Genomic DNA, 72,089 nt, shown 5'->3' with positions numbered 1-72,089 from the left:
CGGATTGAAGATCTGTTTACAAAAACGGAACCTACAGGTCGAGAGCATTCCATTTTTATATTACTTTAATTTTTGGGTTTGTACTTTTGCATTTGAGACCCTGTAATTTTTATATTTACATTTGAGTCCCTATAATCTTACAATAAGGTACTTGTGGTCGTTTTTGATAAAAATAATAATAAAAGAGAGAAAACAAAAGCAGAAAGGTGCATCAAAAGAAAAACAACAACAACAAAAGTTCTGTTTCCCTAAGTCCTGTATTGGAAAAAAGCAAAAAAAAGAACATTTGAAGAAAAAACAAGCAAAAAAACGCGTGAGAAAAATTTTGTAAAAAAAGGCAAAAAAACACACACGAGAAAAGAAAAAAAAAGAGAGAAAAATATGGTTTTCATTGTAAGTAAAAAAGCAAAAAAAAATGCTAAAAAAACTTTTAGAAAGAAATGTGCCATTTCTGAATGGTTTGAGAAAATCGCGCAAGAAAAAAACACCGTTTATAAAAAAACAAGCCGCTCATTAAAATACAAACATTGTCATTGACATGATTATTCATGAAAAACGTATATTATCATTAGAATTTTTTCACCCGTTGCAACGCACGGGCATTTTTGCTAGTATATATATAATGCGTACGAGAGGGCTATGGTAATATTGAAGGGCTTGCGTAAGCAAGTTGAAGATATTCCACACGAAGTGCAAGTGGTTGTTGGTGGCCCGAGTCAAGACGATCCAGCCCGAAGAGTACCACTCGTTGAAATCAGCTGTCAGCCACCTCCAAAGTCGCAAACAAAGGGAAGGACCCGTGGACCGGACGAGGAGATTAAGCTAGGTGCCAAGGGTAAGAAGATGTGCACACGGGAGTGTGGCTGGTGTGGACTTATGGATGGTCACTACGCAAACACATGTCCGACAAATCCCGCAAACTTTGAGAAAATTAGGAAGGCTTCAAATAGGGGGAAGGGTAAGAGGGGCAGACCGCGAGGATCAGGGCGGGGGCGCGGCCGAGGAAGACTGGAGTATTTGCTAGGGGAGGTGGTGAAAAAGGTGCAAGTGGGGTGGACGTTGGGGGGCCAACACTGCGAAGACGCCTGATGGACGAATGGGAGTCGGGTGGTGTTGCAGACAATCACAGGGGAGCGTGTGGAACCAATGCAGCAAGTGATGAATCAGTTGGTGAGGATGGGTGGGAGGAGAACGGTTCTCCTTAGTAACGCTATTATTTGTTTTATGATTGACATTTTCCTAAAAATGTGAACTGTCGTGTACATGGATAATTTGTTCAAATTATTCTGCTTTTGTTTTAAGCAGTAATTGCGTGTGTGAAATGAAATGGTCTTAAAATTTCGCATTGGTAGTTTGGTCGTGTAATAGCACTCGTCCGTGTGAAATTGGATGACATAACTTAACAGAGAAAAAATGAATGTGATGGAAGAAAATAAGGTTCAAATATCTCCGTTTACCAATATTGATTGAAAGGTAGTATGTATGTAAAGACAGAAACATTATATACACCGTCCTGTAGTTTGCATAACCAGCAGAGTGTTGCGGATAAGGTAGGAAAACACATGCTATGTTTGTTAAAAATCAAAAGCAATAACCTTAGTGATAGTAAGGAGTTAAAGAATAACCGGATTTGACATCGCACCAATGATAATGTGACCTGGTAGTTCAATGTGAGGTATTAGTTAAATATTAACAATATGTATCGAGGAGGGAGTAGAAACAATGCTCACCGTTAGGTAAGAAAAAGTGAAGTGTTTTAGAGGTTTCAAATAGGAATAAAGACAGACCAGAAAATACGGTGTGAGAAAACAAATTAAAAAAAAAGGCATTAGTGATTAAGCCTTGGTGGTAATGTTTGTTTGCACTATAGTTATTACATAAGGATGTAACATGTAATGAAGTGTGGAATTTTATATATAATAAAAAAATCACAAACGTGGTTCATGAAACAAATGGTGATGAAGTGTCATCACTTGCTACATTTTTATGGATTGTGAGAGAAAACTGAAGATGTTGACAATGATAGTTGAAGGGATGAACATTATTGATGAACTATGACAAGATAAAAAAGTGGTATGAAAACAACTAATCTCTTTTGTGCCGCTTGAACCGTGTGCTCGGAGAATGAACATCCTTCGGTGGTGTCTGGTGATCTCTGAAGAATAACCAATCCTCGTTCAGTAGTTCAAAGTCGTCGTCGTCGTCGTAAGCTGGGTGGTTCCTATTGGGGTAATTGATTGGGTGCCTCTCCGGAGGGTTCATATCATCGACGTCCGAAGGTGGTGAGGGACATGGGGTCGACATGTACCCAAGATCTTCCGCGAAAATCATGCCATCTTCTTCCATAGATGGTGAAATCGGGAACGGGTAGGGTGGCGACGGTGGAGGAGGGCTTGTCACGCGGAATTCCGCGGGTAGCTCATATGTTTCTTCGTTGTTCTCCCGCTGGGGAGGAGTGGTCGGAGTTGGGGTTAGGGATGGTTTCGGTGGATCGACGTGATCCCTTTTGGTGGTACGGGGAGGAAGGTTTTCATCCATGGATGTTTGTGTTTGTGGATTGACGTTAGATGTACATGATGTGTGCTTATATAATATCCCCAAGTTAACTACCGCATAAAGGAAGGAAGAGATTTGATTTGATCTGGCCCGGATATGTGGGCGGACATGTAGTTTTGACGATATGATGGTATCATGGATTATCGATCAATCATGCCATCGTGATCTAAAACGGATACACCCCTGATTCGATACGAGTTAAATCATAACTTATCAAAAAACTTATTATGCAATGAAGTTTGGTTCTGAGTTTAAATATTACTTGCGTGTGGACGAAATGGGATGAAGAGCGGTAGTGCAGAGCTAAGAGGAGTTATAAATTAACTGATAGTTAGTATGTGGCTATTTATGGTGGTTTTCAAGCTTTGATTGTTTCATGAAATCTCGGTGAATGAAGAAATAGTGATCTTAACGGATCCAACCCTGATTCTTAACGAGCTAATACACGAGTATAACATGGCGTGCGCAAAAAATAAAAGAAACTCTGCTGTCAGTTTAATGGATAAATTCTGATCAAAATTTTTTAAGGGCTACTCGTTGGAAGGAAGTTTATAAACGAGTTAAAAAATTACTAGCGTGTGGTGTACTGGGTGAAGAGCGATAGTGCAAATTTATACCGTGTTAAAAAATTAGTATCTGTTAATATGTGGGCAATTATGTTGTTTTATATTGTTTTATTGATTCATGAAATATCGGTGAATCATGCACTCGTGATGTTAACGGAACCACCCCTGATTCGGAACGAGTTAAAGCATAACTACAACATGTCATGTGAAAACATGTGAAGATCCGATCCCAGTACAAGGTGGAAAATCCGATCGAAAAATATATAGTGCTAGTTACTGGAAGGAAGTTTATCAACGAGTTAAAAAATAACTTGAGTAAGCAATAAATTATGTGAACATAGAAAGTGCATAGAAAAATAGAGTTAAAAAATAACTTCCAGTACAATAGTGTGTCATTTAGTCGGAGTTAATTAATAACTGTGATATGAAATGTTGGCAACATTTGACTGCACTGTTGGGGCTCAAGTCCAAAATCATTGGAAAGGGAGTGCGAGAAAATACGAAACAAAATAGTATATTGCTAGCATGAGACTTATTTTGTGTGTAACATATCAACTTGAGACATACCACTGTCCGTCCGCATAAATATATAAGTGGTTTAAACAACCGAAGTCGAACTTCTTTGAAACCACATACTTGACAGGTTTTAGAGTATTTACATAACATAGTGCATTTTATAGCTGGCACCATGACAATCGCCACCACACACAAAACCCCCAACCACAGCAGCCAGGAAAAGCAAAGTCAAAGTGATTCATTCAGACAGAAAATCAGTCTGACGACGGGCCACTGAACGGCACGATATCTGGGTGGTGCGGAACGGCGATATTATGTTCGCTGAAAATTAGTTGGTGGAGGATGCTTGATCGGATGATCGTCAAGTCGCCCTGTGGTGTAAATTTTGAAAAATAAAAATCAGGGATTGTACATTTGTTACAATTGTGAAATGTATGGCTGGTTCATAGTGTTTACGGTGTAGAAATTGTTACCGGGATGATCATTGTCTCGATGGGTTCCCTGTTGCCGTCATAGGCCTCCATGAACCTCATGATGTAGAATGCGCAATCGTTAGAACAAATAGCCATCTTGGCGCACGGCATGGGAGTCTTCCGGAATCCGCCGAATCTACAGAACTTTTTTGGCAAGGCCGTCTGGAGTGCGTCACTCAACCTTTTGACAATCCGTTTTGACAAATGCCGATGGTGATCGCTGAACTGAGTACCAATCATTGGATAGTTGTTAGAATCCATTATGTCAATCCGCTTGTGTGGGATGTTGATAGCATAGAGTGACCAGTGGCTGTTGTGCAGAACAGGGGTGATTATCAGTACAAAATTATGAATGTAAGGAAGATTTCAAAAAAATTGGGAAATATTTGATTATCATGGTCCATTGTAACAAACAAAAGTATCGGGGGCGTATGTTTACCAGCTGCGTTTTCGATGTATTAATGTGCCTGAACCAATCGCGAAGAGTGTTGGACAGGGCCTCGCCCGAGAATTCTGTTGTCTGCCCACCGTGTTTGATATAGTCAACGTTGAGGAGGTACTGCAATAAGTTCGAATCAGAATGGGTTTCGGCTGGTTGGTTAGTTAACGCAGATGATTTGAAAGGGATGGAATTTAGACGAATCAATTGCAATGGGATTATATTGTGTTTACCGAAATAGATGTGGGAAGAAAAATCCTTTTCCCAAAAGTATCTGGTCTCATCCTCAAATCGTCCTTGAAAAGCTTCGAACTGAAAGCGTCTATGAACATGCCCTCAGTCAAAACACCGTTGGAAAAGGATCGGACTACATCATACCCGTAGGCCACGATGGTGCCGATCTCTATAAGTTTGACGCTGTTGACGTTTGAACGAATGTATCGTCAGGGATATAACATGAATACTTTGGAAAAAAGTGCGGTGCAAAAGATGAATCAGATATGGTTGTAAACCAACCTGTTGATGCGATCCTGGTTGTTGATGATGAAATCCCTGAGCTGGACACTGGCATCAATGTTGCTCGTGTGATGCGATGGACCCACTACCACTGGCGATACAAATCTTGCGGGTCTGGAGATGAACCGCTTAGGTTGCGACCACGGGGTTGATTTTACGCCTTCAATGTCCACATTGGTGTCAGACATCAGCTGAGAATAATTAAAAAATAACCATGAATAAACTGGTCTGACATTTGGCGCGTAAACAGTACAAAACAACTATCTTAATTACCAGGGTGGTGGTCGTGCATGAAAAAAAGAAAGTTCCTCAAGCACGGGTTAACTTGAAAGCATGTTATATATATATATGGTCATATATGCGGATAGCAACTATATAGTGATTCACACTAGTATTTAATATGGTTGCCAACATAAGGCCAATTTGTTTAATTTGGTATGGACATAACCAAATCCATGGACAAAGGGGATAGATAAATACCTCAGACAAGGATGGGGCTCCCTCCCTCAAGCATATTTCCTCAATCTTGTCGTAAACTTGCGTGTCAGTCATTTCATCGTCGGGTGGGAGAACCAGGGACGGAGTCGGCGTGATGGAAAGTGCTTCGTTTAGAGAGTCTGCGAATAGGGACAACCAAATTAATTAATGAACTCAAAAAATGCATGCACCTCACTCGCTGGGGGGGGGGGGTGCACATACCGAGATGACTATCATCAGACCGAACCGATGAGTGGGTTGCCGGAGATGTGTCGGTATGATGAACTCCAGCAGCGCCGACATCTTGTGGAGGATTGGCAATTGATGGCACCGTGTGAGTACCCTGATCAGGCCGCGGCAAATGTAGACGTGCATCGCCTGCTGGGACTGAGTAAAACCCGTGTGCCACGCCGGCATCTGTTGTCACTATGATTGCTGTGTCCTCTGGTGCTGTTTCCTTCATGACGGTGGGGGTGTGTTGTTGTAAGTTTGGCTCGTCGATCCGATGAACGTCCATAGGATCTGCCGAGACATCCATTTCATCAGCTTTTTTGGAAGGACCGTCCGCTCCCTCATGCTCGACGGGGATAGCAGATTCCTCGGTCAGTTGCCTGGTGAGTCCTAAAAGTGGGTTTTCAATATTTGCCGTTGGAGACTGCACTGTAACGCCATGGCGGGCTTGCGGGGTGGTGTCCACGTGATCAACATTAGCCATGCCATCGCCCGCTGATTTAGGACTGCCAGCAATTTGGTCGTGTTGCTCCTGCCGCTCCTCATGGTGCAGCGGCTGTTGCTGGTCATGCATCTGCACTTGCTGCAGGTGCTGATCGTGCGGCTGCTCCTGCTGCTGCTGCTGCTGAACTTGGTCCTGTTGCTGCTGTTCCGGCTGCTGCTTCTGGTGCTGCAGCTCATCGTGCGGATGGTTCTGCTTTGGCTGGTGATCCTGACGCTGATGCTGCTCGTCAAGCCGGTGCTGTTGCTGCTGCTCGTTTGGCATCTGCTTGTGGTGCTGTTGTGCAACTATAGGATGCATCTGTGGTGTCATGCACTCCTGAACAACCGTCGCATTACTGATCTGCTGGCAACCTGAAGATTGTCCTGCATAGGGTCGTGGGGATGCAGAGCTGTCGCTTTGCAGCGCATCGATGAGACGTTGACAAAGCAAATTTTGCTTGTCAACCACCATGCTAAATTGGCGCTCAATCTCCGTTGCACTTTCTTTCGCCTGTTTATCATACTCGCCGAGTGCATCCATCAAACAAATCCTCTTCTCTTCTGGAAGCCCTGCAAGGTGAGTACTGATGATTGCGGACATGTTGGGGAATGTTAATGATGATGCCCTAATAACCGCGCTCATCGGCCCCTTCCCCTTGACGTTCTGCTTGTTGGCGTAGCAAGTTGTGGAAATCGGGCGCAGCTGTTAAACATACAAACGGGTATATAAATTGAAAGCTTGTTGAAAATTAACTGAATACATAAGGGGTGTTCATCTTAACAGCCAACAACATAAAATGGATGGATTCGGACATAAAAATGGTTGATTTTATCCATTTGGATGAAAGTAGACAACACAAAGTGTTTATTGGGGGGCAAAATTTGGGAACATAGCGACGCGAGATGAGACGGTAAGCAATAAAGTCAACAATACCATCAAAGCTGTTCTGTGGGGGTAGGGGGGGTAGAAGAATCTTACGGGGAGGTTCCCGAAAGGCGGTGTGCCATCCCCACCAGCATTTTGGTCCTCATTGACAAGCTGGTCGACGATGTCCTTGGTGAACATCTGGATACGGGGTGTGAACATCCGTTCCATAACAACTTCTCTGGGAGGGAGGATGTTGTCAAGATATAAAACCTGTGCAAGAAAGTACCGTGGATAATTAAGTAACACACGTTCAAAACAGTTGATCCAGTGGTGTGCATAAAACTATTATTGAAAACAACATAAACAAAGGTGCTGGAAGGGTGAAGAAAAAAATAATAGCTTACCACCAAAAATACAATGCACGATGCGATGGACGACCCCGGATTTTCGCGCCAACACCTCAAGCTATCACTCAGAGCTTGGAAAACTACCTTTGACCAATCAATGGCAGCAACCCGGTCAAGATCAGCTGCCAGCCACACATAATCCTTGGGGATGTAAAAATCTGTTGTTGGGATTAACAGCGTGGACATGAGAACCATGACAAAGAACCTAACTGCCATGGGGTCATCCTTCCGTTGCTTGATCGCTTCAATCAGCATCTTTGGTGTGAGCCGAACATTACGTGCCAAACCCAGTTCTTCTACAATCCTGTCATGTACGATTCGAACAACCTTTTTAGGTGGGATAACAATGTCCTTGCCACCTAGTGGTGTGCCCATAACAAGCTGAACTATGCGTGGGGTGATCTGGATCTTCCTATCGTCGTCAAGAGAGATGCACATCGTGTCGGGATCGGTCCTGTCCATGAGCCAACGTATGAGATCTGGCTTCTCAAGGCTCGCAAGTGTCATGCATGCCACGGCGTCTAACCCAATCTCCTCTAGTTTCTCGTGGTGCGTATTGGACAAAGCACGGCAAGCGTCCGATGCTAGTGCGGCACTACATCGTGTCAGGTTGGGACCCTTAGAACCAGCTGCCTGCTACAGAAAATAGTAAAAAGAAACCCAGACAAATAATGAGCAAACCATGATTGAAAAGTAGCGTATAAATAACATGGCTCGTTGCTAAACAGTGTGAGTTGTTTTGATATCGTTCAAAAATTAGAGTGATGAAAAAGAAACGACTTAGGGGAGCATGGAGTGGGGCAATACACACACGACACACTTTCATAAAAAAGAATAAACTTAAAAGATCAAGAATGCTGACATCGAAAGGGAGGCTCAGAATTGGTCCAATGATTTGATCACGCACCAATGCCCATATAACATAGGGAAATTGAAATAAACAGGATGTATTCATGAGAAAAATAAGGGGGCATAGTGGGTTATGCAGCAAAAGGTGCCAGTCAATACATAGTTAAAAAAAATTCATGATATAGCACAAGTGCAGGTTGTTGTACTGTATACATGTGACAGTTAAATTTTAACTGTGGTATGTATGCACTGCACTAAAGACTCCTGCTATGCTAGCTTGTTCCTATAATCATCATGCGTTGCATGAAAACTAAAGGAGTTAACGAATAACTACAAGACTATTTACAGATTTGATAATGCGAGTTAGTTTTAAGCAATGATCTGGTTTGTCGACATTCACTCGAATAATCCATTGATTGGATCTAATGCATCAATATTTGAGAAGTGGACAAACAAACTATTCCCCTCAAACAAAAATGATCTGGATCTATTAAAATGCAAGCATGGTAGCTACAGGCCTAAGATAGATGACGACACAGGAGTACGGGCCGTGGCGGATAAAAAGGTTTGAAGATTTTTCCGTTCAAACTAAACTCACCTCGTCTCCAGTTGCGGCTCCGGCGACCGGTTTGGACCGCCTCTTCCTTTTACCCTTCTTCTGTGCTGGTTTGTCCGGCGCAATGGCCGATGAGGTTGCGCCGCCCCCCATGGTTAGGGGAAGAACAACCTCGCACTCTGTTTGAGAGTCAGCGAACCGAATCCTCTTCACCTTTGCCGGCATTTTACCGATGACCTCCATCCGCGACCTTAATGAATCAGGAGATGCAGTGATTAAACCTAGCCGGCGGCATATGGTTTGGGATGAGGGAGCAATATCAGCAGCGAGATCAAATCACATAAAAAGGGGTTAGGGGATGCCGGAGGATATCACGTTAACTGGCGCCGCCGTGCGGTGGTGGACACCGGGGGGTCGGCTGGAGCAGTGGCGGCGGACTCCGGAACGCAAGCCGCAAGGCAGAGAGAGATTTTGCTCCGTGCTCACTTCGGGAAATGACCGAAATTAGTGGAGAAGACGGTAACTGCGACGATTTGGAACCAACTAGAGCCTGCAGATTTGCTGCAATGCGCACTGTAACTGACATCCGAAAAAAATATTTAAAAAAAATTACCTGCTGTGGGAAAAAATGATGAATAAATTTTTTACTCATTGAATCTAGATGGCGGTAGCAAGTGACACGAGGGCGGTCTCGCGTATGACTCGGACGGGTGTATGTAGAGTTAAACTTTAACTCTTGATATCACTATGGGAGTTGTGGTGGGTGACACGTGGACGATGACGTGGATGATGGCATCGGTGAACGTCTGCCGAGTTAAAGTTTGACTCATGTCATCGTGTTGGTGTAACACATGATCTGATAAAAGTTTGACTCACAACGGTTGGCGCATGGGATGGCTCGTGTGGAGGATATATAGTTAAACGTTAACTCACAACATGAGTTAAATTTTGACTCGTTGCATCACTGATGGTGACTCGCGGCTTCGTGGTGTTGTGGTGTTATATGTTGAGTAAAGTTTTTACTCACTACGACGTGGTGGTGGTGGTAAGTGAGGCCACTGATGAGTGGCGTCGTGAGTTAAATTTTGACTCGTTGCATCACTGATGGCGAGTTAAATTTTGAGTCGCGTTGATGTAGTCGGATGTACGGCTATATAGTCAAAGTTTAACTCCCGGCGTTGATGTAGTCACGTTGTTGTAATCGGGTGTATCTTACTGGAGGACAGAACGTTAAATTTTGACTAACGAAACCGTTAACGTGTTGGCGATGGACCAGTCTCACGGGTGGCACGTAGACAGACCTGATAGACACAAAAAGGAGTAAAATTTTAACACACAATGTTGAGTGATGTGTGGATGTCGGTTGGCGGCATATTTAGCGGACTGGGTCGGATGGGATGTTAAGTAAAATTGTGACTCGCGAAGAGGTGGTGGGTTGACTGGATTAACGAACATGGTGACACGTGGGCAGGAGGAGCATGGGACTGTATCAGGCGCCGTTTAAATACGTAGCGCCGTAGGAGCCATATAGTAGTTATATATATATATATAGGATATATATATATATATATATATAGGAGTTGGATAATATGAACCTAGGTGCATATGCACCAACAATCTGCACCGTTCAATCCATGTGCAGATCTTTACATTTAGCACCTAGTAAAATGTACCTATCTGTTTTTGTCTCCTTATAGTGAGAGGGGATGGTACATAATGCAATTTCAATGACTAAAATGCCCTCTAAGTAGTACTACAGTGTAATTTAATGTGTATTTTTTTCTCTTCTTTGTTTGTTGTTACATGATTAGTTCATTCCACATGGATGCTCTAATCCTACAAGCAGTACATTATTAGTACGTACACAACAACAATAGATGTGTCAACATCTCTGTTTTTAATGGAAACTAATAAATTTTCCCTTGCTAAAAAAATGATGGTATATATCTTCTTACCAAAAAAAATGACAGGGGTATTATTAGTTTAAGGTAAGGTAAGAATTTAAAGCGAGATATGGTTGACCTTTCATAGCATGTGGAGATTATGATATATATATATATATATATATATATATATATATATATATATATATATATATATATATATATATATATATATATATATATATATATATATATATTTTGTGATGTATCATTTGTATAATGACACGAGTGATAGAAATTATTAATGCGGTTGGGGATATTATGGTGTGGAATTGATTGATGAAGATAAAATTGTATACCTAAAGGTCAATTTGTTGGCGTCAAAATATGGGATGTCATGGGAGTTACTGGGTTTTAGAGGTATATCAACTTTCTGAGTTGTTTAGTGCCATATTATTGTCTTAATGTTGTTTAGTGATACATCGTTTATAAACCACAGTCCACGTTATTCTCTATAGATATTAATAAAATTAGATTTTTAGCATGTTGTCAATTAGAAAAGGATGTCCTATAATTCGTACGTATGATCTTTACCTATATATATATCAAATGTTTTTTAGAGTTACAAAAGCAAGCCACATCTGCAAAATTATATTTTTAACATGGAGGAGCAGTGAAGAAAATCTAACTAACATGAAGTGCAGAAATCATGTAAGGGAGGCTAGCTGAGGGGCAAACTTGGAAGACTAAAAAATGATGGACGATCACATGGCTGAGGCTGGGTGAGTGGTTGAGAGAATAAAATGTCACGTCAAAAATATCAGTAGCATGTTAGCACTTGATCTCTCTGTATGTATGCACACATCTTGAAACACTTCAACGGTAGTGATTGCAGGAGCATATAAGTTTCATAGTCATTTGAATAGGGTATATACTCAATTTCAACAATGGTGCCCGGGCACCATGGAGCACCAAACAAATTTAATATATATATATATATATATATATATATATATATATTGAATCTATTCTACATCCCCCCTCCTTCCATGGGCCAATCCCACCTCCCCCACCCTTCCTAGGGCCCAAATCCCTCCTCCCACCTCAGTCAAAGGCTGGTCAAAGCTTCCTGCCGCCGGTCAAACCCGCCCATTGGCTCCCTCCCCCGGCCACCACTTTGTTGTCCTTTGTCTCGCAGGAATTATGTAGTAACAGAACTGTTATCGTGCAGTAACAGGATAATTTTCTCGCAATAACGACATCAAAAAATAGTCATGATGGATCTAGTTTTGTTATGCACTTTTTTACGAACATTATGGTGCAGACGGATTAGAAAAATAATATATAACATGAGAGATATTGTTCTCTAAAGGTTGAGATTTATTTATTTTTAGTTCTCGTCTCGCTGGAAATGCGTAGTAACGCGACAGTCAATATGTAGTAACACGACTACTTTCCACAGTAACAATGTTATAAAATAGTCATGATGGATCTAGTTTCGTTACACATCTTGTCTCGATTATCGTATAGTAACAGGGCAATTGTATTATTGTTTAAAGATTAGAATTCTAGAAGTTTACTTTTACTAAGCTTGTTAGTATGTATCTTTGCATATAGAAAGAGAAGTACTTTTAGTACTTATGTTCACTTGTGACCTTGCACATGCACCTTTTTAGCACTTGTATTTTGCACAATATTGAGATTTAAAAATTTAGCTATGCACAAGCAGTGGTACTGTAATAGTATAGTTACTAACGTATGTTCTCTTTTACTGCAATTTCGTCATGATGTTACTGCAAAAGTGTAGTAACGACCTATAAATTTTACAGTAACGACATATAAATTTCGCAGTAACGTATCATGTTACTGCACTTCTGCGATAATGTTACTACCGAATCGTAGTAACAAGGTATGATTTATACAGTAACATAATGGATTTGTGTTCACAAAATTTGAATAGATGTACATAGAAAACAAACAATGATCTCAAATCACAAAGTGTCATAGGGTAAATTGGTTAGGAGAGTTTGTTATAAACCATAAGATCATGGGTTCTAATCTTGAATTCATTAATTTATTTTTATTTTTTCTAGAAAAGAGAAGAAGAAAAAAAAGGAGAAAGAGATCGGGATGGGGAGGAAGAGGAGAAAAGGCGCGCTGGGGAGGAGGAGGCAGGGCCGGGCGCGCGATCGCTGGCGCTGGGAGGAGGAGGAGGGGGGCGGGGGGAGGGCGCTGGGAGGCGGGGCCGGGCGCGGATCAGGAGGGAGGTGGAGCCGCTCGTGATCGGAGGGAGGGATGGGCTTGGTAGTTGGGCTGATGGAGGGAGGGGGTGTAGAATAGTTATTCTAAGGGAGGGGTATATATATATATATATATATATATATATATATATATATATATATATATGTATATATATATATATATATATATATATATATATATAAACGGTGTCTCTACCCAGCGCCACACACAGGCGCTCCGCGCCACGGTTTAAATGGCGCTACACACAAACGCGGAATGTCAGCCCCCAAAAACCAAACCAACTGAGTAAGGAGTAAACAATTAACTGATGGAAAATGTGGCGCAAACGATACCAGCAGTCCGCTTGTCAATGGGAGATCGAATGCTGTAGTAAAAATTTTACTGTTTTTAATAATGGTGTTGAGTACCGATGTTACATATAACAAGTTAATTTTTTACCGAGGACCGCTCGCACGACCGGGACATGTTTAGGTTAAAAAAGTGCTTGTGATGAAAATAGTTAGATTTTAACTTGCAAATACCCAGCGGTGATGGAGACGTTCCGTGGTTGAGGAGTTATAATTTAACTGATTGAGCGACTTGTTTGCCTATCGAAGTCGCATGTAAGGAGTTAATAATTTGACATTGTTTCGGGAGTACGAAATGGCCATGGAGAGAATTTAAAAAAGCATGGCGAAATTTTAAAAATAAGCCTAACGATGCTGAAAGACGTACCATATGTTTTTTTTATTGCTGACTTTTTTTTTTAATTTTGTTATTGTTTGAAGTGCCAATTGCATGGAAGTTAGTTTTTTACACGGCGTGAATTTTACGTAGTTATTTAATAACTATATGACGCCATGATGTGGTTGCATTATGGTTGTTTATCCATCCGCGCGTTTCTCCGAAAATGTCGTGCATGCATGCAAACAAGAATCGCGTAGATTGTTTTCCCTGATATGTAGGAGTCAACCTTCCTGATTATTTCCCCTATTTAAGCTGCACAGCTCAACATCTGTTTTACGCAACCAACACCAACATGGGTGATAAACAAGAGACCCAAACCACGAATACACATTTTGTAGTTCCCACAAAAACACCCACCGCCGATGCCACGCCGCAATAGGATGAGCATGAGAGTGATCTCCCCGAAGAGTTTAGGGTGACAAGCCCTCCTCCACTGTCTCCACCCCCTTACCCGCTGTCGCCATCCATGGAAGATGATGGCATTATCTACGCGGAGGACTTGGGGTACATGTCTACCCCATGCCCTTCTCCCCCTTCGGACGTCGACGATCTAAATCCACCGGAAGACCCCAAAAACAGGATTATTCTGCACCCAGCCTTCGTATACGACGACGGTGACCTTGATATTATACAAGAGGACATATACAACTTTCGATATGATCAGACCCCGCCAAGAGATGCTCAGTCACCAGCAACCCGATTCAAACGACATAAACGAGATTAGCTTTGATATGTCTATTTATTTTTTTCAGCATGTCATTACATATGTTAGGCCATATGTTTCTTTTGATTACATTACCCACAGTCCAAAAAGGGTTAAAGTTTATAGATGTTGGTGATATGTCTGCATCTTTTTTAAGAGATAATAAAGAATGAATCGTTTATTCATGTGATGTTTTTTTTTTAGTTTTGCTGAGTTGATTCAGTGGGTGAGCTAAAACTATCACTTATTGTTTTTTGTGGCATGCCATCTATACTTTAACCAGCAGGGTACATATGTGAGTGTGTGATCAACATGGTAATGTAAAAAATATATTAAAAAAGGAGTTAAAATTGAACTTGTTCTCTTGTAGTATCAACACGAGTGATTTGATCAAGTATGTAAGATGAGAGATTACTTCGGTTGTGGTGACGATCGTGCGCAAACACGCTATGGGTTTTTTAACTTTAGTTTCGAGAACCACAATGATAAAATTGTACATTCGACGATGAAGAATGAAAATGGATTAAATTAAAAAATGATGGAACTAGTCATTAATGAATTGGAAATATGGTTTGATAGATGAAAAACAAGACAAGTATAATATAGACTGTGTTATATAAAATAGATGTGTCTATACTGTAATCATGTGGAATCGCTTTCATAACACCCGATGTCATCGTCTGCATTTGTTAGATCGTCATCTGTGTACGCAGCATAATCAGCCGCATATGCAGCCCACTCGTCGTCCAAACATCTTCGCAGCGATGGACCCTCCCTGGTGGATCTCCTTGTTGGTCTAGGGACTGCAGTACTAACTTTGCATCCAACATTGGTACCGCGTCCTCTACCCCTGCTGGATCCTCGTGGCCTGCCCCTCTTACCCTTACCCCTGTTAGTGGCCTTCATGACCTTGTCGAAATTTGCTGGGTTTGTCGGACATGTATTCGCATAATGCCCATCCTTTAGATGGCACCACCCACATTCCCGTGTGCACATCTTATTGCCCTTGGCTCCAAGTTAAACTTCCTCATCCGGGTCAAGGGTCCTTCCTTTTGTTCTTGACTTTGGGGAGGGGGGGCTCCCTGCTTATTTCCGCGTTTTCAACTCGTCCATCGACGTCATTCTGCGTATTGGTGTGAACAGTCGCAATAGAGTCACGCGGTATGTCCTCTACTTGGCTGCGCAATCCCTTCAGAACAGACATAGCCCTGTCGAACGCTACCTTCGATTTGCACGCCGCCCTAGCCACTCCAAACGCCTCAATCATAATCATATTTGACCTGTAACTTTCTTGAACACCATCTGGTCCGGTTGTCTCTCAGTCCCGCCTATCAAAGGGCACGTCGCTCTTCGCTTTCATTGTGTACCTCTTTAGGATGTAGGCAGCGGGTATCTTCTCAAGTTGTACATGAACAAATGCCCGGAGCATGTGTGTGCATAACATGCCTAAGATTACATCCAGAGAATTGCTACGTGTGATAACGGCATTTAGACTAGCGAATTGCTACGTGTGATAACGGAATGCTGAAATAGTTAACCATACATAGAACGGCGATTTCGAGTTTGTACGGTAAAAATACCTGTATGCTCCCACTGTTTGCACTCGCATGTAAAAACCCCTGCGTCCACATCTGCAATAAGCTTGAATTGCTTTTGACACCAGTTGTGTTTTTCGGACCGTTTCGTGTGTGACACTAACCACCCGTTGCAGAAATTGTCGTCTTGTGTGATCCTGAAGTCGGTGCTGTCCTGAAGCGCCTCCTCAAACAATCTGAAAGCGGCCCTGGTGTAAAGTCTAGACATCTGTATAACAAATGGCCACCGTACAGCCAACACCAGCTTCCCCTGTACAACAGAAATACAAAATAGTTGGCTTGAGTTAAAATTTAGTAGGATTATATGATTGATGTCAAACCGTTTCCCCCTAGTAAAAATATCACTAACCGAGCATGCTCTTGTCTCAGCAGCCTCCTTCTCCTTCCTGTCAGTTATAACCTCCAACATCCTCCGAGCAAAACGGTGCAGCGCAGTTTGGTGGTCAACAAACTTGTGCTTCACCAACTTGTTCATGCTCTCGCTTCGCTGCGTCGACATCATCCTCCCGCAATAATCCTTCCTAAAGAATGGAGGCACCCACTTCTCCCTGATATCATATAAAGCTTTCATGGTGGGACAACCCTCCAAATCATACCTCTTTATGAATTGATCCCATGATGTTTCAAACTCATACGGTGTGTAGGTTTGATTGATGCACAACATCATGTCGGTTCAATTTGACCGTCCCGTGCAAAAATGGTGTTCAACGGGTCAGAGTGGCGGTGGAGGATATGCCACCTACATAGACGGTGTATTATCCTAGGGAAGCACCGCCCAACAGCGACTGCCTGTCGCGACCGAGAAAATTTGCATTTTCCCGAACGCTAGTGTATTAATCCCCGTCCCAGGAAAAGCCGGGGTACACCACACAAACATGATACAAAAGGCACATCTTTATTATATCGATAATATTTACATTATTACAAAGGCACTTAAGGCCTGACAATCAAAAATAAACAGCAGCGGACTAGCAGACCTACGGCTCCATCTTCACAGGCGCTGAACTGGGGTATAAGCCAGGACTCCACCTAAAACTTCTTCTCCAAAGCTTCTCTTACTGAAGGGGGGAAAGATTGAGCAAGAATGAGTACAACCACAGTACTCAACAAGCCACATCGGCAGATGCATGATTAATGCAAGGGGGTACAAGGGGTAATAATATAGGGGTTAAGTTTTGCAGAAAACAGCATTTAAAAGTCACTTAGTTGCCCAAAGCCATTTTATAAAGACGATCCTAGAGTTACACAGTGTTATTAATCAAGGCCGTGAACCCTCACGAACCTGCCTTAACCCAAGGCCTACGATGATTCAGACCGAACTGGCAACCCGATCCTGGGTCCCAGCTCGTCCCAAGCCAACCCAGGCCAACCATTCCACATTTTAGTTGTTAAGCAGGTTTTAAGAATTAAAACACTAACTTGGGTACATTGCTAGGCTTACCCATAACCGAGGGCGCGGCTATTCGAATAGGCTATACTCTGATCAGAGGTGTACATCTTTACCCACAAGACACATCTTCCTCACGTGTAACCACGTGCCACATACCACCACGGCATACGGACGAAAGACGTGACATAGTTCCCAACCCATCCTAGCCATAAACAAGAGTACCGACCCAACCCCACATACGGCCGGAACCTCCGGGACAGGCAGGCAGGATTGAGCCCCTAGCAGCAGGACACCAGCCCTGTGCCATGACATCTCGACTACCGGGCTGCAGCTCGTGTAGCCTTCATTTGCCCTAGAGATGTCCATCGACCCCCGACTTCGTCCATCTCCATCCGTGTACTTTTGTTTATAACCAGACTGAGCCACAAACTAAGCCTTACCCACTAGACATGTGGAAGTACGGTAGTGCTTTGCAACAGAGGCCCGAGCTTAATCCTTATAGTACCCGAGGTACGACAAACAAAACCCAACCACGCACCTCGAGCCCAGCCTAAAACCATTTTGGGGGTTTTGAATAGAGGGGGAGGTGTGTGTCCAATTCCAACATAAGCCAACCATTCCATAGTGTCCAAATGATATGAGAATTCCCAAAGTTGCCTAATTAATCAGCGAAGCATCTACCTAAATTCAAACCAGTGGAACCATGGATAGAGTACCCACTAGTTGGGGTTTTATTTTCCTAGGGTGAACAAGGTAATAATAACAATAGCAATAATAATAAGGTCATAACAAAGGTAAATAGGCATGGCTAAATAAAACAATGATAACGCGGGAATTTAAATAAAGCGATAATGCGTTAATTTAAATCAAAATAATTTTATAAACTGGGATTCAATATGCTCAAGGATGATGTGACTTGCCTTGCTCAGAGATAACGGCCTTCCGAACCTTCGGCGGCGACCGCAAACCACGCTTCGGGAACCTCCGGAACAACGAAGACTACGCGAAGCACACAAGCAAAGCTACAAGCCTATAAAGAAGCAATAACAATACATAAAAAGAAAGCATAGGGTTCTTTAGGTTATAACAAACATTAGGAGACTTGAACGGATCGATTCGGAGCTCGTATGACCAAGACATGGTCATCCGAAGTTTAATGTTGTTATATGGAGATTTATGGATTATTATAATTAGGTTTTACGACTATAAAACATGTGCAAGCGCTAGCCTGGAAAAGACAGGAAGGCTGCGCCGTTGACATGCGGACCCCACATGTCAACCTAAAGGACCGCGGTAGACCGAGTACACAGAGACGGTCCACGGGTCGACGGAAGCGGACCCCGTGTGTCAACCGAGGCGAGTGGCCAACAAACGGACTCCACTAGACACCACGCGGGCTGCACACGTGAAACCACGCGGCTACCGAGCGGGCACACTAACAGGGTCACCACACGCACAAGCGAACGACTATCGACACCGGTACACGGGTACCGGGGTCTACAACTGCACAACGGGTACGGGGCGACACCGAAAGGACGAGGACGGGGCAGCGAGAGGAGAGATCCTTACCACCACGCGACGAGGCGTGGGAATGACAACGACGAACGGGCGTGGCGGAGACGGACGGCGAGGGAACGACTTCGGCGGCGATCCTTGGACGAAGGCGAGACGCGGCCAGCACAAGGCTTGACGACGCGGAGCCGAGGACGAAGACGACGACGGGGCTGCAGCGGCACACTTGACGGACACGGACGACGGACGAGAATGGCTTGACGGAGGGACGAACGCCACGACGACCGGGAACGACGGGAGGACGACGACGACGACGACCGGGGCCGGCGAGGAGGCGACGAGGGACAGCTAGCAGCAGCTGCACGGAGACGAGGACGGCGTGGAACACGCCGCTGCGAATCCGACGACGGAGGCGGCGCCGCGAGACGACGAGCCGGCGAGGAGGAACGATGACGACGATGACGAACACCGGCGGGGTTCGGTCGAAGGGGAAGCGAGGCTGAGGGCGACCTTGCCGCTGCGATGCCGGAGGTGGAGATGGCGACGTCGGCCGGCGCACGGGCACAGCGGAAGAGCCTGCCGAAGGCGACGTCGATGAGGAGGAAGGAGAGGCCGGCGCGGGTGACGGCGTTCCGGCGAAATTCGGGCGACGCCGTGGCCTGGCCGGGGAAGAGGATGGCGTTCCCGTGCCGGGAGAGGTGGTGGTGACGTCGGCCGGCGCACGGGAGATGCGGCAGAGGCGGCCGGAGGCGGAACAGTGGCGGCAACGCCACTGTTGCCGGCGGGGGCGCACCTCCAGGGGTCTCCGCGCGAAACGGAGGGCAGGCCGGGGGAGAGGAGGCTGCTGTGAGGCCGAGGGCGGCGACGGCGCGACCGGACGGCGCTCGGGCGAGGAGGGAGAGGCGGCTGGAGGCCGGCCGGCACCGGAGAGAGAGAAGGAGAAGGCAGGGAGAGGTGATACGACCACGGGGAGGCTCGGGAAGGGGCTAAAACGATAGAACGGAGGATGGGGATTCCATTTTATAGGCGTGGGGAGGGAGCCGGCCACGGGAGGAGCGGGGAACAGTGGCGGAAAAGCCGGCCGGCGGCCATGGAAGGTGGCCGGGGTTGGCGCGGGCGTTCCCGACGATTGGGGGCACGAATCAAGGGGGAAATTATGGGGAATTGAAGAGGAATCAATGGGGATTAAAACCCGCCAATTAATTTTGGAAACCCCGGTTTGAATCGCGTGGATTTTGGGGAGGAAGCGAGCTAGGTTTCACAGGAGAGAGAAGAGAGAGAGAGGATGCCGGCCGGGAGGAAGGAGACGACCGGGTGGGTGGGACCCACCGGTCAGGCGCGCGTCGTCAGCGCGCGCACGTGCGCGGCACGGGCGGGAGGGCGCCGCTCGGCTTGGGCAGGGGTGCGGCTTGGGCCGGGCGGCCGGCCCAGGAGGAGAGGAGGGGGAGGCGGCCTGGGGGAGAGAGGGAGGAGGAGGGAGTGGGCCGAGGGGAAGGAGAGGAGGCCCAAGAGGAGGGAGAGGAGGAGAGGGAGACTTTGGCTGGGCTTGGCCCAAAGGAGGAAGGAGGATTTTAGTTTTTCTTTTTAGTAAACTTTGTTAATTGTTGTTGTTGTTTAATAAATATTTTCGGTGCTCTGAAAATTCAAGTAAAATTTGAGGGCTCCTTTTAGACCAAGGAGAATTTAACAAAAATTCTCCGGACCACATTCGAATTTTTCTGGCACGTATTTTAGTGTTTGTCAATTTGTTTTTGAATTTTAATTAATTCTATTATTCCTTTTAGGGAATGATTTTTATTTCGGAATGAATTTATCAGGACGTGACACTGCCATAGCAGGATCTTGATCTGAAAAAAAAATTTATAAGAGGAGGAAAAACTATCGTACAGGAAGAGTATGAAAATTGGATTGACGGAAAAATTTAAAGGGTGGATGGCAATAGGGGGTTGTTTGAATTAAGACTTGCCTGTTAGGATGCAGTGCGGAGCCGGGAAATTAGCCATGCACTTATTGAAGGTGTTGAATAACCACTCGAATGACTCAGCCTTTTCGTCTCTGAGCAAGGCACATCCGAATAGGGTGCTCTGCATATGGTGGTTTGCCCCAACAAACATTGCAAGTGGCATTTCGTAAATATTAGTTTTGTAAGTGGTGTCAAACGTTACCGCATCTCCAAAATCAGCAAATTCAGCCTGGCTGCTAGCATGACTCCAAAACAAGTTCTTAATGATACCGTTTTCATCGAGCTAGGCGTCCCAGTAGAACTTAGTGTTTTGCAACGTGCACTCGTTGAAAAACTCCAACAACTTGTTGATGTCATCCGCATTTTCCTTCCGGACATTGGCTGCTTTCCTGCATAGGTCAGGTGGGAACGTCCTGTTTACAACTCCCATTTGTATCTTCGTGCAAGAAAGCACGAAAAAGTAACTTTAATGAAAGCAACATCACTGAACGAAAAAATGGAATAACTTGAAAGAATCACCTGTTCTCGACGTCGCGGGAAGTGAAAGGGATATTCTCTTGGCCTCCGTGGAGATCTGATAGAACGCCCATGATACAACTTTGCGGCACGTGACTTTCTTGCATAGTGTCCACAAATTGCATCACTGTGTCGTCGTGGTTCTTATGTGCACGCATGTGCTTTACCGCCGAAGGGGACGGCGTTAGAGGGTGGTTGTGCTGTAGCTCTACCACATCATACACCACCGATGTGATCTTGCCGTCGTCGTAGTTGTGCCTAAGTTTCACATAAGCCTTGCACCCCATTTTCTTGGACGGTCTCCTCCATTGTCTATCACCATCGGTGACCTTCGACACGTGCTTGCCCTCCCTAGTACAACACACCTCGTGAAACGCTTTGTGCGTGCGGCTCTTCTTGATGTCAAATCCAGCGTGACATGCGTATGTCTGGTAAAACTTGTATGCGTCGTCGTATGTAGGGAAAGCCATGCATTCGGTGGGCACCATATGTGGTGGCACGCTGGGACCCTGTTATATATCAAAGATAAGTTCTGATAATAGATTATGGAGGAACCAGTGGAAACATTATGAAAAGTTTAGAAACGAAATCTATAATTATTGTGGATGCTTAGTATAACACGTGGGTTGCCAGTTAAAAAATGGCTTGTATCCAGTTGCCAGTGTGTTCATTAGGCATGGGATTCATTCGATTAATAAAACACAAACGTGCGTTCGGAATCGTAATGATAGTTAAAAAATAGCTTGCGTACTCATGAAGTTGTTGATATGAAACACCCAAATTATGTAGCAAATGGTGGTTGGTTTAGAGAAAAAAAAATTGCTTATAGATCGAAGATATCGTACATAGGTGTTTGTTGAACCTAGTTGTTAGAGTAATGGGAGTTGGGTAAGTTTCTAACTATTGAAGGCGATGAGAATTGCTTGTGGTTAAAGAATAAATCGGTTTCATGTGATTGATGAAAATTGGCAACCATGTATAAAGTATCAAAATGGTCTAATTTAAGTGGGAGTACTTAGTATCGTCGCACGGCGATATGAACGAAACGAAAAATAATCGTGGCTCGAAAGATTGTGCTGTTGGTGCTTCACTATCGCAAACTAGACGTCGAAAAAATATTGACTATAGAATAAATTGGGATAGAAGGAGGTGAACTTACATGGCTGTAGAACCTATTTGGCGTGGGGGTTGCAATATCGTTATCATCCAAGCATGGCGGCATCCATCGAGAGGGAGCATCTCCTGCTTGGCGCGATGGGGTACATTGTTGGTGTGGAGGGCTCGCCGGAGGGCAGCCCGTTGATGAGCGAGGAGTGACTGGCGGACAAGATGACGTAGCACTGGTGATATCCGGCGATGCCATGAGCAGCCAAGGAAGAGGGATGAGTGAAGGAAGGATGTGCTCCGAGAGCCCTTCCTAACTTGGAGCTAGCTTGGTTGCCGTTTTTTTTTATTTCTGTGTAGTGTTACGCCTTGAACGTAAGCAATGGCGATAATGACGGATCTGCATGTGTTGCTCGCCCAGTTGTTCGTTTTTTTTCAAAACTAATGGATCGTGGGTTAATTACATGATAACGGATTGTCCGATTAATGCTCATCCCGTTTTTTTTTTGTACAGAATAAAACGCTGCTACAATATAACGAGTTATAATTTAACTACATTGTAGTCAAATCTTGTGACATGAGACCTTCGTGGTGTAGATTTGAATAAAATTATAGTATAGATGATGCCACGTGTAACAATGAGAGTTAAAAATTTAGTTATTTAAGGAAGCCGCATTATATAGTTATGTAACAATGATGCCACATGTTCTTCCTGAATCCGCCGAACCTGCAAAAACTCTTCGGCGCTACCTCATGCAGCGCATCACTCAGGCGCTTGACGATGCGTTTGGACAATGCACGGTGGTGGTCGCTCTCTAGTGTTCCAATCAAATTGTAGTTGTTCGAATCCATAATGTCGACCCGCCTATGTGCAATGTTGATTGCGTACAGAGACCAGTGGTCATGGTGGAGCACGGGAACCATTATCTGTCCATTCGTGGATTGAAAAGTAAAAGGGCATGTAAAATTGCAAAAAAAAAATTTGCTGGGTTCAAGATATGCTCGATGCAGTGGAGGAAAATAGACATGGCATTAGGCTTGATGCGAATACTATACCCTAACTAATGAAGAATAGGGGGGTTAACATCTGAGCCTTCGTCGTCTGAACGTTCTGGAAGTATTCGCGCAGGTGTCCTGCCAAATCATCTAGGGAGAAATCATGTGTCTCTCCATTTATTTTGATGAAGTCGCTGTGCAGGAGATACTGCAAAAAATAAAGTGAGGCCATTAGTTGTTGTGCCCCAAAAGAGTAAAATCTTGTGAAAACAGGAGAAAGAAAATCAATAATGTTGCTGCACCGTACAGAATAGATAAGGAAAACAATGGAGTTTGACGTAAAAGTGACGTTACCGATATAGAAGTCGAAAAGAAAATCCGTTTTCCAAATGTATCTGGCCTGTTCCTCCTGTCATCCTTGATCAGAATCGAGCTGAACGCGTCTATGAATAGCCCCTCCGTCTGGTTCCCGGTGGAGAACGAGTTGACAACATCATTCCCATATGCAACGTAGCTGTCGATCTCCATCAATTTCACGCTGCAAGCATAAAAAGGGGAAAATAACACGTAACCCCGTAAAAATGAAAGTAATCCAAGTTTCGTATGGACGATCGGACGGAACCATGATGCACCATAAGTATATAATCAATGTGGTGATGAACACAGACATACGACCGCCATTGTTCAGTAAGAAGTCCCTGAGCTGTACGCTCAGCGACACGTCAGATGGCATGATACTTGGGCCAACAACCACCGGCGAAACAAATCTTGCTGGCTTTTGAATAAACCGCTTTGGCTGAGACCATGGCGTTGAATTTACATCATCGGTGTCCTCATTAGTCTCGGCCAATAGCTGGTAGAAAGAAAAAAATGTTTTAGGTGGAAAAAAAAAGGTTAACCCAGCGTAGTTGTCGATCGCAGTAAGGCGAATGTTAACATCCGGCTTTCCGTGAATAGATGTACGAATACACATGCATATCACACTATAAATGTGGACTGCACCTTTTATATGTGACAAAAAGGAAGACATATAGTTGAAAACATGGGTGGAAAAGTGCATTTCAGTAATAAGTTAACTATCGATTGTTACATATGGATGAGTATGTAACAGTGTTTTTTTAGTTAGAGTTATTGGTTTACTCTGCAATTTTGCTTAAAATTACAGTAGCAGATTTACCCTTGAGTTTAACCTAACACATCAAACGAACTAAATGAAAAATTTATAACTAAACTGACTGATAATAAAAACTTGTTGAGTACTCATACATATGTAAATAAGTGTATTTGTTTGAACCACTTATTGAGTTATTGCTTGGTAAGTGTTGTTCAGAAATTCCTGTTTGCTATAATTTATTACTCTACTATTTGTAATATTAAACACTAGCAGTTATACCCTGAGTGTACATGCTCCAGCTGGTGCATATAAACATGTGTGCATAAGAAAACCCCACTACGTGAACAGGAATTAATGCTAAGGAGCACAGGTGAACTCATTTAGAAAAAATGGATGGTTAGGAGTTAAACCTCTGACAGTGTAGGAGCCCCCTCAACCCTGCAAATCTGCTCGATTTTTTCGTACACTTGTGTGTCGGTCATGTCCGTGTCCGGTGGGAGTTCAAGTGACGGTGCCGGCGTGGGCTCGACGGGTGTAATTTGCGAGGCTACAAAGTTATGAAATGTTAATGCAAGTATGTCGATTTGGTGATGAGAGTATAACGACATAAAAGGGTAACAATTTATCCTTACACTGCGTGCTGTCGTTGGCGTGTTGTAGCTCAGTTGTTACCTCCGTCCGGTGCTGTTCTTGATCAACGGCGCGAAGGGCATCTTCCATCTGGCTGGCGGTTGACGCACTCGAGACATTACCGATCACACCGCCAGCCTCGATGGCTGGTGGCTCTACCGCGGTGTCAGGCGCCGAATGTTGAGCTGAAACTTCATCAGATATGATTGGTGCACTGTCCGTGGGGATTGGTGACCGCTGTGTCAGATCCGGAGAGAGATCACTAGCAGGATGGGGCTGATCTGCAACCTCTAGACGCACAGGAGGGATGTAGGGCACAATTTCCAAGCTTGGGCTCACATGCACGGGTGCGTTAGGGTGATCAGTGTGTTAGTGGAGCGCACTATGTGAACCGTCGCACCCGTGATGATGATGCTGCTGCTGGTCCTCACTAACGTTGGTATTGATTTCGGCGCTGGTGAATTGCACGTCGCTCTGCCTATGACTGTCTTCTTGGCATTGAGCAGCCTGTGGCTGTCACACCCTGATTTTCGTCTTAGGATTTATAAATCATTTAATAAATTATTATTAGAATTTATATTAAATATTCATTAATTTACAAGTGAAGTTAATTGTGGGAAATAAAATTTCCTAAATATAAAGCATGAATGGATTTAATTTTTATTAAATTCTCCATGGTTAATTATACTATCTGGAATTTTCTCAAATTTTTCGGAGCTCAATTCCTAATTTTAATCATACAAAGAACATTTCAGTAATTATCCACATATTAAATTAATCATTAAATGGTCTGTTTGTAATTTTGTGGAATACTTTGAGTGTCCAAGTATTTTCAGTATTTTTTTTGAAATTATTTGAGCATTGGAAGTATTTTTAACAATTCAAAGATCATTTCGGTGATTATTTTAATTGAAAAAGTTTTAAAAACCCTCCCTTAAGTCGTTGGGCCGAATTCGGCCCAACTCTCTCCCTCCTCGCGCGTGGCCAAGCGGCCCACGTCGGCCCAGTCCAAGCCGCCGGCCCCCCTCCTCTCAGCTAGCCAAAAGTTTACTTGGCCTACCTGCTACAGTGTTGTCTTCTAGCTCCGGACAGAGCCGAACCGCCCGTCCTGTGCCTTGTAGCCGACGCTGTTTCCTCCCCAATCTCTCCCCTTTTCTTCCGATTATTTGAGGGGTTTTGATCCTCTCATCCTCATCTATCTTTACCCCCAAAAATCGGAGCAAATCGTTGAGTATTTTATCCGAATCGAACTCGTTTTTGAGTTTATCTCCAAAACCGAGTTTTTGATTTCCCGGGCCGATTTCTTCCGGGAGGAGTCCGATCTCTTCAATCCAAGGCTATAAATAGGACCCCTAGTCCTCCTCTTTCGTTTGCCCCATCTCCCGAGCCTTCCCGTGCCCCGTAGCCTTGTCGCCGTCGCCGCCTAGTCCTAGCCGCCGCCGGCCGAGCTCCATACGCGCCGCGTCGCCGCCTCCGCCGTCGCCGCCGCTTGCCGCCGCCACCACTAGGTGCGCCAAGGTGTGGGGAAGCCCGGCCGCACCTCCCCCTTCGCCGCCGGCCGCCGTAGCTCGCCGTCGCCGGTCATCCCGAGCCGCCGCCGCCCCTTCGTCGCCGGCCGTCGTCGGTCGTCGTTTGGCACGAGGGTGAGTACCGTTGGGTTCACCTCGTCGTCCTCTACGTGTACATGCCCTCCAAATTCGCAGCCGACCATCCAATCTCCGGCGAGGTCGCCATCTTGGTCCGGCCATTGATGATGTCATCATGACGTCATCATCGTTTTTTCTTTTTCTCGTTTTTCCAATAGATTAAAATCTTCGGAAAATCATAACTAAATAACCGTAGCTCCGATTCGAGTGGTTCAAGTTGCTAAATTCATCTAAAATCGAGATCTACATGTTAAAAATATCCACATGTACTGTTTATATTTGTTTTTTACTGTTTTATTGATTTTGTTCTTTCGCTTTAGTTTCCGACGTTCTGGAGGAGAGCGTTTTCATTGCGAAGGTTCGTGAGTGCGTCGGAAGTGTTCAAGAAGACTAATTGAAGACCGATTATTGCAAGGCAAGTCACACAGATCCCAAATAACCCTTTGAGCATGTTGAACCCGTTTAAAGCTAATGTTTTATTTCAACTTATGCATTATTTTTAAATGTCATCGGGTGGTGAGCCTTTCCCAATTAATTAATGGCCGAAGATGGCTTTATTTTCCTATGGGTTATAATTTGATTAGCTAGAACCTTATATATTGGTTTGGTTCAGCTAAATGCTATATATATATATATAATTGCTTAGCCATGCTTAGAAACATTAGCTCACTAATGGGATGAATCATACTACATTATTATTTATGGTTATACTTAATGGTAGCTCACGATGGTTAATCGTGTTATGATAATTAATTGACAATTAAAACTTGACAATGGCGGGTTGTGAGCACATGGTTTTGAAGGTCGTGCTCATGACAATTAAGGACCGGTTCGCGAGCTACTGTTGTGAAACATTAACCGTGCCAACCACAAGCCAGCGTGGGCAATGGCTTTACCTTTTGTATAGCATGATTCATTATGGGGTGCCAGACTAAGAAGCGGCGAGAAGTCCGTGGGGGTCACTGGGGAGTCCATGCCTCTGGTTTTTGAGGGGGGTGATTATGATCCAGGAATGGTGCACTGTGGTGAGTTGTGTTGTGCGAAGGGTATTGTCACGATTTTCCCCTTTGCAGTGCCGTGGTGGTACTTCGGGGCATGGCAACATGTGTGGAATCGTGTCTTGTGGGTACAGTGGTACACCTCTGGCCAGAGTAAAACTATTCGAATAGCCGTGCCCGCGGTCATGGGCGGGTTGAGCAATGTTTTTCGTGATTAGTCTCACACCTCTCACAAATAATTATTGATGCAATAACTGGTAATAATTTGTTTAGCTCCTGTGTCACGCCCCGAACTAGTCCCGACCGGAACTAGCCCGTGATGCTCCAAATTAACCTGTTAATCGATACCAGTCCCAGGAAACAGTGCTGGTATCACAGGAAGACAGAATATCACAGCAACAGAGGTCTCTTTATTATAGAGTAGGAGTACGGTCATGTTGGGCTGCGGACAGATCCCGAGCTCACAACTGCATTACAAAAGGGAAGCGGAAGCCAAGACTTGGACCAAACATCACAGGCGCGACTTGGGAACTAGGCCGAAACCCTAAAACTCATCGTAGCCGGCTTGCTCCTGGAAGAACTCCTCGTCAGCGGGATCCGCTTCATCTTCTTCAGCAACTGGGGGGGATTATTTATATAGAGCAAGGGTGAGTACAGGAGTACTCAGCAAGCCATGGGAAATAAGTGTTTAATGCAGGCTTCAAAGAAAGGCTGTTGTTTTTGCGATTGATTTTATTTAAACTCTTTTCTGAAACAACTAAGGGAGTGCTTCTCAAACGACACGGATGAGACAGTGCGTCTCGTCCGGTCGGAGTATGTGCAATGTTTCAGTCTTTTGAATTGTTCAAGATTGGCACCCAGCCAACAGCTTTCAAACGGCCACCCGGGCCTGGCTGATCCCATCAGTCGCAGATTTTCCAAACATCAAACCCATTCCACAACAGCAAATTTCACAAGGCAGTAGTCAAACAAAACTACGCTAGGAATCACCTCACATCCGCCCATGACCGTGGGCACGGCTGTTCGAACAGTTTTAATAACCTCTGCAGAGGGGGTACACTTTACCCACACGACATTACTAACCCGGATCATCCAGCCCGTGCAAAACGGCCACGACTAGAGACCTTAAGGCTTTCATGACAAGGCATTTCGAAAGCCGACACAGGTTCACCATATGCCAACGAGAGGGGTCTCAGACCAACAAAAGATTAGATCCCAGACCATACTGTGCCAGGAAGCCCAGGGGTCCTCCCCGACACCACCCCGGCGAATACACATGTCTCTTAGCATCATGGCTCCCCCGATAAGCTAGTTACTCAGACAGGGGTGTCCCATTCCACCCATGTGGTCGCACTTGTCTTATGTCCGGATGAAATTCCAAGGAAACGGTCCTTAAGTGCAAGAGCGGGAAACCGTACACCCGGTACGTTCCCCGGTCCGCGGTTTTGGAAATTCATTTAGTTCGCAAGCACCGACCCAGGTGTCGGGTTTTCCAAGTCTTTTGTAAAACCCAAGTTTTACCCAAGATGTTTCTCAGATTTTAAGTTCGAAGGCGACCGTCGATACCCGTGCAGAGTGCACGATTACCGAGGCGCAACTAGGTGGGTACAAGGGAACATGGTATAACAATTACAATGGAAGGGTCAAATGCAACAAATTAGGTAGGTCCGCCAATCTGCCTTGCAGACGGGACAAGCAGATTAAGTGCGATCCTATCAATGCATAATATTTTTCAAGCAACATAATTAAGTTCAAATATAGGCTCAAGATGTTCAAAGGTGGCTTGCCTCGCTCGAGAAAAGAAAAGAAGGAGGGAGGGAAATTAGACTTCTCTCGGGCGGCTACGGCGCGGCCCGAGAGAATGGGGCGGCTCGGCCGAGCTTAATGGGCCAGCCGGCCCAAGAAGGCGGCCCAAGGCGCGCGCGCGGGCGGGGAGGGGAGAGAGGGAGCCGGTGGGCCGGATCCATCCCGCGTGGTCCCGGGTGGGACCCGCTTGTCGGCGACTCGGCTCACCATGAGCGAGGTGCACGCGGGGCGTGCTAGGGTTTGGGGAGGGAGGTGCGGCGCATGCGCGCGGTTCGCGGAGGACGCGGTGCGGCGGTGTCACACCCAGAAATTTTCGAACCAGAGTATGAACTCGCATTGGTATCTTAAGCTTCAGGAGTATGAACTCGCATTGGTATCTTAAGCTTCACTAAAGATAACCCATGTGCACCAGCAAAACGCTTGGAAATGAAGGAATGGGTTGCACCAGAATCAAACAATATTACTGCCGGTGTCGAGTTGACGGGGAATGTGCCCAATATAACCTTTGGTGCTGACTGCGCCTCCTCTGCAGATGCATGATTAACACGGGCCTGAACGAACTTGGGTCCAGCACGTCTTGGCTTCGGGCACTTTCCAACCGTGTGTCCGGGTTTGTTACAATTGAAGCAGAGTTCGGGTTTTTCTCCCAACCTCTTTGGCTGTTCTGGCAGAGCTGGCTGAACTGATTGGGTTGGAATCTTTAGTGAACTCGGAGTAGGGTTGAGGCTGTGCTGCTCACTGTTGTTGTGACTGCCACTATGGTGGTTCTTGTTGAAGCTACCCGGGTGGTAGGGACGGTGCTGCCGGATAATCATGGTGGAAGGTCCACCGTGACGTCCCATCGTGAAACGAGGCTTCTGACTCTTCCCTTGGGGAGTCCTGAACTGAGCTGCCTTCCTCTTACGGTTTATTTTGTTACAGTGCTCCTCCTGACGGATAGCCTTATCCACCAACTTCTCAAAGTCCTCATAATCTCTAGAGATCAACTGGTTAGTCAATTCATCATCAAGACCAGACAGAAACTTCTCCTGCCTCCCGTCATCTGTACGCACGTCCTCAGGGGCGTAGCGCGCGAGGCGGTTGAACTCATGCAAATACTCTATAACTGTTCTGGTTCCTTGTTGCAGGGAACGGAACTCTCTCTTCTTTTGTGCCACAATTCCCTCGGGAACCTGTGCTTTATTGAAACTATGACAAAACTCTGTCCAAGTAACCTCTGCCCCAGCTAGACGGGTCACCATGTAGTTGTCCCACCAAACAGAAGCGGGACCTTGCAGCTGGTGTGTAGCAAAAGCAACCTTCTCTTGCTCGTTGCATTGCAAAAGATTCAGCTTCTTCTCAATGGCATGAAGCCAGTCGTGGGCCTCGATTGGGTTGGTGGTGCATGAGAAAGTGGGCGGCTTGACACGAAGAAATTCTAACAGTTTGGACTGAGGAGGTGGAGGACCAAACTGCAGGTTCTGCTGCTGCTGCTGTGCTTGCTGCTGCACCTGTTGCAACACTTGATGGTACTGTTGCTGCATCTGTTGCATCATCATTGTCATCATCTGAGTCTGATTGTCCAACACCTGAGCAATTGTTGGGTTCTCGGGCGGTGGGGACGGACTGTTGTCAGATGCACTGTTGGCACGTGCTCCATTGATCAGCTCTTCGCTGCCACTGGCGTTGTTGGAGTCGCGTGAACCATTCCTTATCTCCATCTGAAGGGGATAGGTAGAAATATGAGAAAAGGAAGAAAAACAGGGGGCTCAGAAACTAATCTTGCTTATGAATTTAAGTGCAATTATCTTAATCTTGATTAAAACACTGAAAAAGAGGCACGCAACTCCTAATTGAGGCAGTCATACCACTGACACATGATATCGACCGCCGACTAACCCACAAGCAACAAACCTAAACACGAAAAGTAGCAAGCAAACAGACTAAGAAGGCGATAAAGCTAAGGGCGGCGACTCTGAAGCTCGGGGCGGCGCTTGCAAATGAGGGATAGGACTGACATCTAAAGTAGACAAGGGATAGGAACCAATTCATGCTCAAATCCAAATTAAACAAAGCAAAAGAAGACTCAAATAAATAACCGAGCATGATGATTTTTATGCATAGAACAACATTTTTCACGAACCGAGACAAAAGAAACTAATGCAACTGACTAAACAATAACTTAATGCATGAAATAGATGCATAGTCATACTGATACGCATAAACTTACCCCACCGAACATAGACACGACCTAATACATATCACCCGACAATTCCCGACCGACTGCCGAATAAATTCTGAATAAACTTTTACTAAATCCCTAGACTGTCCCTAGTCGAGAAATCCAATTAAATAAGTGACCAAGATTTTTCCCACAAATCAAAAGAACAAACCCCAAAATTTTCCCGAAACAAAATCCAAGTGCAAAAGGGCATATGCATATGAAAAAAAAAAGGTTCAGAGGGCTCTTAGGTTTCCAGTTGGCTTGTCCTACGGTCAAGGTCGGCTATGATACCAACTTGTCACACCCAGAAATTCTCGAACCAGAATTTCTAAGCTGAATGTACATTAAATCCCTGTCCAGGACCAGCCAGGGTACACAAACGACAATTGTTGACATACAGACCCACGTCTTACAAAAATATAAAAGATTACAAATGCAGCGGGAAAGATAAAAGCGAGCTAAACCGGGAAGCTTGACTTCAGCAGCGGGCGACTCCACTCCACAGGCAAACCTTGACGGCAGCGACGAAACCAACCTCTCTGAGACGGCTCCAACTGAGAAGAACTTCAACTCTGGTGTGGAGGAAAAGAGAGCAAGACTGAGTACTACCCACTGTACTCAGCAAGTCATACCGGAAGAGGAGGTATGATGCAGGATATAACCAAAGGAAGCTAGGGGTTCATTTGCGGCATCTCAAAGCAGTAGTTGAAAGCAGTAAAACAGCTGTAGTAATTAATCAATATTAACCAATCACTGTCCAACGCTACACCACGTTGCAACAGGCCCAACCAACCACCTGAACTAAACCAGTTCATTAAGCTAAACTAGGGGTGAGACTAATCGCAGTGAATCTGGTTGATCGCCCATAACCGCGGGCACGGCTATTCGAATAGTTTTACTCTGGCCAGAGGTGTACAACTATACCCACAAGACACGATTCCACACATGTCGCCATGCCCCGAAGTATCACCATGATACTGCAAAGGGGGAAATCGTGACAAGACCCTCCACATAACCCTCCCCTAACCATCCACACCACGCTAAGGTTTCACCCCCACCCCTCAAAAGGCAGTGGGCGGTCCCCTCTTGCGCCGCGGTGAATCCGGCAGCTGGACAACCGAACACCTCGACCGACCCAACTCCATCACGCCCACCCTCGCCACCGGTGCCTAGGAAAGGGTCGAGCTATGCTTCAGATCAAGCAGTTACCCACTCCCGCTTGTGGTAAGCACGGTAAGTCTCCCAGGGTTTCCCGTGAACCGGTCCTTAACTGCCATGGGTGCGACCAGCAAAACCATGCACTCACAGCCCGCCATTCAGAATATTTTAATAAACTGACACCCTTGCGGTGGCACCAATCTAAAGCTATGCCAATAGACAAAGTCTATGTAATAATGTGATCCCTTTTTGTGTACTAGTTGAGCTAAGCATGGCTAAGCATTTCCTAAACCAACATCTAATCATTTTGATACCCAGGTTATCAATGGCATATGGTAAACAATAAATGGCTAAGTAATAGGACCCATCCCACATGACATTGTAAAAGAATGCAACATTTAATAGAAATGCAAGGTGCTTGTAAATTGGGTACAATATGATCAAATGTAAAGCATGACTTGCCTTGCTCTCGAACTGATGAGACCTCAGCAACGTATTCGAGAAACTGCGGATCGACGAAACGGCCGAAACCTACGTGACAAACAAAGCACACAAGCAAAACATGATATAAGACTACTGAAACAGGAAACAAAACCATTTTTAATGGATTCTTTGCATTTTTCTTGATTTACTGAGACTTGAATGGACTTAAACGGAGCTCGGATGAATTACTTATGAATTTTAGAAGAAAAAGTCCTTAATTAATTATTGCGCAATAATACCCAGGGCTGACGTCATCCAGGGGGGCGGCGCCGACAGGCGGGGCCCGCATGTCAGCGGCTCAAGGCGGCCGGTCCATGGGACCAAGGGTCCGGATCGGCCCAAGCCGATCGGACGGTGCAGGGAGCAGCCACCGGGCTCGGCCTCGGCTTCAAGCCGGCCGGCAAGCATGGCGAACGGCGGTGGCAACCGGCGGTGTGGGAGGTGGCGGCGGGCGGCGCGAAAAGCGGCGGCAGCGGCCGAAGGCGACGGCGCACGCGCGAAGGACGGCGGCGCACACGGGAGAGAGGGAAAAAGGGGAGCAGAGGGGAGCCTCACCGACGAGCACGGCGACCCGAGCGGAGGATGAAAGGCGGCGGTGACCCGGCGACGAGGAGGAGCGGACGGGCGGAGGCGACACCTATAGGAAAGGAGGAGAGGGATTAGGGGTGGAGAGGACGACCGCAACGACCAAAGTGGCCGGCCGGAGATGGATGAAAAAGGAGAGCTCACCGGCGAGCGAGGGAAACGGGGCTTCGGGGGTGATTGGCGGCAACCAAGCGGCGGCCGAGGAGCGGATGGCACCCGCGAGCGCGACGACGGCGGCTTCACGACGCGGCAGCGGCTCTAGCGGCTGCGGCGCGCGACCGGAGGTGGCGGCAAGCGGCGGCGCTAGTGGCGAGCGGCGCGCGACCGGTAGGAGGCACGGGAGAGTGCGGCGAAAAGGGGAAAAGGGAGAGGGAGATGCAGGGAAGCTTTATAGGGGCTCGAGAGGGGCGGACATGGCCGGGAAACCCCCCGATTTGGCCGGCGACGTTGGGGGAGAGAGAGAGAGAGAGTGGGGGCGCGGCGTGGAGCGGAGAAGGCGGCGGCGCGGACGGTTTCGGCGGCGGTTGCCGTCGTGGGGCGGGTGGCTGGAGGAAGGGGACGACCTGACAGGTGGGCCCCACCTGTCAGCGTCCCGGAGAGAGGGGAAAAGGGAACGGGCTGGCCCAAAGGAAGGAGGCCGAGCGTGGGAGGGTGTGGGCCGACGGCCCAATAGAGAAAAAAAAGAAGGAAAAGAAATAGAAAAAGAAGAAAGGATTTTTCCTGGGATTTAAAATTGCACTTTGGTGATTTTTAATTGGTTAAAATTATTTCCAAGGCTCTGAAAATTCCACTAAAAATCTTGTTATTGAATTGGAGCATGGGGAACTCAAGAAAAATTCCACCACGCTATTTCCGATTATTAATTGCATTTATTAACTAGGGATTTAGCTCTAGGTTAATTAAGATAATTTCTTCGGGCAATTTATTTAACCAATTTTTAAAGCAAGAAAAAGGGGAAACTCGAGCCAATGGCTCAGTTTCGCCGGGGGATGCTCGACGGCGGCGGATTGCGGCGGCGGCAACCGACGGCGGGAGAAGGGGGAAACGGCGATGAGGTCACGAGGGGCCGATTCCCGGCGGCGAGAGCATCTACGCGGCTACGGGAACCCACCCCTTGCGCTGGATTAGGAGGAATCGCATCGAGGGAGGCCGGCGACGAGAGGCGCTTCCGAGCTCGGGCGGCGACGGCGGCAAGCACACGGCGAGCGACGGCAGCAGTCGGGGCGGCGCCGGCTAGCTACGGGGAGGCTACACATGCTACTACCGAAAACTAAGGGGAAGAGATGGATTGAGGAAGGAGAACGGGGAGATGCACTACCGTGCGGACGGGGCGCAGTGACGATGGGCCAACGGCACGGGAGCGATCTCTCCGGCCTCGGGCCGGCGAAGAGGAAGGAGAGGGTGCGTCCGGAGTCCCCTTCCGCGTCCTAACGCGCACCGACTCCTTCGGCACACGTGACGGCGGCGGTCGGCGATCGGCGAGACAGAGGGGACGGCAATGGCGCGGGCGAAAAAACGGGGAAGATTGGGTGGGGAAAAGGAAGGGAGGGCGCCTGGGTTTATAGGGCGGCGATGTCGGTTTGGAAACCGACCTTGGGCCGTCAAGGGAGGGAGCTCGCGCTCGGCGGTCGCGGCCAAAGCGGCGACATGGGAGGGGAAGGATGACGCTGGCGGGAGGGAAAAGGGAAAAAGGGGGAGAGAAAGGGGGCTTGCCCCTTGCCACTTTGGGAAAAGGAGGAGGAAGAGAGGGTGACGCGGCAGAGGGAGGAGGAGCTCAGCCTCCGTCCCTTGGAGGGACGCGCGGGGAGAGGCTGGGCCGTGTCGATGACGACGGCGATGACGGCGGACCGGTTTGGAGTGGAGCGGCGACACGGGCGGTAGACATGGGGCAGGCGCGGCAGGCGCTGACGGCGGCGGCGACTGGCCGGTCGGCCACCACGGCGCACTCGCGCGCGGGCGGCGCGGCGATTTGGGTGACATCGGCGGGAAAGGCAGCGAGAGCGGGAGGGAGGGCTCGACGCGGCTCACGGCAGGGCGGGGAGTGAGAGAGAGAGAGAGAGAGAGAGAGAGCCGGGGAGGGAGGGGGAGATGGGCCGAGAGGGATTCGGCCCATCGAACTCGAGGGAGGCTAAATAGACTTTTGTGGAGGGATTTGATTTGGGAAGGATTTGGATTCGGGATTGAACTCGGCAATAGATCGGGGATTTGAGATCTGAGATGGCACGGACACTAGACAACAAGCAAAGAAACGGATTTCGCAAATAGGGTTTTTAAGAGATAGTTTTCCCGCTAGGCGCCACGACAGAACGGGCGCTACAGACCAACCCCCCTAACAAGAATCTCAACCCCGAGATTCAGCACCTAAGGGAGTAGCTCCGGGAACTCGGCGCGGAGAAGATCTTCTCGTTCCCAGGTTGCCTCATCTTCAGAATGATTGCTCCATTGGACCTTGTCGAACTTGATGGTCTTCCTTCGGGTCTGACGTTCTGCCTCTTCAAGAACCTTGATCGGCCTTTCCTTGTAGGCCAGGTTCTTTTCCAGCTCAATATTACCCAGGGGGACTTGTTCTTCTGGAACACGGAGACACTTCTTCAACTGAGACACGTGGAACACGTTGTGCACATCTGCGAGACCTTCAGGTAACTCAAGCTGATAAGCCACTTCGCCACGTCTAGCGGTTATGAGGTAGGGGCCGATGTAGCGGGGTGCTAACTTGCCGGACATCCCAAACCTCCTCATACCACGGAGAGGTGATACCCGCAGGTACACATGATCTCCTTTTTCGAACTCAAGGTCACGCCTCCGATTGTCAGCGTAATTCTTCTGACAGTTCTGCGATGTCTTTAAACGTTCTCGGATCAGCTTAACTTGTTCTTCTGCTGCCTTGAGCATGTCAGGACCGAATACCAGCGCTTCGCCCACCTCATTCCAGCACAAGGGAGTGCGGCACTTTCTTCCGAACATTGCCTCATTCGGCGACATCTGAATGCTGGCCTGATAACTGTTGTTGTATGAGAACTCAGTATACGGCAAACAACGATCCCAAGTGCCTTCGAAATCTAGGGCACACGCACGTAGCATATCTTCTAGGATTTGGTTTACCCTTTCTGTCTGACCATCGGTCTGCGGATGGTAAGCTGTACTAAAATTTAGATCGGTTCCGAGAGCTTCATGCAACTGCTTCCAGAACCTTGAGGTGAACTGAGTGCCTCGGTCTGACACAATCTTCTTGGGACAGCCAAATCTACATACGACATGGGTCATGTACAGTTCTGCTAGTTTCTTTCCATCAAAGGTGGTTTTCACTGGCACGAAATGAGCTGATTTCGTGAGTCGATCCACGATTACCCAGATGGAGTCGTACCCACTAGGGGTTCTTGGCAAACCGGTGATAAAATCCATTCCGATCTCTTCCCATTTCCACTCGGGAATCGGTAGGGGTTGCAGCAGACCAGCTGGCCTCTGATGCTCTGCCTTGACTCTTTGGCAAATGTCACACAGGGCTATGTATTCTGCGACATCTCGCTTCATTCCAGCCCACCAGAAGTATGCCTTGATATCCTGGTACATCTTCGTACTTCCTGGATGAATGGAGTAGGCGGACTCATGAGCTTCCTTTAGAATGAGATCTCTTAACTCCTTCTTGGCCGGTACACAGATGCGTGGACCGCACCAAACTGTGCCTTGATCATCTATGGAGAAATCGGTGCCCTTGTTCTCCTGTATTCTTTTTATTAATTCTTTTATCCCTTCGTCATCTTTCTAAGCTTCCCGGATTTGCGATTCTAGGGTAGGCTGCACTGTCAAGCTGGTAGGGACACCTGACTGTACCACGGTCAGCCTTAACTTCTCCAATTCTCTGCACAGGTGATCTTGGTCAGGCCATATTTGAGCTACATTGCAATAGGTCTTGCGACTTAGCGCATCAGCGACCACATTAGCTTTACCGGGGTGGTAATGAATTCCAAGATCGTAATCCTTGATTAGTTCCAACCATCTTCTCTGCCTCATATTTAACTCGGTCTGAGTGAAGATGTACTTAAGACTTTTGTGATCTGTGTATACTTCACATCTACTCCCGATTAAATAGTGCCTCCAGATCTTAAGAGCATGAACCACGGCTGCCAACTCGAGATCATGGGTGGGATAGTTGACTTCATGAGGCCTGAGCTGCCTGGATGCATAGGCCACAACCTTTCGTTCTTGCATTAGGACACATCCTAAGCCTTGTCTTGATGCATCACAGAAGATCTCGAAATCTTTTCAGATATCTGGCAAGGTGAGAACTGGGGCAGTGGTCAACCTTTTCTTCATTTCTTGAAAGCTGTCTTCACAGGCTGTAGACCACTGAAATTTCTTTTCCTTCTTTAACAGCTCGGTCATAGGTCTGGCTAGCTTAGAGAATCCTTCAATGAATCTTCGATAATATCCAGCTAAGCCAAGGAAGCTGCGGATCTCTGACACATTCTTGGGCGGGTTCCAAGCAAGTACAGCCTCAACCTTGCTGGGATCTACTTCGACACCGTTGGAGGAGATCACGTGTCCAAGAAATGCTACTCGGTCTAACCAGAATTCGCATTTCGAGAATTTAGCGAATAGTTGATGATCCCTGAGCTTTTCTATTATCAGCATCAGGTGTTCAGCATGTTCTTCCTCATTCTTGGAGTATATCAGGATGTCATCGATGAACACCACGACAAACTGGTCCAGGTATTCCATGAAGATTTTGTTCATTAAGTTCATGAAGAATGCTGGAGCATTGGTGAGTCCGAAGGACATCACTGTGAACTCATATAGACCATAACGCGTTGAGAAAGCGGTCTTCGGGATATCTTCAGATCTGATTTTCAATTGGTGGTAACCTAATCTCAAGTCAATTTTAGAGAAAACTCTTGCTCCTTTAAGTTGATCGAACAGATCGTCAATCCGTGGCAATGGGTACTTGTTCTTTATAGTTACTTCATTTAGGGCTCTATAGTCGATTACCATTCTCTAAGAGCCATCCTTTTTCTTAACCTGAAGCACTGGGGCTCCCCAAGAGGATGAGCTAGGTCGCACATAACCTTTACTCTCCAATTCTTCGATTTGTCTTTTAACTTCTGCTAACTCATTAGCTGCCATTCGGTAGGGTCTTTTTGCAATTGGTGCGGTGCCTGGTGCCAGTTCTATGGCGAACTCAATCTCTCGGTCTGATGGCATACTCGTTAATTCTTCTGGAAATACGTCGGGATATTCACAGACTATGGGCACCGACTCCAAGGAGGTGACTTGTAAATAGGTTAGGATAGACCGACTTGCGGTAGGGGTGTTAGAGGTAAAGCGGACTTGCTTTCCTCCAGGTCCTTGCAAGGTGATGGACTTTTCGGCACAATCTATCTGTCCTTTGTGCTTAGCCAACCAATCCATCCCTAGGATGATGTCCAAGCTTTGCGAGTCTAGGACTATCGGTTTGGCTAGGAAGTCAACTTCCTCAATTCTAAGGTTAACTTCCGGGTATATTTGAGTTGCCCTTATATTCCTCCCAGGGGAATGTACTATCATTGGTACACGTAAATTTTGGGTTTTCCAACCATTTCTTTTCACAAAAGCTTGTGATATGAAAGAATGGGAAGCTCCTGAATCAAACAGAACTATTGCGGGTACGGAGTTGACAGAGAACATACCCATCACAACGTCTGGAGCATCCTGAGCGGTCTCAGCTTGAATGTGGTTCACCCGGCCTCGACCAAAGTTGTTGGAAGCCCGAGAACCTTGTCCACTTGCCTGAGAGCTAGGACGAGACTGAGCTGCCGCTGGAGTAGGAGTTCTGGCAGTGCTGCCATTAGCATGCCCTGAGTTGGTGTTGGTAGGATTCTGAGGGCACTGTCTGGCATAGTGACCCATCTGGTTGCACCGGAAACACTGAACTGCTGACGGTCCTAGCGGTGACTTGAAAGAGGTAACACTGTTTGGCGCAGTATTGCCACTTGGGGCACGCTACTGTGGCTGAGGTGCCGGACGGTTCATCTGAGGACGAGAGGCGTAGCCTGACTGGCGGTTAGCCTGAGTGACCGATTGGTGATATTGCATGGGTTGACCATAGCGAGGGCGAGGTGCGCCTCGGGAATAATTTCCCTGATGGTTAGACTTGCGTTTCTTGTATTCTTCGGTAGCCTCTTTTCTGGCATCCTCAAGTAGAAGTGCCTTGTTGATCATATGTTGAAAAGTGGGGAAGTCATGAGCAAGCAACTAGAGTCTCATTCCAACTGCGATCCCTTTCAAGAACTTCCTGGTCTTCTTCTTGTCTGTGTCCACTTCCTCAGGGGCGTACCGAGCCAACTTGTTGAACTGACTTAGGTACTCATTGACACTGTTGTTGCCTTGCTTAAGCCTGTTAAATTCCTCTTTCTTCATATCAATGGTGCTTTTAGGCACATGAGCTGCATGGAAAGCCATAACAAACTCATCCCAAGCAATGTTAGTGGGTTCAGGGTGTGCATTGCAGTAATTCTCCCACCAATCTGCAGCAGGTCCTCTTAGCTGGTGAGAGGCGTAGAGCGTCTTCTCAACAGGAGTACACTGCACTAAGTTGAGTTTTCTATCAACATCTTTCAGCCAATCGTCAGCCTCGGCGGGCTTGACGGTCTGAGAGAACTCTGGCGGACGAGACCTCAGAAAGTCTGTCAGCTTGGATCTATTGTTGCCCCTGTGAGGGTGGCCATTTCCATGCGCATTATGCTGAAAGCCGGCTATGGCTGCGGCTAATCCTTGCACGATTTGTGTCTGAACTGCCATTAAGTGCTGCATATTGTTTTCCACATGAGGTGGGGAAGGGAGGCGTTCTTCTCCAGAATTGTGACTGGCAGTGCGATGAGAGCGGTGAGACTGTTCCACTTCTGCATTACGGGAAGCTGTGTGATGCGAGCGATTGCTGCGGTGGGGTTGCTCAATTTCTGCATTGCGGGAAACAGTATGGTGCGAACGGTTGCTGTGGTGAGACTGCTCATTAGCTGACTCATGATTTGCTTCTGGCTCAACTCTACCTTGCTCAAAACCGAAGCGGGCTGGTGCATGAGCAGCACGGCGGGGGCGGCTAGCCATCTAAACTCCCAGAAGAGGGCGAGGTAAGAATCAGATAAGCACTTAGGAGGGCAAGGAGCAAAGTAAATAACAACTCAGATAGCATACACTAGGCATAAACTGGATTCTTCAAATCATAAAAACACCTAATACAACGGGTGTGGACAAGTCACAGAGCTACGCCGAGCTTGACTGTACGCACACCACCTAGGAGAACTGTGGACCCCCGTTTTTATAACAGGAATCAATCGTGTAAACAGTACCATTTCCCTGGATCAAGTAGTCTGGTACACACGAACTCATAGCTGAAATATCAAGTGCACATACACGAGAGTCTAGTACGAATTATTACATCATAAGCCCGCAGGCACAGTCTTAAATCATCGGACCGAGCGGTCCGGAATACATTCCAAAAACAGAAGTAGGTAAGGCAGCGGAGTTAAGGCAGCGGCACGCCATTGCCACAGGCAACGACCGTAACTAAGACCTACTGAGCGCCATCGTCTTCATCTCCCTCCTGGTAGTAGGCATAGGGATCCTCCGAAGCTTCATCTCCTTCTTCTGATTAATTTTATATTTGCAAGGGTGAGTACCAACCGTACTCAGCAAGTCACCACAGCAACAATGCATATGAAAGGGGTATTTCAAAGGATGGCTATGGCTCTTTTGCGCTAAGCCAGTTTTGTAATTCTTTTCACAAACCTAAGACCTAGCATTGACTGATCAAATTTTAGTACCAGTGTTCATATTTAAACAACGACGGTTCTGTCCACCATCCATTGTGTTCCCAAGGATAGCTTCCCGCCATTGAGTCGTCATGGTTTTCTGAGGACGTCCACATTCCCGCCTCTTAGGAAGTGGCTCCATCAGCATAAAAATCATCATGCAATATCCCATCCCATACAAGTTAAAGAATTTAGAGTCTAGCCAAGTGTAATACATGTCCCGGTGCTCAATAACCGCGAGCACGGCTATTCGAATAGATTTGGTTTACTCACACTGCAGTGGATGCACACTTTACCCGCACTCCGCGACTACCCAACACATGAGCCTCGTCCCAACACATGAGACGTGTCACGGCAAAGCTTTTCGATAACCTCGCATTGGCTGTACCCGCTCCATGAACTTAAATCCTCATGCACTCTAGGCGTCCATGTTTCTAGCAGTGTGAGGAGTTCTGGCGCTCCCGGGAAAGAGAAGTCTCACACATATTAAATTATGGTTCAAGTTAAGTTCTTTCTCTTACACACTCATGGCAGTCCTACCATTGGCGACACCGATGTAGGGCACGCCTCTCAGCCTTACCTCAACGGCTGTCCCATCGTAGCGCACCTGCCTCACTCAGGGGTGAACCATCTATGCAGGGATACTGCCTCCGCTCGGCTATCTAATCCGCTAGGTCTATACCCATTCGAGAAGTACGGTTTTACGGGGGTCGTTTCATGCTTAACTTCATAGCTCGGTCCTTAATTGACCGGGGACGGTACTAGCCTTTCCCAGATACCACCCAAATCCTCCGTCCGCCCTAGTCGAAAACAATTGTTTAATTTTATTTCTCCTTTCACAAATCATGTCATCAACATCATGGCAATGTGGCGCTCATGTCTCCACATGCCGCATCTCAATTACCTTCCCAAAGGTAATTGCCCAAGCATATAGCATATGATAAATATGAGTATGCATGATTCTAGAATGGCATTTCTAAGCAATTATCATAATTGACTAGGGACTCATACCTAATCATGGTTACAAGGATTTTAAGGGTAAACAATAATCAAGGCATGGCATAATCACAAGTAGGATGTTCATCATTGCATGCAATTTTATTTGTAAACAAAACAATTTCGCAATTGGGATCAACATGTTCAAGGAATAGTGATGACTTGCCTTGCTCAAGGTCTTGCGGGTCTTGGCCTTCACCCGGATCCGCGGCTCCCTCGGTCTCTATAATTATGTGCGAAAGAACAATTTGAATTCGATTAGAATTCAAACAAAATCCAAATAAATCCAAATGAAAGTCGAATGCGAAAGTCGATTCCATTATTTTAACTTTATTATTCACGAACTAAGGCAAACCCAATTTCGATTCAAACTATTTTGCGGGTATAAACGTTTTGTTGTCATAAGTTTTTAATTTAATCTACCCGAGCATTATATCCATATAATAGGTTAGAGATTTCTATCGCGAGCTAAATATCGGACGAAATCCTAGAAATATTATATGATTTAATTTAGTCTATGACTAAATGATTAAATATAATACACGGCTAAAATCCCTAGTAATTAAATCCTAATTTCTACCGTGAATCGATTACTTATAGGGATTACCCAAAAATAATCTATAATAATCTATAAGAATTCATCTATTTGTTTAGTTATTAATTACATCTAAATTACTACCGCGAATTGATTTCTTATAGAAATTACCAAGAATAATCCATAATTTATATTAAATTTTGCAATTCTACGACTATAATTAATCTATAATTAAATTCTAATTATTTTAAATTTTCTAAACTTCCCTAATCTCCCTCTAATTTCCTATTTATTTCCTTTTCCTTTTTCTCCCTTTCCTTTTTTTTTCTTTCCTTTCTTTTTCTTTTCTTTTTCTCTTTTTCTCTCTTTTCCTTTTCTTTTCTTTCTCTCCTCCCTCCCGGCTTCTTTCTCTCTTCCTCGGCTTCTCCCTTTCTCTCTTTCTCTCGGCTCCCTGCTACCCGGGGCGGCGACGGCGACCGAGCAAGGGGAGGAGGCAGCGGCTTACCGACGGCGGTGGCGACGACGGCGGCACGACAACGGCGCACGGCGCGGCGGCACGAAGGCGGCGGTGCGGCGGCGCGAGGGCGGCCCGACGGCGACGGCGGCGCAAGGCGGCGACGCACGGCGCGGCGGCTCCGGGGCGACGGCGCGGCGGCTTCGAAGGTGGCGGCGCGGCGGCACGACAACGGCGGCGCGTGGAGAAGAGGGAGAGGAAGGGGAAGATGGAGTGGGGAAAATGGGAAGGGGGTGGAGTTTTATAGGGGAGAGGAGGGGGAAAGAAAGAGAAGGGAAGGGGCGACGCGACGGTGGCGCGGCGGCGCAGGGCGCAAGGCGGCGATGGGACGCGCGGCGACGGGACGTCGACGGCGGCGGCGCGCGGCTCGGGGCGGGACGCGACGGGCGGCGACGCGACGGGCGGCGACGCGACGGTAGCGCGGCGCGACGGCGACGTGGCGAGACGACGGGCGAGCGGTGATGGGACGGGTGGGCGGCTCTAGGCACGAGGCAGCGCGGCACGGGGCGCGTCGCGGGGCGACGGGGCAGCGCGCGGCACGGGGCGCAAGGCCGGCTAGGGCGGCGCGGCAGCGATGGCGACGGCGACAGGCGGCGATGGCGGCGTCAGCGCGGCGGCAGGCGACGGCGCGACGGGACGGTGACGGCGACGGTGCGGCAGCGGCGGCGCGGGGCTCGGGGCATGGCTGGGCGCGTGGCAGAGAAGGGTCTAGGGCTAGGGACCGAAATCGAACACCTATGAGGCAATGAACAGTGACTTTTCCTATTTATCCCTATTTTAGTGTATTTTCCATATAAATTTGATTCCACAATTCCTAATTTTACATATATGCATTTTACTCAATATTTGTGTTATCTTAACTAATAAATTCACCCTAGATTAATATTACTCATATTTTATTTTTATATAATTTATTTGAGTTTTAATTAGGGTTAATTCTTATTCCATCGTATTTAAATTTAATTGATCCAAATATGGTCGCGATAATATTTTATTTATTACTATCCACACCTAATCTTTATTTTTAATTTATATTTATTTTACCAATTTGTTTTTAAGGTTTATTCCTGATTAACCATTCTTTACTCACGATTAAGAATCTTCGAGATCAAATCCAGATAAAATAGGCGAATAAGGTCGACATGATGCAATTAATTTAAAAAGGTTTTTGAAAATCCGTATTTTTAGAGTTTTGATTTTGTCGGTCGAATTTTCAAGGTGTTACAAGAACCAGACTACCAAACAACACCCACATCAAACACACACACGCACTACCTCGCCACGACCCCAAAAGAGTTGGCGGCGGAATAAAAGGGCCTAACACACGGGCGGCTGCTGAAGACTGCCTCCTCTACTCCTCGTCTGCCTGGCTGCCTCCTGTAGTCGGCTCCTTAGTCGAAGAAACGTCGATTGGCTGACGCGAAGGGACCGGCGGAACCTGTCGAGGGCCGGCAGCAGCACGAGCCGCTGGCGGTGGGGGAGCTGGGTAGTCGAAGCGGAACACAGTGGAAGAACCAACAACACGCTTCCGCGCAGTGCGGATAAAGCGTGGGCCATGGCGGGAGGAAGCAACTGGGGTGTGTCCGGGGGTGTAGGAGGGGCTAACTGGGTGTGGGTAGGGGGAGTACACTGGTGAGTACGGCGCACGCGAGCTGGGGGAGCGCGGGCCACTGGGAGTGCGAGCAGAGCCACGGGAGGACAGGTGGCTGGCGTGGCAGAGGCGGCCTGAGTCCCAAGAGACAGTGTCAACTGAGGTGACACCCTCCTCGGCCAGACGGGCCTCTAGAGCGGCGTAGCGGCGGGCAAGGGAGCGGTAAGCCTCAAGGAGTAGGTCGTGCTGAGTGGCCTGAGCCTCCGAAAGCTCAACCATGCGAGTCAGCACTGGCTGAGACTCGCTGTACGGACAAGGGTACCTGGCGTCTGCGTGGCCAGAAGGAAGGCGTGGAAGCTGCCGGAAGGCAGAGCCCCCGAGACGGTGGCTGTAGTCGTGGGCCAAGCGACGAAGCGCAGTCCAGGAGAGGTCCTGGTACGCGATCTGGAGGGTGGGCCTGGCCACAGTGAAGTGGTGTGGGCGAAGGCCAGCTCCGTGTATACCTCCACGAGGGTAAAGGTACACAGAGAGCTCACAGCGAGGGGGAACACGGTCCACGGAGTACCCCGTGTACTTGGGACACGAGAAGCCAAGGAAGTGGGCGAGGTCACGAAGCTGAGCGACGTGGTGACCCTCACCAAAACCGTGGGAACTGAAGCTGGCGTTCACTGCCATCTACAATTTTGAAAGAGGGAGAAAAGATCAGTAACCATTTTAGCAACAAACTATTGAAAATAAGGAAACCAAAAGAAGCCTTAGCTTTTCGCAATTTGAACTTAGTATCCTTAGGGTCGTCCTAAACGTCGGGTTTCGCCCTAGGGCCAAGCCTGTGCTCTGATACCATCTCTTGTCACGCCCCGAACTAGTCCCGACCGGAACTAGCCCGTGACGCTCCAAATTAACCTATTAATCGATACCAGTCCCAGGAAACAGTGCTGGTATCACAGGAAGACAGAATATCACAGCAACAGAGGTCTCTTTATTATAGAGTAGGAGTACGGTCATGTTGGGCTGCGGACAGATCCCGAGCTCACAACTGCATTACAAAAGGGAAGCGGAAGCCAAGACTTGGACCAAACATCACAGGCGCGACTTGGGAACTAGGCCGAAACCCTAAAACTCATCGTAGCCGGCTTGCTCCTGGAAGAACTCCTCGTCAGCGGGATCCGCTTCATCTTCTTCAGCAACTGGGGGGGATTATTTATATAGAGCAAGGGTGAGTCAGGAGTACTCAGCAAGCCATGGGAAATAAGTGTTTAATGCAGGCTTCAAAGAAAGGCTGTTGTTTTTGCGATTGATTTTATTTAAACTCTTTTCTGAAACAACTAAGGGAGTGCTTCTCAAACAACACGGATGACACAGTGCGTCTCGTCCGGTCGGAGTATGTGCAATGTTTCAGTCTTTTGAATTGATCAAGATTGGCACCCGGCCAACAGCTTTCAAACGGCCACCCGGGCCTGGCTGATCCCATCAGCTGCAGATTTTCCAAATATCAAACCCATTCCACAACAGCAAATTTCACAAGGCAGTAGTCAAACAAAACTACGCTAGGAATCACCTCACATCCGCCCATGACCGTGGGCACGGCTGTTCGAACAGTTTTAATAACCTCTGCAGAGGGGGTACACTTTACCCACACGACATTACTAACCCGGATCATCCAGCCCATGCAGAACGGCCACGACTAGAGACCTTAAGGCTTTCATGACAAGGCATTTCGAAAGCCGACACAGGTTCACCATATGCCAACGAGACGGGTCCCAGACCAACACCAGATTAGGTCCTAGACCATACTGTGCCAGGAAGCCCAGGGGTCCTCCCCGACACCACCCCGGCAAATCCACATGTCTCTTAGCATCATGGCTCCCCCGATAAGCTAGTTACTCAGCCAGGGGTGTCCCATTCAACCCATGTGGTCGCACTTGTCTTATGTTCGGATGAAATTCCAAGGAAACGGTCCTTAAGTGCAAGAGCGGGAAACCGTACATCCGGTACGTTCCCCGGTCCGCGGTTTTGGAAATTCATTCAGTTCGCAAGCACCGACCCAGGTGTTGGGTTTTCCAAGTCTTTTGTAAAACCCAAGTTTTACCCAAAATGTTTCTCATATTTTAAGTTTGAAGGCGACCGTCGATACCCGTGCAGAGTGCACGATTACCGAGGCGCAACTAGGTGGGTACAAGGGAACATGGTATAACAATTACAATGGAAGGGTCAAATGCAACAAATTAGGTAGGTCCGCCAATCTGCCTTGCAGACTGGACAAGCAGATTAAGTGCGATCCTATCAATGCATAATATTTTTCAAGCAACATAATTAAGTTCAAATATAGGCTCAAGATGTTCAAAGGTGGCTTGCCTCGCTCGAGATCTTGAGCTTGATCCTCGAAATCCTCGCACTGCGGGTCTTCGGGCTCCGAAACTACACGCGAAACGGAACAACTCAGCAAACGGCGAAAATAAAGCCCTATTATTGACCTCTAAGCGTGCCATTAGATAGATCTCGAGATTTGAGGAATTTTGGAAGTTGAACGGAGTCAAACGGACTTACGGTTGGGAAGATATTGAATTTCTAAGATTATTGGATTTTTGGTCTAAAGGAAAAGGATTTATTTAAATCCTTTTTGAAAAAGAAAAGAAAAGAAAAGAAGCAGGGAGGGAAATTAGACTTCCCTCGGGCGGCTACGGCGCGGCCCGAGAGAATGGGGCGGCTCGGCCGAGCTTAATGGGCCGGCCGGCCCAAGAAGGCGGCCCAAGGCGCGCGCGCGGGCGGGGAGGGGAGAGAGAGAGCCGGTGGGCCGGGTCCATCCCGCGTGGTCCCGGGTGGGACCCGCTTGTCGGCGACTCGGCTCACCGTGAGCGAGGTGCACGCGGGGCGTGCTAGGGTTTGGGGAGGGAGGCGCGGCGCATGCGCGCGGTTCGCGGAGGACGCGGTGCGGCGGGCGCACGCGCAGCCTCACGGCTCGCGGTGGACCGCGCGCGTGAGGGGGCGGAGGGAAGCGGCGGACTGGGGTCTGCTTGACCCGGTCGCGGCCGAGGTGGCGCCGACGTGGCACCTACGTGGCTGCCACGCGGGCCGGCGGGAGGTAGACGACGACGCCGGCCGCAACGGACGGCGGACGACAGCGGCGAGCGGCGAGCGGCGGAGCGAACCATGGCAATACAGGCGAAGGCGAGCACACCGGGATGTTGCACAGGATGAGGGGAGACGAGCCAATGGCTCGGATTCGCCGGGGGATGCTCGACGGCGACGGATTGCGGCGGTGGCAACCGACGGCGGGAGAAGAGGGAAACGGCGATGAGGTCACGAGGGGACGATTCCCGGCGGCGAGAGCATCTACGCGGCTACGGGAACCCACCCCTTGCGCCGGATTAGGAGGAATCGCATCGAGGGAGGCCGGCGACGAGAGGCGCTTCCGAGCTCGGGCGGCGACGGCGGCGAGCACACGGCGAGCGACGGCAGCAGTCGGGGCGGCGCCGGCTAGCTACGGGGAGGCTACACATGCTACTACCGAAAACTAAGGGGAAGAGATGGATTGAGGAAGGAGAACGGGGAGATGCACTACCGTGCGGACGGGGCGCAGTGACGATGGGCCGACGGCACGGGAGTGATCTCTCCGGCCTCGGGCCGGGGAAGAGGAAGGAGAGGGTGCGTCCGGAGTCCCCTTCCGCGTCCTAACGCGCACCGACTCCTTCGGCACACGTGACGGCGGCGGTCGGCGATCGGCGAGACAGAGGGGACGGCAATGGCGCGGGCGAAAAAACGGGGAAGATTGGGTGGGGAAAAGGAAGGGAGGGCGCCTGGGTTTATAGGGCGGCGATGTCGGTTTGGAAACCGACCTTGGGCGGTCAAGGGAGGGAGCTCGCGCTCGGCGGTCGCGGCCAAAGCGGCGACAGGGGAGGGGAAGGATGACGCCGGCGGGAGGGAAAAGGGAAAAAGGGGGAGAGAAAGGGGGCTTGCCCCTTGCCACTTTGGGAAAAGGAGGAGGAAGAGAGGGTGACACGACAGAGGGAGGAGGAGCTCAGCCTCCGTCCCTTGGAGGGACGCGCAGGGAGAGGCGAGGCCGTGTCGAAGACGACGGCGATGACGGCGGACCGGTTTGGAGTGGAGCGGCGACACGGGCGGCAGACGCGGGGCAGGCGCGGTAGGCGCTGACGGCGGCGGCGACTGGCCGGTCGGCCACCACGGCGCGCGCGGCGCGGCGATTTGGGCGGCATCGGCGGGAAAGGCAGCGAGAGCGGGAGGGAGGGCGCGGCGCGGCTCACGGCAGAGCGGGGAGTGAGAGAGAGAGAGAGAGAGAGAGAGAGAGAGAGAGAGAGAGAGCCGGGGAGGGAGGGGGAGATGGGCCGAGAGGGATTCGGCCCATCGAACTCGAGGGAGGCTAAATAGACTTTTGTGGAGGGATTTGATTTGGGAAGGATTTGGATTCGGGATTGAACTCGGCAATAGATCGGGGATTTGAGATCTGAGATGGCACGGACACTAGACAACAAGCAAAGAAACGGATTTCGCAAATAGGGTTTTTAAGAGATAGTTTTCCCGCTAGGCGCCACGACGGAACGGGCGCTACATCCTGGTTTGGAGTTAGATCTGTACAACCGGGTATGGTTGTTCAGGATGGTTGGGCCTGAGCAGCATGGGTGTGCTGTTCAGTGTTGATTAAAATTTCTGATTAATTACTCTACTGTTTTACTTCTCTTAAATGTTTGCTAAATGCTGTTTTCGCAAATGAACCCTATATTATGCCATCCTTTGGAATCCTTGTGCACTTGCATATTTGCTGTGTGGCTTGTTGAGTATGTCATATGCTCATTCTTGCAATAATCATCAAACCTCAGTTGAAGAAAAAGGATCCAGAAGGAGAAGACGTTTGGCTTATACCCCAGTTGAGTTGCCTGTGGGAGTGGAGCTGAAGCCATCGCTAGACCATTATTCCGCTGCTGTTTTCTTTTCTTTTGTAAGTATGTAACGTTATTATTGTGATGGATTTATATATTGAATTGTCAGTTTGTGTACCTCGACTGATTCCTGGACGAGGGTTTTATGCACAAATAAGTTCGGAAATTATTAGTGAATTTCCGGGCGTGACAGTGGCGCAACGGTTGGGGGGTGTGGTACTCGGTTCGCTTGCAACGCATCAATGACACTCTGACATAGCATGTGCTGCTTGTCAACAACGAGCCTGAATTGGCGCTCGATCTCCATTGCACTCTCTTTTGCCTGCCTGTCATACTCGGCTATGGACTCCAACAATCCGAGCCTCTGGTCGGGGGGCAGCCCCGCGAAGTGTGGCCCAATGATGGTAGACATATTAGGGAAGGTGTATGCCGGTGCCCTGATATCTTCTACCATCGGTCCCTTTGCCCTGCCGGCAGGCTTGTTGGCATAGCATGTACTCTCCAACGGTCGCAGCTGCGAGGGACAAATCATGTGGTTAGCGGAAAACAAAAAACAAGAATTTTCGAGGCTGTAAACGATACACGGGTGTGTGTGGAACATTGACATGTACATAACAACAAAATATTTTTAATTGCGACCTGGAAGAACAGTATAAATGGTGGCCCTTGTTATCGTGTTTTGCATGGTGTTGTACTACACACTGTTTTTTATTGATAGATACTATTGAGCTAAAAAAATATCAATAAAATAAGAGGGGGAACAACACGTACGGGGAGGTTGCCAAAAGGCAGCGTGCCATCCCCGCCTGCTTCCTGATCAGCAGCAACGAGCTTATCCACGATGTCCTTGGTAAACATCTGAATACGTGGGGTGAAGGTTAAATCCAGCCCAATGTCTCTTGGTGGCAGAATGTTGTCCAGATATAAAACCTGTGTACGCATGCACCGAGTTGACGAAAAAAATTGTCAAAATAGCAAACAGACCAGGGATTAGAATTGAAACAACAATTTGGTGGTAAAAGAAAAATTTGAAAGAAAAGGAGATGTCAACTGAAGGGATTACCGCGAGGAATACGACACAAGAAGCTATTGAGGATGCCGGGTTTTGGCGCCAACACCTGATGCTGTCGCTTAAAGCCCGGAACACAGCCTTGGACCAGTCAATAGCAGCGACCCTGTCGAGGTTGGATGCGACCCCGACATCGCCCTTGGGCACATAAAAATCGGTAGTTCGAACTAGCAGCTTTGACATAAGTACCATGATGAAATATCGAACAGCCCGGTGGTCATCTTTCTGGCTCTTGATCACCTCGATCAACTGTTTTGCTGATAACCTAGCCTTCTTATGCATTCCCAATTCATCGGTGATGCTTTCGTGAACGGTTCGCACAACCTTGTGGGATGGGAGTACAATGTCATTTCCACCGAGCGGGGTCCCGAGGACAAGCCTCACAATGCGAGGGGTGATCTGTATCTTCATGTCATCATTTATTGAAATGCACATTGTGTCGGGATCAGTCCTGTCCATGAGCCATCGTATTAGGTCTGGCTGCTCAAGGCTTTCAAGTGACATGCACGCTACCGCATCAAGTCCAATCTCCTCCAATTTCTCATGGTGTACGGGAGATAGCGCTCTACAAGCCTTCGCCGCTATAGCGGCGCTACATCGTGTGAGGTTAGGGCCCTTTGTCTCATATGGCTGCGAACATAAAAATAGGAAAGTAAATACACAAAGTGAATAGATATGGCGAGCAGCAAAAACCATGTGAGGGAGGTCGGTACCAATTGTAGCTCTCAAGGATACAGACTTACAAGGGGTGATCATGATATATCATATAAGCAATTATTAAAGTGGCATAATACTTGGGCGACTGGTGTGTGTGCGAATCTAGATATAACTTGATCACCATTCTGAATATACCCACTCCAAAATATCAATAAAACTTTTAACTGAAAACAATGTGGGCTTCCCCCCCCCCCAACCACACCACTCCCCCACCCCCAAGCAGTGGTACAAAGGACGAAAAATATAGCTTATACATGGAAAAACAGAGCACTGAACGCATCAGGCTATACACATAGCAGTAATTTTTGAACTAAAACGATTTGGACAACTATAGTATGCTTTGGCATATGCATTTAATTGTTTGATAAACAGCAGCAACCCATTAGACTTTTTACGCGTGACCCCGTGGGCAACCCATGATATGTGAGCATGAACACTGGTCCCACTATGATGCAACAAAACAACAAAACATTACAATCTAGATGTTGATAGTATTTGTGGAAAAAAAGGACAGGGAAATAATCTATAAGGCAAAAAAAAAAGAATGTGGTGCTCACCTCGTCCACTGATGGGCCCTCGCCGGCCGACGTAGCGCGCCGTCTCCTTTTTGGCTTGCTCTGTGCTGCTTCACCGACCGCCCTTGAGGAAGACGCTCCGCCGCTAGGAAGTGTTTGGGGCAGGACGACCTCGCACTCGTTTTGTGAGTCGGCAAACCTAATCCGCTTGACCCTAGCCGGCATTTTCCCAGTCATCTCCATCGGACAGGGCTCTATCTCAAAAACAAAAAAAGGTTAGCCCGGCAATGGGGTGTGATGAGGCAAACTCACGCAGCGGGGGATAAGGAAATGGGATGAGGAAGATGAAAGTGTGTAGAGTGATATTGGTGGTACCTGCCGGACAAATTTGTGGGGAGGGAATCACTAGGGAGAAACTTCGGCGGCGCCGACGATCTCTGAGAACTGAATCGGCGAGAAGAGGGGTGAACTCAAACTCAATAGCGAGGGAGAGAAAGGAACTATCCGGAAGAGGAGTGGGCAGCGAGAACTACGGCGGTTTTGATGTGACTAATCTCTGAATATTCGCTGCCATGGTCACTGTAACTGTCAAAAAAAATTTAAAAAAAACATGCAAGCATTTAATGACCGCCGATCATTTGTGAGTTAAAAAGTAACTCAATTTAAGGACCAATGCCATGAGCCCCCCGCCCCCACCGCCCCACGCAGTGACGCGCAAACGAGTCAAAAAAAACTGCCTTCGTGTCAACAATTGAGTTGCGTGTGTTCGACGGAGTTAACGAATAACTCACCGGAACGAGCACGACGGGCCTTGAAGCATCACATGAGCTAAAAAATAACTCAAAAAACAGGTAAGCCGTGTGACACTGTCGATACGTGCCATGAACTGATGAGTTGAAAAATGACTGGCTTCTTAATCTAACACGCGCATGCATGCCCGTTTTTTGAATTAAAAAAATAAACCATGGGCGCGGGCATGGTGATAAGTTAACAATTGACTCATGAAAGTTGGGCGCGGTGGGATGTGACATAATGTGGTTTAGTGGTGGGTGCGGGTGGGCACGACATGCTCACAAGTTATCAAATAACTCATGAATGGTTGTCGCAGGCGGGATTTGGAAAATGTGTGGTAGGGTAGGGTGGTGTTGTGTCAGGCACCACCTAATGCGTGGCGCCTATGGCGCCATATAGTAGTTATATATATATATATATATATATATATATATATATATATATATATATATATATATATATATATATATATATATATATATATATATATATATATATATATACACACACACCTGGGGTAACTATTCTATACCCCCCTCCCCCCTCCTCATCCATGTCCCAGCCTCCACTCCCCCCATCTCTCGCTTCCCCCTCCCCCCCCTCTCTCTCTCTCTCCCTCCCTTCTCTCGCTTCCCCCTCCCCCTCCCTCCCCCCCCCCCTCTCTCTCTCTCGCTTCCCCCTCCCCACCCTCTCTCTCTCTCCCTCCCTTCTCTCGCTTCCCCCTCCCCCTCCCTCCCCCCTCTCTCTCTCTCCCTCCCTCCCTTCTCTCGCTTCCCCCTCCCCCTCCCATGCCCCCCTCTCCCTCTCCCCTCCCGATCGTTCTCCCCCTCCTCTCCCTCCCGTGCAGCCCCCTCCTCCTTCTGATCTCTCCTCCCTTCCTAATCTCTCTTATTTTAGAGAGAAAAAATAAAATAAAAATTTGCAATCAATAGGATTTGAACACAAGACCTTCAACTAAATGAACATAAGAACAACCACTAGACTATATCTCACTTGTCAAACTAGGAATTAAAGCAAAAATATATGGGTTAAAGCCTCACATGCTAACCATATAGTTGTTACTGCACAAAAGTATAACTGTTACTACAAGATAGGTGCATGTTACCACTTTCAAGTAGCTATGTTACTGCATGATAATAGTAGTTTTACTATGTCATTTTTACGAGTTTAAAATCGAATAGGTGGGCTATAGGTAAAGTATGTAGGTGGCTTTGAGCGAGGTCTGATTGATATAGGAGTGTTTTGAACAATTTTATATATTTGGTAAAACCATGTTACTGTATGTATATGCCATTGTTACTACAAATTACACATTCTGTTACTGCATGTGGAGGGTTACAGTTCAAAATGCCAAACTTGAAAAGCAATATCTCACAAGAGGTGTATTATTTTTTAAACCGTTTCCACCATGATGTTACAGTGTAACTGCATGGGAGGGTTAAATATCAAAATGCATCTACGTACTCCCCTCCTCAAGAAACCGTTCTTCCTCTCTCTTCTCAAGAAAACCGGTCTCCTTCCTCCAATATAGTGTTACTGCATGCATGTATATGACGTTACTGCACTTTTGACAGTAGTATTATGGTGAATTGCAGTAAATTAGGAATTAAAACAAAAATATATGGGTTCAAAGTCTCAAATGATAACCATATACTTGTTACTGCACAAAAGTAAAAGTGTTACTACACGACAGATACACGTTACCACCTGACAGTTACACATTACAGCATGTTTATGCAGTAACAATATACAAGAATTGCAGTAAAACGCTTTTTTACTGTAGAACATATAGAGCGTTACTGCACCTTTGGCAGTAACATTGTGGTGAGATTGCGGTAAACTTGGAATCAAAAAAATATAGATTAAAAGTATCACATGCTAAATATAATTATTACCGCACAAAGTGGAATTGTTACTACATGGCAGGTATACGTTACCACATGTTTATACAGTAACACTATTCAAGAATTGCAGTAAGACGCGTTGTTACTACAAAACTTATGGTCTTTACTGCACACTTACAGTAACGTCGCGATGCGAATGTAGTAACGTACAATTGATAGTAGTAACTAATGCTATAGTATTACTACTTGTGGAGAGTCAAGATCCAAAAAACCCAAGCTTCGAACAACAATATCTCTCACGTGATGTATGATTTTTTTTATACCGTTTGCACCATGATGTTAGAAAAAAGTGCTTATCAAAAGTAGATCCGTCATGGCTATATTTCAACTAAATTTGAATGTTGATACTGCACGTAAGACATAGAGTTACTGCACGATGGTTGTCGCGTTACTGTACCATTCCGCAAGACGAGAGCTGAGAAGAGGTGGGTGGTGAGGGGAGTTGAAAAGCAGTTTGACCGACGTGGAGGTGCTTTGACTGAGGTGGGAGGTGGGTTTTGAGCCCTTAGAAGGGAGGGGAGGTGGGTTTGGCCCTTGGGAAGGAGGGGGGTATAGAATAGCTATTCTATACCCGGGTGTAGAATAGTTTTTCTATATATATATATATATATATATATATATATATATATATATATATATATATATATATATATATATATATATATATATATATATATATATATATAGGGTAATACTATTCTACAAGTTATTCTATACCCCCCTCCCCTGTACCGCCCCCACCCTCCCCCTCCCCCTCCCTCTCCCGACTCCCCCCCTCCTCCTGATCATAGTAGAGAAAACCGAACCGGACACTGAACCGCTTGAGCTCGTGGTTCACCAGGTCACCGGTTGGACCAGCGGGTCGAACGGTTCAATTGTTGAACCGGAAAGTATATCTATCATACATAATTTTACTTAAACAAGGTGACCAACTTAGCTTGGTGGTGTGGTTGATGCTCTTATATCCCATCAGCCAAGGATCGATCCCCATGTGGCGCACCATTTTTCCTATTTTATGCAATAAAAGGTAATTGGGCCGCAATAATCCAAGTGGGCCTTAGAAGCCAGCCCACCTGCTTCGCGAACCGACGGTTCAATATAGCCCGGGTCGCTGGTTTTTCTCAAAAACCGCCCGGTTCATCCGGTTCACACCGGGTCGATTGCATAAGCGGTCCTTAAAGGAAACCGAACCGGTGGGAGTGCTGGTTCCGGTTTTTTCCGGTTGACCGCCGGTCCCGGTTTTTTTCGGTTGGACCGCCGGTCCGGTCCCGTTTTTTGTACTATGCTCCCGATTCCCCTCCCGACTCCCCCCTCCCTCTCCCGACTCCCCTCCGGATTCCCTTTTTTTTCTGATATTTTTCTTCCCAAAACAATTTTTTCTCTTTTCTAGGAAAATAAAAAATAAATTTGCTAAACTCAAGACTTGAACTCATAACCTCATAATTTAAAGTACATTCTTCTAACCAATTCACCTAATGATATTATTTGTTTCAAGAATTTTGTGAGAAAGTAATATGATTATCAATTCTAATATCTTTCACTACCACCGTAAAACAAAAAATAAAGATATGTTACTACGAAACTCATAACATGTTACTATGCTCCAGTAATTTACTGGAGCATAGTAACATGTTAACTATGCTCCAGTAGTAAAATTATCGTAAAAGTACAGTAACACGTCACGTTACTGCAGAACACATAGGACGTTACTGCAGTTCTGGTTGTAACGTCGTGGTAAAATTGTAGTAGACCAGGAATCGAAACAAAAATATATGGGTTAAAGCCTCACATGCTACCCATATACTCGTTACTGCACAAAAGTAGAAATGTTACTGCATAATATGTACATGTTACCACTTTCAAGTAGCTATGTTACTGCATGATAATTGTAGTTTTACTATGTCATTTTTACAAGATGAAGATTGAATAGGTGGGCCATAGCTAAAGTCTGTAGTTGGCTTTGAGCGAGGTCTGATGTAGGAGTGTTTTGAACAATTTTATACATTTGGTCAAACCATGTTACTGCATGTATATGCCCCTGTTACTGCATATTACACATTCTGTTACTGCATTTGGAGGGTTAAAGTTCAAAATGCCAATATTTGAAAAGCAATATCTCACAAGATATGTATTATTTTTTAAAACCGTTTCCACCATAATGCCATAGTGCAACTGCATGTGGAGGGTTAAACTTCAAAATGCATCTACATACTCCCCTCCTCAAGAAACCGTTCTTCCTCTCTCTTCTCACGAAAACTGATCTCCTCCCTCCAATATAGTGTTACTGCGTGCATGTATACGACGTTACTGCACTTTTGACAGAAATATTGTGGTGAATTGTAGTAAATCTGGAATTGGAACAAAAATATATGGGTTCAAAGTCTCAGATGCTAACCATATACTTATTACTGCACAAAAGTATATATATATATATATATATATGTATATATATATATATGTATATATATATATATATGTATATATATATATATATATATGTATATATATATATATATGTATATATATATATATATACATATGTATATATATACTAGCAAAAATGCCCGTGTGTTGCACCGGGTGATTACGGAATGTGTGTATTGACCAAAAGTGTTGTTTGGTTTAGCAAAAGTGCATGTGCGTTGCAACGGGAAGCGTACAGATCAGAAGAATATGTAATTAATTAAAATATAAAATCACTGAAATATTTGGTATTTTTAAGTAGGTATGTATATAATTAAATAAATTTACAAGTAAAGTAAGTGTGAGAACTAAAATGAAATGGTTAAATTTAATTTTATGAAATTCTCCATGATTAGTTTCGCTCTTTGAAATTTTATTGGAATTTTCAGAGCTTAATTGCTAATTTTAATAATACAAACATTATTTAACAATTATTTAATTGGAAATCTAATTTAAGTTTTTGTTGGGCCGGCCGACCTACTGATGCGGCCCATCATTGATGCAGCCCGATCATGGAGGCCGGCCCGACGCAGGAGCGATCTGAGCAGTTCGTTTTGATGGACGACTCAGATCGGCTCCTAATCTATCAAAACCCCCAACCCAAATAAACCCTAACCCTAATTTCATTCTTCCCTTTCCTCCCCTCCATTCAGGCCGCCTCTCTCCCCGCCGGCGGCCGCGCCACACCCCCACCGGCGCACCTCTCCGCGCTCTTCCCCAACCGGCGACGCCTCTTGCCCCCCCTCCCCACCGCCGGCGGCCTTCCCCACCGAGCAGCGGCGACGACGGCGGCAGCGGCGCCCTGCCCTCCCGCGAGCAGCGGCGGCGGCGGCAGCACACTCCCTCGCGGCGGGCGGCTGCGGCGGCGCGGCGATGGTGGCGCCGCTCCCTCTCCCCACCGCCGGCTCCTTCTCTCCTCATCGGGCAGTGGCCGCCGCACCACTCTCTCGGCAGATCCGGAGGTGGTGGCTGCGGCGGCGGTAGTAGCCGCCGGTGGATCCGGAGGTGGCGGCGGTCGCGGGCCGGCGGCGGCTCCCTCCTCCCCTCTCGCCTCCCTCCTGCCCCTGATCCGGGGGCGATAGCGGTGTTGGCGGCGTCGGCGGGTGGGTCCGTGGCCGACGGCAAGGTGGCGAGGAGCAGCGCGCTACAGCCTCCGGTCCGGCTCGCCCCTCCCTCTCCTAGTCATCTCGTGTTAATATGATGTTTTCTAATGATTCCGATTTAGATTTGGACTGGGATTTTGTGTTTGATTTGGATTTGGATTGTGATGATTTGAGATTGGAGAAAAGGTGTGCTCAATGTGGGATTCTATTTGTGTGATAATGGAATTTCGACTGGGTTTTTTGAGGGGGGAGGGACGAAAAATCACCGTATGGATGAGGTGACGACCGGAAAAATCAGCATATTTATGTTAGTTATAGATATGGTCAAACAGGCCTCCTGACCCGGCACGGCTTGGGCACAACCGGGCTCGCCCCCGAGACCAGTCGGGCCGGCACGGGCTGACCTACACACGGGGGTGGACCATGTTCGACCACTTGTTGCACCAAATGGCCCAGATAGGGCCCAATAAGGCTCGGGACATGATGGGCTGACCCAAAGGCACAAAAGCCCACCATGCTACTCCTTGGAAAAAGTATATTTTGCTTTCCTCATCTCACCTCTTTGAGTGTCTCTTGTATGGCTGGAGTAAGTCCATGTTGCATTACACATCTCTTAGGGCCGTACCTTATATGACAGGAATAAGTCTACTTTGGCTCCCTCATGTATCTCTCCCTAGGACCATGCCGTGTTGGGCCGGCTCACCATGCCTATGCAAAGCCCCAGGCACGGCCCGACCTTAGGTCATGTCGTACGGTGCCTCGGGCTATCGGGCCTCGAGCCTTTTGGCCAACTATGAATGTTCACATGTACTCCTACAAACTTACTATACTTAAACCATTAATTTACCCGGTGGATCCACTAATTTAAATTTACCCAGTGAATCCACTAATTTAAACCATTAAATCACCAAACTCCCTACGTGCCCTCCGCGGCCGCGCTTGCAGGCACAAAAGCACGCACCCTTCCCATCCATTTTTTTTTTCCTACAATTGTTAAAGATTTATTCTATGACTAGAAAAAATACAAGTGTGTTGCATTGGGAAAATAGGTTGATGAAAAAGAAAGAGCATGGTCAATAAAAGCCAAGTGAGGCAATAACGTGGAAAGTGAGACGGTCGGTGAGACAACACTCGGAGTTAACACGTGAATAGAATGACATACCAAGAAAAGCAAAGGATAACGAAAAAAAAACACGCGGACGTGTATGTGATGATTGGAAAAAAATATGATTTTTTAAGTAGATACTCCCTCATGTATTTAATACATGACACCGTTCTATTTTTATATATATGTATGGCCATTCATCTTGTTAAAACAATTATGTAATTATTATTTATTTTATTATAAATTGATTTATCATTAAAGGTTCTTTAATCATTACTTTACATATTTATTTAATGTTTATAAATTTTTATTAAGACGAAAGATTAGAATATGTCTAAGTTAATGGTGTATATATTAAAAACCAAGGAGAGTATATTAAAAACCAGGGAGAATATATTTTTATTTATAAGAATATATAGGTATATGGAATTGATAGATATTTATGCCAAGTTGAAAGATGAAACTATCGATAAACATTACCACATATCAAATATGAATTCCCAATATTTTTTATATCAAGTTCCTCTCACTTTGCATAGTGCTATAATCCTGTTTTTTATTTATTAATTTCCTTTTTTTTCATGCAGTAGCTTTTTTAAAAAAAACTTTGCCGGAGCCCAGAAAAATAATAGAAACAGAAAAATAATAGAAATAGAAAAAGAATAGGAATATTTTTTTTTAGAGAAGGGTATTTTTTACCCGGCCTCTATATCCAACCGAATATATACGGCCATTGAAATAGGGAACTTAGCCCCACAAATAACCCAATCTGAAATTCGCTCCATAGGAGATTTGAACTCACGACCTTAGGGTACTACTCAGGTCACTGTAACCACTAGGCTACATGCCCTTTCGTGGTTCGTTCTATTTAGAAAGAATCGGTTTGGAATATAATAGGTCGGTTTCCACGTTTAGAAAGAATCGGTCGGTTTTATTTTTCCCGGTGAAAAAACAGTCCTTGGTTCGTTCCATTATGAATAGTCACTTTGCAAGATCTGCTCTAACCAGTCACTTCGCAGTCTAAGCGTTAATCTGCTAGTACATGTTACTAACTCACCTTTCTTTATGAATAGTCACTTCGCAAGATCTGGACCATCCAATGAGGATACAACGATGCCTATGCCAAGTGCGAAATTAAGTTGCAATTGATACCATCACTACACTGGATTTAGATAACTTTACAAAAAAAAACTGTCATTTCTTATCATGTGGCATGCAAAGGGTGCTAATCCTGAACACTAATACTTGATGAAGTAGTCGTTCTGCACTTTCGCAAATACCAAAATTTCGGAAACTTCGGTGGTCACCCGAATTTGGGGAAATTCGAGAACTTCGATGGTTTTTTTGCACGAAATTATTTAATAAGTTAACATCCTTTGACTGAATTTGAATAAATTTTACATATTCTCTCATTAACCACCTATATATTAACACTTCATAATTGAGATGGTTTCTCTCATGTATTGGCCGTACACAACACGTTGTTGATCCTTTCCAGAGTAAGCACAATAAATCCCCAGTAAGCAGTGATAACACCAAGATGAGGGGATAGGCATGAAATTTTTTTTTTTTGAGTCGCTGTCAGTGAAGAACATAGGTCAGAACAAGTGCAAGAGCCATCAAGATGTATCCAATCCCCTAATTTCAAAAAAAAAAAAAAAGATGTATCCAATCCCCTGGTCGATCGTCTTGCCGTCCGGCCGGCCGGAGCTCTGCCGTCGGCGAGCGTTCGCCGCGTGCATCGCCTCCGCCGCCGCCTCCCTACGCGCCGCCGGCGAGAGAACGGCGGCAAACATGAACAAGAAAAGCACCAAGGCATGCGCGCCTGAAGATGCCATGTGTATAGTATAAAGGAGATGATGATTATGATGATGATAGAGATGAGTAGTTTGCGCGCTGCTGGCTACTTGGTAGTGTGGTTGATGGTTTGTGATCCTTAAGAGGGTTTATATTTATATACATTATGCAGAACAGACTAAGTAAGACAGCAGTTCATGATTAGTCAATTCAGATTCAGTCATGGCTGGCTCTCCTGCATGTACGTCTGTCTAATCGTTCTTTTTTTAAAATAAAAAATTGGATGATTGTTTGTTCATTTTTTTGTGGATGGAAAAGAATTCAGAGTCATGAAAAACACGAATCGCATGCTTTAGTTGTATTCAGACCCCTGCACGTACTGTCAGTGGTGTAGCCCGGAAATTTTTGTTGGGTAGTCCTACTTCACGGATCATAAGTTCACATTAGATACTAAAATTTTTTAAACACCATAAATCCATATACAGATAAAAATTTAGTGAAAAGGTGATACAAAATTAGAAATATAGAAATTGGTGCATCTTTTATAAATAATTTCTGTTAGCTTTTTTATCGAGTTCACTTGTTACAACACTACAATGCTACATATTTGTCAACAGCATCGGATTTGTTCCAATTTCTTGAAGCAACTTTATCAAAAGTACTACTTCATTTGCCAAATAATTCTTACAAACTAAAATAAAATGGCAGCAAGTCAACAGTACATTCAGTGATTCACAAATCGCAGTTCATAGTTCAAATTCACCAATTAGCAGTATCACAAATCATAGTTCATAGCTCTAATTCACCAAATCACAGTTCATAGCAAGTCAACATCACATTCAGTCATCCACTAACCACTGATTCACAAATGGCGAGGGGGAGGGAGTGGCAATCAACCAGGACCAACCGGCCAGGGGCCTTGGGCTCCCGGCGCCGGCAGCCAGCGACGCCTTGGCAGTTTGTTGCCTAACTCACGGCCGGTGGCGGCGTGGTGCCTCGGCGTGACGGCACCTCCACCCTCCGCCTCTCCATGGACTGAGCAACCGGGAGGTCAAACGACGGCAGCGCGTGGCTCGGCGCCTTGGCGGGCAAAGAACGACAGGGAGAGGTGGGAGCTGTGGAGCCGATGTGAGGGCAAGGCGAACTGGCGAGGCCAGGAGAGGAGGAACGGCGGCGGCATGGGGCGGTCGCGAAGTAGCGCCGGTTGCAACGAAGTCCAAACCCTAGTCTTTCTGATTTCTCGTTTCCTTCTTGGGCCTTAGGCGGGCTGAAATTTTTTGGAGGGTGGGGGTCCCTGGGCCAAATTCGGGGGTAGTCCCGAGCCCACCAGGACTACCCCCTGGCTACGTCACTGCGTACTGTCGCATGAAACAGAAACTCTACTGCTTTCCGTTTGCAGCATCTTGATTCTTGAATATCCTGACATCTAAAATTTCAGGAACAATGTGGTAAAAAATATTTAATAAACTTAAATGGAGACGGTACACTTACATTGAAGGTGGGCGTTCATATTCTTTTTCATAGTGCATCACTCCAAATAATCTGAAGTCTCAAAAAAAATTTAAAAACAACTCTGAAGGAACTGATGAATTCAGTCTTGTAGCTGCTTGGTTTGTGCTTCACTTCAATAAAAGATTCTCCCAAAGACTTGATAACTTCTTGATATAACCCTTTCTCACAATAGAACTACAAGTTTCAAAAATATTGAACTCCTAAATAACCATGATTTTCAGGGACGCATATCACCTTGCCAATTAATTAGATGATCTTTCCTTCTAGGCACACCTCTCCAAACAAAAGCCTTTTTCCCTGAAAAAGCAATTGAATTTATTGCTTGATACACGATATATTCAACTAACCATACACAAACGGTTTCCCTTAGATTACATTAAACAAAAATGAGTTTTTCGAAGAATCAATTAAGCCTGGTCTTCAGTTGGGAACTGTCTAGTTTCAGGCCTCTGCTTATTTTCAGATTTTTGTACAGTCATTCATATTTGTAGGGATACCTGTATTTCAGTGACACAGAGGGACAAAAGGTTGCAATAATTTCAAAAGGCTCAGGATGAAGTGCTCTCTCTTAGGTCAATTAGTTGTACTGCTATGCATAAAAGCAGGCATTTTTCTTCGGAAGTTCTTGCAAGACTACATGACAGAAAAGCAGATGACACAAAAATTATACTGCTTTGCTATCATGAGGCTGACTAAAATCAAGCACATCTAAGAAATAACTATGGAAAAACACCCTTTGGATCTGAAAAAGGGAAATAGTTGTTCTCCGTCAAGAAAATTAGTAAAAACCAGGAGTCATCAAGTTAAGGGTGTTCTCAGCACAGTTAGTTTTAATCTTCTTTTCTCTTGTTATTTTACAATTCTCACAAGGTTTTCTGCAAGTACCTGCATCAGCTATTTACCAGAGCTACTATGGCTGAAAGAGCAACCAGACAAATTCAGAAGGAAGATATTTTTTTTGCTATAAGAGTAGCGCATAATTACTACCCTGAGTCCCTGACTTCATTTGTATGTTTCTCAATCCCGGCCAATCGATGAGTATAGGGTGGAAATATTGAAGTAAAGTCGTTGCCCATTTGGCCGGGATTTCAACCGAATCAAATGAGGCCTAAAAGTTCAGAATATGTTAAAATAGTCTGAATCCCAACTACTATATTCAGCTAACTCCTGGTGATTTGTGAACCTCCTCTCTGCTGTAACTGAAGCCTGACAATACTGTAGCTTATCTGATGATGGATATATATACACCAGCTGTAAATGTAGCCTGCAAATTCAGTCTGTAATGGTTTTCTTTAATGAACATGATGCTCCTTTACTTGGTAGGTGTACAGGCTAAATCTCAATCAAGTAAATAGTGAAAACAAACTTGCCACTAACCACTAACTGAATGTATTAGAGATGCTCCCGTTAGTAAAAATCAAACTTTTTCCGTATTTTGACAGACAAAAGGACCATAAATAACAAGTGAAGTTTATCAGACCTTTCCTCTTTGTATTATAGTATTATTTCAACCAAAACTCCTGTTGAAGGCTATGATTAGATTCAGAAGTTCAGAACTAGGAACACCCACTGACCCACATACTCACTGACTCGTATACTCAATTGGCACAACTCCAGCTTATTGACATCCTAGACTTATCTTGACTGAATACTTACATGAAGATAACATATTTTCATCTTCTTTTCCTGCTATTCAATAATCACAGTGATCTGCTAACAAGTATATGCTTTTCACAAACTACAAAACTAGTCCCTTTTCCTGAAGATTAACAAAAAAAACACTCAATTTTTAAGATAATGGGAATAAAACCCGGCCTCTACACAAACATGCATGGCTGTACACAGCCACAAAAAACAAGCATTCATGAAACATGATTCGACAAGCTGAAAATTTCATTGAACAAATTGAATAGGATTTCATAAACATGGTTACATTGACAACCAGAGAATAAAAATACATCGATTGCATCAATCAACATCATCAGTTCTAAGTTACAGATTGACTGACAGACTACAGTCTTGTCTGCCTTCTTCAGTCCCCCCAATGGCCCAATCTAACCAAACAGAGGCGCGAAGCCGGCGAAGTTTGCCTTCTTGGGCTCCTCGGCGAACCACCGGTGGTCCAGCGCCTCCGCTGCCGTCATCCTCTTCTCTGGGTCGAACGCCAGCAGCCCGGAGAGGACCTCGCGCGCCGCCGGCGAGAGCTCCGGCAGGACATCATAGAAGAGCTCGTTGAGCTGGTCGTCCAGGTTGGCGGACAGGTCGGCGAGCAGCTCCTTCTCCGTCATGTCGCCTCCGAACAGCGGCGCGCCGGTGAGGAGCTCGCCCATGATGCACCCCAACGCCCACATGTCGACGCCCGGGCCGTAGCAGTGGTTGCCGGCGAGCTGCTCCGGCGAGGTGTAGGGCAAGGTGCCAACCAAACACTCCTCGTATGGCTTCCCGGCGGGGTTGACGAACGTCGCTGAGCCGAAGTCGCAAACCTTGAGGTCGCCGAAGCTGTTGAGGATGTTCTCCGGCTTGATGTCCCGGTGGATGACGTGCGAGGCGTGCATCTTCTTGGCGGCGCCGATGAGCTGCCGCATCATGAAGCGGACTTGCTTCTCCGGCCGGGCCCTCGGTAGCTCGTCGCGGAGGCTGCCTTCGACGAACTCCATGACGAGGAAGACGTCCCCGGACTTGGGGTCGGCGACGACGTCCTTGATCTGGACGATGTTGGGGTGGCCGGTGCACGCGTGCTGGCAGGCGGCCTCGACCCTGACGGCGTCGAAGTCGCGGGCGCCGTGGGGGAGATGCTTGAGGGCGACCTTGTTGCCGGTGCGGCGGTGGCGCGCCATGATGACGACGCCGGAGGCGCCCTCGCCGACGACGTCGAGCTGCTCGTAGTCGTCCACGCTCGCCAGCGCGTACCTCCGCGGCCTCTTGGCGGCGGGAGTAGTGGATCCGGTGGCGGTCGGCTCGTCGTCCGGCGCCGCCGCGCGCTTGCGAGAAGCCGGTGGAGCAGGTGCAGGTGCGGGTGCAGGCGCCGCCATGATTGGGAATCGGAAGCAGAGGAGGAGGAGAGCGAATCAGCGAAGCGATGGATGGGGAAGAGAGAAGGAGATGGAGGCGTGGATTTATACGCATCGGACGGTCACGACGCCGACTCCGACTCGTACTCTTTCTTTTTTATTTTTTTGGATTCGGACTCCGACTCGCACTTGGTGAGTATTAAGGAGGCGTGAGCGTGACGTTTACGTTGGTCACGAGGGCGTTACGTGGCACAACAACACTCTGAAATCAATCCATTTTTGGCACGCGGACTCCGGTCCAACTCCGACTCGTATTCGCGAGAGCTCCCCGGCCATAAAGCTTCGAGGCCGGCCGTCCATGGCCATTGCCATCCGTCCATTGTCGCAAGCCCTTGGTGATGTTGTTCGTATTCTCATCTGTTGCTACAGCTAGCGATATATCAAAGCTCTTGCCTCTTGAACAATATATTCGTTAACATTGGGTATTTGGGTGCTGTCAGTTGATTTTTGAGCACTTAGTCGAGGCGTCTTGATACGGCGTGTTTTGCCACCAGAAATTTGTTAAATGATTTTTTAATAATCATTTTGGGAGGGTAATACATGCCGCTTTTTTAAGAGAAACATAGTACAAACACAATAGTTCATATACACACGCGTACACTTATCCATAGAAAACATATTCGAGAAACTGGACCAATGATATATCTTCAAATTAGTGAAGTCACCACAAACGCCTCGCTATTAATAGGTACGTCGCCTACTAAAAAATAATTAGCCGTAAATATGAAATCATGTCAAGTTTAGGTCTTAAACCTAGGTGCGTAAGTTCCACCAGTGGCGGATCCAAAAAATTTTATAGGCCTGGGCAAGTTTAACAACAAATATATAGTATACACAAGTCTATATAAATCCATAGATCATTTCAGTTGCTTTGCTATTTTACGCTAAGCCGTTAGTTAAGTATGTATACTATATATACTGCTGCTGCTTCAATTCATAAGGGTATTAGAAAGATGATTAGCAAGGTAATTATGTTTAATTTAATCCAGTAGGGTATGGTTGCATGCAGCCAGCGGAGCCCGGGCAGCTGCCCAGGGTCGCCGGGCCCTGGCTCCGCCGCTGAGTTCCACCATACGTAACTAACCAACCACACTCACTAATTGCAAATAACGTGAAGTCCCTCTTCCCTCCCCTTAACTCCTTTTTTCCATATATTATTTAAGATAAATGTAGTATATAAATAATTAATAAACTATTGTAACTTTTAAATTATATATACAATTTTTTTATTCGACCACAATTATATTCTTTACTATTAAATCGACCCATATTTACTATCTTTTTATTTATAAAAAATAATAAATATTATTTTCATCCACCATTTGCGTTATATCTGACAGAAAAAAAACACGAAAAACATAGTTTACAGTGTCATATATCACGTTATAATCATAAATAACTAAAATTAGCTCTAAGATGTTTAAAAATAAAGTGTACTAAATTATATTATTTACCATTAACTTAATCTATATTAACTATACTTTAATCTGTAAAATAAAATTATATTTTAGGTCATATTTTTATTCTTTGTCTGTAATCCAAACGGACATGAAAATTATAAAAAAATGACAGTATGGAGCATATATCACTATATTCTTTATCGGTTATAATAATATGTACCACTAAATTGGATTTACAATATCAACAAGAAACATGTCATATCTTTGCGCTTTACATGGCATTTGAGAATTATAACAAATCGTGAAAAAACAATTTAATGATATGGGTAATATCATCACATAAATATGCTTACTATGTAGGGTGCACTTTATTCGGCCCATATCAGTTCACAAATATGCACGACTGAATTAGATTTACAATATCAACAAGGAGCAAGTCACATATGGGGCCTTGCATGGCAATTGAGAATTATAACAAATCATGACAAAAATTAACAATATGGATTATATGATCATATAAATATACTTATCATGTGGATTCCAATCTATTCGGACTATACGGGGATAATCTAAAATGTCAATTCTATTTACCAAATCATGTATAAGTTTTACGTTTTGTAGACTACAGCATGAATAATAAGTAAAATAACAGATGGAGTACACGTCGTGTTTTCTCCCCTTGATTTCTATTAAATATGTATGGTGTGTGGGTATTTTGTATATACTAAGTTTGGTTAATTAGGGAACATAAACAATAATAAAGTTATATATGAGAATTCATTCATTAAAAATATATTTCATAACAAGAACTTACTTAACAAAAGTGTACTTTAGTCTATGGTGTTTAAATATTTATAAATTCTCTAAACATACTAATTATTTCCGCTCTTATTTCAAACTAAATTCATTTTCTCCACATATTATAAGAGATCATATTAGAAAAAAAGAGGAGGGAGAAGAAGTAAATAGAAGTCTGCCATTAAACAGATAAAATAAAGACATCTATAACATACAAGAAAATTTGTTGATTAAGCTTTATAAACTCCAAAAGTAAGATATGCTAATTTCTAAAAAAAAGACACACATGGTACACGTAATAGTTCCATATGAAGCAGCACTATTGTTACACGGTTTAAATAATTTTGGTTTAGAATTTATATGTTGAAATAATTAGAAGATAAAACATTATTCTTGCAAACCTGTGTTGAGCGTGACCTTGATGAATGAGCTGGTGACTGTGCAAATTTTAGTTAATTTTATGATTATAACGTGATATATGACACTATAACCTATGTTTTTCGTGTTGTTTTGTCTGTCAGATATAACTCAAAAGGTCAAATCGTGGATCAAAATAATATTTATTTTTTTAAATAAAAATATAGTAAATATGGATTGATTTAAAAATAATATAATTGTGAGACGTTCACAACAATCTCAAACAAACTATTGATAAAAACATGTTCAGAATAGAGTAAAAATATTTTAAGAAATACTCATCCACACATAAGTATTCATAATTAAAATTCAAGCAATATTAAATAAGGTGTCCCGCGCATGTGCACAGGCTACCTTTCTACTTTCATACTAAAATTTCATTAACCTTACTATAAACATTCATATATATATATATATATATATATATATATATATATATATATATATATATATATATATATATATATATATATATATATATATATATATATATATATGGTCAAACGGGCCTCCAGACCCAGCACATTATATTATATTATATACTAAATATATATTAAAATCCCTATAAACATTCTCAAACTACCACGTGATGTTCTACAAATGCTTTTAAGATGTCATGTGGCGCTCTAATAAGTTTCAAAGAAATTATAAAAATTTTGATAAAAAAGAAAAATAATCTAACCATTGATTATTCTTTAAATAGGTGGACCCGATAATTTTAACCATTAGATTTAAAAAAAATCGGGTACCCCCACCTCCACGGCTCCACCCCCACCGTATGTAACCACACACGTGCATACTCCTTCACCCTCCTACTCTCACCTGGGATCCCACTCTCCTCTCCTATTTAATTTCTAGCTAACTTTTCCTATTTTCTAGCTAACACAAAATATATAAAAAAATAACAATAGCTAAATGATCATGACTATCCTCAATTTATTTGATTTGCTGTGTTATTGATAATTAAATACATAATCCAAGATCCATATTGCCCATATTTACTATATAAAAGTTAGATAATTTGGTTGTTCTGACTACAAATATTTGAGCAAAATAGAACTTTGAAAACGATGAATAAATTCAAATATGTGTCTAAAGTCCAGGTTCAATCACCACCAAGAAGCTTGAAACCGTGATACATACTCTGAACTCGATAGAAGAAGAGCAACAAGACATTATTAGCCAGGTAGGCACCGACGGCAGTGGTAGAATTGACTTCCACGAGTTCTTGGGCCTAATATATAGGGGCCAATTCCCTACATGCCCATGTAAAGGTAGGCACCGACGGCAGCGGTAGAATTGACTTCCACGAGTTCTTGGGCCTAATATACAGGGGCCAATTCCCTACATGCCCACGAGTTCTGAAATTTGTTTGATCTCTTATATACCCCTGAGTTTTTATTCGGATATCTTATATACCCATTCCGTTAGTTGACCATTAATTTGACCGTTAGTAATTGTAGAAATTAATTTATTGTCCTTGGCATATTGTTAAAAGCTAGAAATATTTTATGTGTAAATTATTTGTGATGTGAAAATCAATAAGGAATAAATTACTAAATATTTGTTATGAATTTTTAAAAATAAAACATTATTTCATTAAAATAAAAAAGATTTATTGTAAAAAAAGTTCTGCATAAAATTTGAAAATTACTTTTCAACAAATATTTAGTGAAAAAAGATTCGTTGTGAAAAAACAAAGGGGGTGTAATTAGTTTATCACATATTAGAAAACAAATTAAAAATTTTTAAATAAATTTCAGATCAAATTTGATGAATTTCGTATATCTTCCCAAAAAATTAAACCTAAATAACATTTAGTTTTTGCTCTTAATTTTCTGGTGAAACTAATGTATGGATTTAATCATAATTTTTAAAAAATAAATAATAATAAGTTTTATTTTTTAAGTTGGGCATTAAATGATTATATTGCTTGTATTTTGTATAAGTTAATTTTTTCATATGAAAATTTATTGGGTAGGTACCACATATGTATAGGATGGGTAGTCATTTTAAAATATTTAACGGTCAACTAATGGTCAACTAACGGAGATGGGTATAGAGGAGATCAAAATGAAAACTCAGGGGTATATAAGGGATGATGTGAAATTCAGGGGTATTGAAGGGATTGAGTAAATTTTCAGGGGTATATAGGGAATTTTCTCAATATATAGCGTGCTACATGATTAGGTGAAGGACAATTACTAAGAGGAGGGGAAGAGGGAGATGTTCCGCGTCTTCGACAAGGACTAGAAAATGGCTTCATCTCTAACGCGAGCCCCGCCATGTTATGTCCAATGCATCAGGAGAGGCTCACTAATAAGGAGGTCGACGAGATGATCCATGAGACTGGTGGTGGCAGGTGGATCAATTACAAGGAGTTCGTAAGTAAATTCAGAAAAAAAAACAAAACAAGCAATTTGATTAAAATATACATTAAAAATAAAATAATCATTAAAACTATAAAAAAATACAACAATATTCCACATAGAATATAAAATATCAATAGTCCTTATAAAAGTACGAGTTATAAATAGCTAAAATTTGGAATAATAAAATAAGTATTAAAAGAGAAGTCTAAACACAACACGATATGAGATTAAGTACAACTTAAAATCCCTAAAAGGACAATTTAGAATAAAACAAAATTTTGATTTGAATACAAATTCGAAATTAGAATCAAATCACTAGATTCGAGATACATTAAATATTTATTAAAGAACTTTTCTATCTTTATTGATTCACATGCATAACGAATTGCATATATATAAAGCAATTAAAGAGAGCGATAGTAAGGTGGGAAAAAAATACATTTATTACAGTTTGTCGATATTTCTTTAGAAAAAAAAGATACAATGAATACTCAATTAATAATAGATAAAACCTCACTTTTATTTCAAT

The 72,089-nt window shown here is 45.5% G+C and overlaps 1 protein-coding gene, 1 long non-coding RNA gene and 1 pseudogene across 2 annotated transcripts; 1 reads left to right on the top strand and 2 right to left on the bottom strand.

Annotated features, from left to right (window-relative positions):
- Positions 1-15,829: 15,829 nt before the first annotated feature.
- Positions 15,830-24,115, bottom strand: LOC136353704 (protein FAR1-RELATED SEQUENCE 5-like; annotated as a pseudogene).
- Positions 24,116-26,401: 2,286 nt separating this feature from the next.
- On the top strand, positions 26,402-27,486 carry LOC136353495 (uncharacterized). The gene is made up of 2 exons (XR_010736860.1): positions 26,402-26,974; positions 27,298-27,486. It is a non-coding gene; the product is annotated as an uncharacterized lncRNA (long non-coding RNA).
- A 37,891-nt stretch (positions 27,487-65,377) lies between these two features.
- LOC107278275 (putative cyclin-dependent kinase F-2) lies at positions 65,378-66,629 on the bottom strand. The gene has a single exon (XM_015758396.3). It carries the CDS (start codon positions 66,532-66,534, stop codon positions 65,557-65,559), a length of 978 nt encoding a protein of 325 aa, XP_015613882.1. The 5' UTR covers positions 66,535-66,629; the 3' UTR covers positions 65,378-65,556.
- Between the last annotated feature and the right edge of the window lie 5,460 nt (positions 66,630-72,089).

This window comes from Oryza sativa, chromosome 10 (assembly GCF_034140825.1).
Source record: "Oryza sativa Japonica Group chromosome 10, ASM3414082v1".
Classification (NCBI taxonomy): Eukaryota; Viridiplantae; Streptophyta; class Magnoliopsida; order Poales; family Poaceae; genus Oryza; species Oryza sativa.
Note: the sequence above shows the minus strand (reverse complement) of the source record. Positions and strands in the feature narration are given on the sequence as shown.

What these genes read in the sequence shown, in the direction of transcription:
- LOC107278275 (XM_015758396.3), bottom strand. Translation starts at nt 66,534, where the DNA reads ATGGCGGCGCCTGCACCCGCACCTGCACCTGCTCCACCGGCTTCTCGC.